The following is a 72,089-nucleotide window of genomic DNA, read 5'->3' as shown; positions in this document are numbered from 1 at the left end:
ATAAAAAAGTTCTAGAGAGCTTTCTTGCACCTTCCATCATGTGAGGACACAGAGAGAAGATGACCATCTATGAACCAGAAAGTGGGACTTCATCAGACACTGAATCTGCTGGTACCCTGTTCCTGGGCTTCCCAGCCTCCAGAATCGTGAGAAATAAATGTATGTTGTTTATAAACCACTCAATCTGTGGTATTTTGCTATAGAAGTCTGAAGGGACTAAAATATACTTCATTCATATAAGCAGGATTTTGCACACTTGATCCTTCTGACTGAAAAGCCCTACTCATCTCTGAAGACCCTCCTCAAATCATACACCTTCCATGAAGCCTTCCTACTCCTTTACCTAACAAAGCAAGTTGTTCTTTTCTTTAGGTCTTCATTGCATTTTGTGCTAGCTTTGATTAACAGTGTAATTATTTGCTTAAGTATCTAACTCTCCAAGTGCCGTGGGAGAATACTGTCTTTAAATCCAGGCAAGCAGAGCCCCTGCCTTGGCCCTGCACCACTGCAGGACCCTCCACTTTTACAATACCTTCTTGGAAACTTCCTAAGTCTTTCTCCAGTGCCTGGGATTAGGCAGAGCGGGCAGTGCTCTCAGAGCCTGACATCCTGAGCCCAGAGCTGAACTCACATGGGCTGGGTCCTATCTCCCATTTGGAGGGCCTTCTGATTTCTAAATGCCAGCATGACATTGATCAGATGCCCCAAGATTTGAACTTTCCAATCTTGGTTCTTTCATTAATTTGCTCTAATGATGACTTTAGATAAATTAAAATGGACTTCAATTTCTTAATCGTGAAATTAGAGGATTGAACCCTAGATAATATTTGAGATATCTTTCAGATAAAAGAATTCATGACCTTCCATTCATCTAGTCTTATTACTTTAATTGATTGAATATGTAATTATCATAAGGAATGAACACTCACTGTATCCTTAGTTGCATCAATAAATACCAAGAGCTGGAGAATGAAATATTTACCATAATATTTAAATTAATAATAAAACAAAAATACATGGTATATTGTATTTGGGGGCATATATTCTCAATGATCCATCTCCTAGGATTCTTCCGTTTGATTTTCTAAAGTATATTTTTTAGTGATTTTGAAAGGGAGTAGAATATGCCACTCCAAAATATGCTACTTTGTCATGTTGATTACTTTGAGCTGAAGGCCATCAAGACCCAGCCAACTCAGGAAAAAATTTTCTCTCTCCCTTAACCACCTAAAAGAAGTTAGAGAGGTGGCCTGTACTAGAAAAAGAACTATTACCAGAGATAAGTTTTTACCTGAAAGACTTATCTGCATGGCAGGGAAAACTTCTAATTAACAAACACCAGCTCTTCTGATTGTCCTGTGATTCCCCTTCTCCCCTTTGAAGCCCCAGGCCACAATCCCCTTCCTTACCTCAGGATGGCATAGAAGATTCAATTACCCAACTTATCCCTGAGGCTAGTATCTTTGGAACTTCCAGACAAATTAAGTTAAATTTGTTTTTTCTCCTTAATATGTCTTGTGTCAATTTAATTATTAGATCAGGCAAAAAACATAGAAGAAAAGAAGGAAAAATATTTCTACCCCTATAATTTATTATTAACCATTTGGAGAATTTAATTTCATTTTAAGATTAATTAATTAGGGTATGCAGTTTTAATAATCTATATTTTTTCTTTTATGAGAATTCTAAAATCTAGTATTTAAATAGACATAAGTAGATATTAAGTATAATAAAAAAGGAAAATAACACTTAATCCTGAAATTTATTATGACAGAAAAAGCACTACAATGCCAACAAATAGTTGACATGTGTTGAACACGTTGACAGAAACAGCAGCTAAAAGATAACATAAAACAATCCATATTTTCAGCACTAAGCATGCTATGTTTTATTTGATTAATTTCAATAATTTTGCAGTTAGTACTTGTAACATAATTTTGGTATCTGTATGCAGTAATTTAAAAGAAAAGTGGATATCAGAAAGAAAATGAAAAAAGTAGAAATAAGCTAAAAGAATACAAGGGCAAAGGAACTAAAAAGTAAACATGAGAAAAAGGAGTACAAAGATTCACCACACAATCCCTACGTGTATTGTTTTCAATGTACAAACAAGTTCATTCTTCATAACATTCAAGTTAAGTTGGCAAAGCAAAGCATGATAAATGTTTTTTTATAAGGTTCTCGACAGAATAATTTTTTTAAAGATTAAACAGTATCATTTAAATGCTTCTAACTTTATATTTGTTCCTAATTAGATTCTAATTGGTTAGTAGTTTCCCACTTAGCCCCAGAGAAAGAGGGGAGTACCTGACCTATATTTAGTGACTACTGTCTCTGAATTTTTTGATCATAGGAATGATAAAATGGTTTTAGAAAAGCAATATTAGTAACTATATCCAACACTGCACTAAAAATGTGACCCCTGCAGAGAAGATCACAACTTTGTTTCTCTATAATACTTGAATTTTTAAAGACTTTGGAATGCTTTAGCTAGCAAGGATCCACAAGGGAAAGTTCCACCCTCCATGTGAAATGCCTGAGCCAAAATGATTTTGGAGTATAGCATATCCATTCTATGGAGTTACCTGCTCAATAGGAGAGATGAAGAACCCAACCAACCTTTTAAAACAAAGGAGTAATGTCAGGACTGCTTCTCTAAACATGGTCTCCACTGAGAGAGTGACTTGGAGTTTCACCTTAGGCATCAAAGGGGTATATGTTCACTCTTTGAAAGAAACCCTCCAACTGTACATTCCCATCCATTTAAAATGTATCCATGATTTACCAAGCCCCATACAAAAGGAATTTGGCAAGTCACACAACTTTGGGGATAAGAACCTATTTATATCAGCTGATAGCTTTGCAGGGATTTAAGAAATACAAAGTAAAATAAACAGGATAGTGTTGATTTACATGTAGAAGTAATGCTTATGAAATGTTAAGCAATGTGTAGCCTTAAAAGGATGTATCACAACTTTCCCACTGGGATGCTATGTATTGTACTGCATTAAGATGTTTAAGGGAGACTACACAGATCCACATTTAAGATGGAATGTTGATTACAGTCAACACAGAAAAATTGTAAATGTAAAACATTAGATGTCTCAGGATTCCCTTTGTAAAAATTTTCTGTGCCTTTTCTTTTTCCACATTTTAAGTTGTAATTTTCTTAGGCCACCTCTTTCTTTCCCCTTTGACGCTATGTAATGATATTACAGTGCTAAGATTTGAAATTGCATGTGCTCCTAAATGCTGGTGAAAGAAATCTCAAAAATATAAGAAAGAGAAAATGTTTCTCTCTCCCTACTGGTGCAGAAAAAATATTATTCTGCCTCATACAGCTAGTTCTGATAAAATGGTCAATGGAGAACATCTACAAGTATAAGATCGATACATCTTATACTTTGATAGATGTATCGATCTTATACATCTATCAAATATGTGTGAAAAAGTGTAATCTATTCTAGGTTAGGTTATTGAAACTGTCCTTAGAAGTGTTATTTGTACAAAGGAGTCTTTTGGGACACCTGGACTTTAAAGCTTATTGTTCTGCCCTGAGAAATATAACCTGTTAGCCTTTCAAGTTTGCGATTCTGATTGTGAGTATTTCAATGATTATTTGCCCTGGTCATAATATTCAAATTGGCATCCTTATAAATAGTTGTGAGGTTTCTATTTTAACAGTGCTCCAGAAGAGCACTTTTGGAATTCCCTTTCTTCTCCATTTATACATAAATGTCCCAATAACACCATGAAAATGCTGAATTCTTCATTCAAAGGGTTCAAGACTCTTTGTCTCATCAGTTAAATCTAGTATATCCTGGGGCATTCTGAATCACAGTAACAAACATAAAAATCCTGAGACTATATAATTTTTAAAATGCAGGGGGAAGATAATCATTTCTAGCTAAAAATATATTTAGGGAGGACCTACTTAGCATCTTTCTTGTAGCCTGGAATTTGACCAAAAAACAGTATACCTTGAACATCTCTTTTCCTTTTAACTTGAATTTCCAGCACGTATTTGCAAAACCATGTTCAAATATAGCATGCCAGTCCCTCATGGGAATCTCCTGATTTACAGATGAGCAAATTAGAGAGCAATGGGGTTAAGTAAGAATGTCAGAATCACACATAAAGCAGGAAAAGAGTAAGACATTAAGCTGCTAAGTACTAATTTCAGGGTGTGTGACCCAGCAGCTGCTTCTGAAGGAATACAATTAATTCTGTATGAGATTTTATCTAGTTATTAATGCCTCAATTCTAGTGCTAGGGGAAAAAATTCTGAACTGTTTCTGAAATGTTACAGAAATAGACATAGTTAAATGGAAGAGAAATCCTTTGCTATATTACTCATAATGAGTCTTTTTCTAGATCACTCATAATAGCTATCATTTTACTTTGTTTTTCTCCAATTTTACTCAGAATTATTATTAGTTCTCTTCCCCTTACAGTATATCTCAATTTAACTAAGATTAACATTTCTATAAGCATATTGCCATGAACTGGATTTTGTTATCCATGTAGCATTGTTGATGCTTTCATAAAATGACATTTAGAAGGAGAAAATACAGGTATATAATGAGGTGGAATAGGAAAAGCACTTCAGCCCTCAACTAGAAGAAAACTTAAAAAAAAAATAAAGTGATTAACTGTTATTTTATTTATTCTTTCTGTTAACTACAATGAGGAAGGAAAAGATATGATTAGTTAAACCAAATCCATATTTCAAGTAATCAAGGAGAGGAATGAGAGAATCAATTGTCCAACCAACTGATAAGAAAAGCAATTGTGTTTTCAGATGTTAATTTGACCTTATTGAGCCAAATCATTCTTTCAATAGTATGACACAAATTAGGAAAGGCCCTTGTGGAGTGTGTCTAGGAGCTGAAACAACAGACACAGACAGAAATAATCATGATAAAATGTTCTGTGACTGGAAATAGTGCTATCATTGAAGAAAATACTACAGGAACATAGAGGAGGAAAACATTATTTTTGTTTAGTGGTAATGAGGCAAGGGTGAGAAAAGACTTCAAGGTGATAATGTTTTCTACCACCTTGTCCAAATTATCCCTTGCTGTGATGAATAGGTTAATAGAAAAATTACTTATAAACTATGCATTGTGGCACAAGTAGTAAGCTCTCCTCTCAGCAAGATTTAACAAAGTTGGATGGTTAAACTGTACATTCTTTTACAGTTACAGCCTGCTGACTCAAGCAGAAACTCCTCTATCAAAACCTCTGTTGTCTGGCTTTAACCTATATTTCTAATTTTATGTTTCAGCAAGTCACTTTTTACTTACTACACTCCAGAAAACCAGAATATTCTTGAATTTTCTCCCCCTGTATACAATTTTACCATTTCCTCTGTCTAAAATGTCCTTTTCTAATTTTAATTTTGTCTGTCATAATTATCAATCTCTCATTCCAGACTTAACTCAAATGCTATGTCATCCATCTTTCTATTCATCTGTAGTGGGTTAAAGACTCAAATTCTTTGTCATGGGCTTCCCTGGTGCAGCGGCTGGGCCCGTGAGCCATGGCCGCTGAGCCTGCGCATCCGGAGCCTGTGCTCCGCAACGGGAGGGGCCACAGCAGTGAGAGGCCCACGTACTGCAAAAAATAAAAATAAAAAATAAAATAAAATAAAATAAAAGAGGGATATTAAAAAAAAAGAGGGATATTAACAGTTTCCCAGATAGGGGAAAAAAGAGATTGTAGGTTTAAAGACAAATAATTATATTTCTCCAAATGTTCCCATGTATTTGCATTTGCCTGTTGACTGCTTTTATCACTCAGTAAAACTAATGGTCTTTTGCATCCAAATACAATAGAAAATAATCTTTACTGAGAAAAAAATTAAAAATATGAATTGTTATGTGGTAAAGTCTTATTGAAACATTTTGGCAATTTCTAATTGCCAAATTAGAATTGACTGAGGCCTCCTAAGACATGAAAACAACATTTGCTGATAGCAGAATATATTCTAGATAACAACAGGACTCAGTGTTTTGGCTTTAAGTATTTGTTAATTCAAAATGCGTAATGCCCATTTATAAATGGGAGCATATACATCTACAAAATCAAAACAAAACTTCTTTCCCAGAGATTTTTCTACTATTCCAACAATCCAGTATAGCAAAATAGTATTTCCAATATATCTTATGATTAAAACAAATATCCATATCACCTGGAACCTCAGAGGAAAGTATTTATTATAATAAAATAAGCAGATAATATTTTGATAAATGTGAACCCATGTGTGTTCATGGAGTCAATGACAAAATTTTGTCTTCATGACACCCACTGCTTATAGGACAAGCTTCAAATTCTTTCCATTAGCATTTAAGGCTCTCCTAATTCCAGCTTCTATCTCTTCATCCTGTCTTGTCTCTCATTACTTTCCAACATAAATAAATTTTTAAATCTAGGAAACTATTTTCCTCACTTGCTCATTCATTGGTTTATTCATTCAATAAATGTTCATTAAACCCTCGCTATGTATTGGGCACAGTTTTAGGCACTGGGGATACATAAGTGAAATGACAGACAAAAATTCCTGCTCTTGTGGAGTTTGTATTCTTGTGAGGTCAGGGGGAGACAGACATTAAAGCATAAATTTAATAAATATGTAAACTATATGTCAGAAGCCAAAGATTATGGAAGTTGCCCAGAATAAGGGCTAGCAGGAGTACATGGGAAGAGGGAGGGGTGCAGTTGATCCAGCTCAAGCCGTTGGCTTCCAGTAAAGTCCTTCATAACTTCTCCAACCTATAATGATTGTTGCATCCTGTGAACCACTGTAACACTACTTGACAATCTGCATCATTCAATTGACTTTTCTTAAATACTGTCTTATATTGACATAAGAAGTAAAGTAGAAGCAGGAGGCTTGGGAGAGCAGTCTAGGAGTCTAGTTCTAGCTCTTTTACTTGGTACATCATATAACCTGTCTGGGTGGTTATATGATGTACCTTTAAAATGAGAGGTTTAAACTAGATGTTATCTGAATATCTTTCGAAATTAAAACATCATTATTTTTATGTTTAGTGTTCTTCTCCCCTCATCCACAATTTCACCATAAAAATCCTTCCTAAGTGTCCTTCCTTCTAGAACCATCCATATATGTAATGCGTAATAAGCTGTAATACATGTTAGTTGATTTACTGGCAAAAACATCTTCAGTCTCATCATCAAAACAGCATTCATGAGCTTCCCTGGTGACACAGTGCTTAAGAATCTGCCTGCCAATTCAGGGGATGGGTTCCAGCCCTGGTCCGGGAAGATCCCACATGACGCAGAGCAACTAAGCCCGTGTGCCACAATTACTGAGCCCATGCTCCGCAACAAGAGAAGCCACTGCAATGAGAAGCCCACACACCTCAACGAAGAGTAGCCCCCGCTCGCCGCAAATAGAAAAAGCCCGCACGCAGCAACAAAGACCCAACGCAGCAAAAAAAAAAAAAAAAAAAAAAAATTAAAAACACCATTCAGCAATGGAAACTTTTTAGGCACATCCCAACTTTTCTACTGGCTGCAAATATTTCATGCAATGAACTCTCTCTCTCTCTCTAGTCTCTGAGTAAGGTCTGGATTTTAAAGGAATTTAAGCTCAAGTACTTATGGTTCTCAAACTCTATTACTAATATTCTATGGATACAAATGGTTTATTTAAAAAGCATGTGATTCTCTCTAGGAAAATCTGCCCCTGCAGGGCTTCCACATCATCTGGAGTTTGTATTACCACATAATCACTCCCAGTCGCTAGTCAGTCTATAACTCTGGAAAAGAAATTAATCCACCAGACTGCCCAGATGAGTGCTTTGCTGACTTTGATGTGCATAAGAATACCTGGGCAACTTGTAAAAATGCAGATTCTGACTCAGTAGGACTGGGGGGTGACACTTGCATTTCTAACAATCTCCTAGGTGGTGCCAGTCCTGCTTGTCTACATACCACACTTCCAATATTAAGGGGCTAAAAGAAATGATGGCATTATTAAACACTTTCAAGATGGAAATATGACTTGTTCATTTTTACCACCATTGAATTGCTGAAGCTACTTTTTTCTCCATTTAAAAAATATGGTCTTTTCTTATAGTCTATCATATTTGTGGATAGTTCTACTGAAGGATGCATATTTATATTATTCTTAATCTATTAAGGAGTGGACTGAGGTAAAAACATTATTTACATTATGTGGTACAATTAATCCTAACAGGAAAATGGTCACTCTGATTCAGTAAATAGAGTTTGGGCCTAACATTTTCTTAAAAAAACAAAATTTTATTGATATAAACCACATCATAACTGTCAGGGATAGGAAGGAAAAAAATATTGTTTCTGACTATCCTCCAAGACTTGTCCAAGTATTTTTAAAATTTTTCATAATTAACAAATTTATTTTTTTCCATTTAAGTTGCTACAAAAATACTTACTGCATACAATGTTTTGGCTTCCATGCTATGTGCAGATGTGAGTGAGTCAGGAGAGGAGAGTTCATTCAGTCAGGCAAGGTTGGAGTGGGGAATGGACCTATGTCTCACCTTAGAATGAATGCTTACAGATAAAAAAATAAATATATAACTGAATAGAGCCTGAGAGAAAGTGCCAAGGCTGAGCCAAAAAGTTTGTCAGATGAATCATCAAAGCCAAGAGATCTTAAAATTTGGAATACAAAATACAGAACTAAATAGGCTTCAAAAAAACAAGTAAGTTAAGAATAGGAAACCATGGTTCAGAAAGGGTAAGACCAGCCATGGTCTACATCAATTCTGGAGAAAATTAATACTCACACAAGGCTTTCACTGCTCCTATAGATAACTGTGTGAGTAGATCAGATTTATTTATCAAGAATGGGATTGATACTAGATAAAGAAACTATTTATCTTGCATAAACCTTTATTTTAATTAAAATAAATTCAGCCTTACCTGCCTGTGCAATTTATTATATAATCTAAGTTAGGAAAATTCATATTAACAGATTAGATAACCATCATCCATTAAAATGATATTAGAATTGTCTCTGTAGATTAAATAATAAAAAGCAATCTGTACTCATCTGTACAAATTTCTTAAATGACTAGTAAATAAAAATGAAATTTTCATCCACTGCTGTTGCCCAGTCTAGTTACTGAAAAAAATTCTGTTCCTCAAAAGATACCATAAGAACTCTTAAAGTTTTAATTATTGACACAGAGTTTACTGTTCATCTTTTTATTGTTCAATGCCAGTTTGAAGTATAAATATCAGAACATTTAACTCAGATGTGGAATCAGCAGAGTTACACAATTTATATTTCATGGCTCCTTCCCAGAGGGTGTCAAACTGGCCAAAAAGGAAAAACACAAGCCAGACTCTGAAAGGCTGGAAGGAGAAAGATTGTATATCCTAAGCACAGAGCCTGTTGAAAGAGAGCTCCTGGTCAAAGGTATAGTCATGGGGTGAGAGTAGAGGGCCCTAGGGGGTCCCCCTGCCACATGAAGCAGGCATGTTCTCTCTTGAGCCTGACCACTGCCAGGTTCGACGGCTTAAAGCCCCTGAACTGACACATTATGCACCATGTTGGGACGGGGTATGAGGAAGTCAGGCTGTTCTCCTTCTCGAGAGACTGCTACCCCAACCCAGACAGACAAGAAACCCCTAAGGATATTTCACCCTTTACACGAGAATATGCTTGGTGTCTGGATTAGGGGTGAATGAGGGGTTTATCCCCACAAACATGAAGCTTCAAGCTGGCAGCCTAACAAATGCATTATGGTGCTCCCAGCCAGAGCAGGAGGGAACACTCACCACGCCCTGTCCCAAGAGGATGCAGGCAAGCACACCAGGCCCTGACCCCCCATATGTCCACATCAAGGATCCTGCTGTGAGCAGAGGACACCACGGGTCTCAGAAAAGGGCACTGAGAGAGAGGCTCTGTGGCCAGGACAACAGGGTCCCTGGAGTGAGCAGTTAAGATCTCATTTAAGAGAGGCAGCAGAAAGTGAGACTCAGCATGAACCAAGGCTCCAAACCTCAGGGTATATTCAGTTGTCCCATCAGACTTCTTACAAAACATAAATTCAAAGATAGAATTATTAAGAATTTTAAGATAGGGAGCCTGATGTACTGCACTGCCCACGCCCATGAAGACTGTCCTGCTCTAGATACATAAGAATACAACTGTATAACACCATCAACATATAGTTGCTAAAAACTGGGAGGGGATCAGTTCTCCTTGGAGAAATGACGGATTCCAAGTCTGGGCCAGGGAAAGTGCAAGTAGAACATGGACAACCTAGTATCAGAAAGCAAAGAAGTAGCCAAAGACTAAAAGGAATGTAGCAAATGGACATAAGAGCCAGTGTAAATGTGCTCCCATTGCCCACATTTAGGATAACTTGAGCATCAAAATTTGTAACTGTAATTGATTATAATATGTTGAATAAATAAAAATCCATAAGGACAAATGATACTCAAAAAGAAAATAAGAGAGAACAGGAAAGAAGGCAGGCAGGGAGGGAGGGGGGATAGAAAGAAACTCACTTGCTTCCATTGGAGGTAACTATTATCCTAACTCCTTACTCTGAAAATTGGTGATTGGAGGGAAAAAATTAAGCATTTACCCTGCTTTTTAAAAATGAACTACAGTTCACTGCCAGTTGATGAATGAAACCTCTTTTTTACAGAAGAATGATGCATAATAAATGTAGAAGGAATGATAGTCTTAAAATGTAATTAAAAGAAATAGTTCAGTCAAGGATCATCAATGGATACTAAAACCATTTAGATGGAAGGTTGATGGGGAACAGGATAGCAAAATGGAAAACTTACTTTTATAATGGAAAGATCTTGTGATTACCAGCTCAACCACATAATCAGACTTAGCATCACAAATAGTGACATTTTATAGCTCTTGATGTGCTACAGTATACTTGTGAAGACCTCTTTGCCAAAAATGATCAATGGAATCTAATTAAGCCTTTAGACACAATCTACTGTTATAGGAAACACAGGGGGTAGAGAAACAAATGACATCATAGGAGGCAGAGAGACAAACCCAAAATGTAGACATTCTATTAGGCAATTGATCTGGTCTCTTCAGTAATTCAATGTCACAAAAAATAAAATTGAGAGGGGGATGGTATTACACTAAAGGGGCATAACCCAAAATTTAACATGAAATTTGATAGATTCCAGGTTCAAAAAAGTCAGTTATAATAGCCATTTGTGAATAGCTGGAAAGGTTTTAAATATCTAGCTTTGGATAATACATGAGAATTGTGAATTTTCTAGGTGCAATAATAGTATTTTGCCTGTGTGAGAGAATGTCCTTATCTTTACAAGACATAGGCTTAACTGTTTAGGTGGGTGACTTTCTCCGAAATTATTCTGCAAAGAGGCTAAAAGGTTAACTTTTGAATCTCAAAGGAGGGCATGTGGAGGTTGACTGTATTATTCTTTCAGCTTTTCTGTGTCAAAAAATTTTTACAGTGGAAGTCAAAGTCTTATTAATATACCTTACAAACTTTCTCTTTAACAGCTATAACCTTTTTCAAACAAATCTTACAAGGAGGCACAGGAAGTAAAGCAGACAACAGCTGAACTGTTCTGACTGGAGCAGGTTGATGAACTAGAAGTCCATCCTTATCAGCAACCCCCTTGTTCCTTGAAGGGATCCCTGAAGCATTCAGAGGAACTCAGTTAAAACCCTCTGGCTTAGTGAACCATTTCTCATAGTGAATAGAACGGCTAGGATGGTAGTAGAGCATGAAGTACCCGAGGAAAAGAAAAGTGTACTTGAAGAAAGGGCATAAAAAAGGAAGATGACAAAATAAGAACTTAATATGTATTTCACATTCTTATTAAGACCAGTCCTCTCCTAGGACATTATGGGGCACCTAGGTAAATTGTCACTGAAGGCATATACAAGACCCAACTTCAGAGAGAAAGAGGCCTCTCCTCACTGGGTGGCATTGTCATTAAATCAGTGGAGGATTTACCGTAGAACATAGAGCCCAAGTGTCCATCCATTCAAAACATCTCACAAACAGATCCAGAGGGAAGTTCTAGCTTCCCATGGTCTTTTTAAATTAAAAATGGACATATCTTATATATCTTTTGATATGTACTCTTAAAATTCAATTGAATGCACTTTAATTACTAAAAAGTTTTAGACTTGGTGTAGTCTCTTTTGTAAAACAGCCCAACAAGTCTTTATTTACTTCCTATTTGAAATACATTTCACTTTAAGAAAGTAGCCTACTAAGTGTATGCATGTTTTAATTATGCTCTGTTAAAGCATAATTAGATAGTATGAGTTTTAATTAGGTACTGAGCTTTTATTTTCATTCTTTTGTATGCTATTGGGTATGTGCGGGTGTTTATGATGTTAAAGACCTGACTCTTTCTTAATTAGTTTCCACCCATTCTGATTTTTCTCTGAAATAATAAACCCACATCATCTATTGTGTACAGATAAATACACACAATTTTCTAAGAGAGAAAGATTTTCTAAGGAATTGAATTTGCGAGCATAATAAAATATTTTTTCTAGGTGTTTTACCTATGGATAGTTGCTTGGGTTAAAGTTTCATAGATCTTCACCATTATTCTGAAAGCTTAGGAATTACTTTTTTAAAAATAATAACCAGTGGAGTTTCTTGAAAGCATACTGTCCCACTTGCTTCTAATGGCATTCCTACAATGTAGGTATTATTTCCCCCTCTTGAGAAAGTGCCTGGACTGGAATTAAACCATACATAAGACGTACCTGATTTGAAAATTCATGTGCTTTCTGAAATATCAACTAGCATCATTAGAAATTAAAATTTAGAAAGTAAAATGAGAATATACCACATCAACAAGTTTCCATACATTTGGGGGCATATAATGTGAAATAGTTTTTGTTGCTGGTAAGAAATCATAATGAGACTAATTAAGCCATGAAAACAGTTGTTTTTCAACCTGTCTTAAATATTGAAGGGACTAGGCACTGTGAAACTACAGGAACAATCATTCTCTCAAGCTATAAGAGAAACACTAAGCGGTGATCTTTTAACTTGCTTTTTCAGAAGTAAAAATAGTCATGAGTTGAAAAGAAACATATTTCACATGCTTAAGCAAAAGAGGAATACCTAGAATATGTCAACAAGTAAAGGTTGCATAACCGTCTCCAACCTTGCCAGTGACCCCCACAAATGCATCAAGACTTCCCACTTTGAATGGTTGTACGACTATGCCAGAAAAAATCATTTTTTAGGCTGGTGTTTGCTCAGCATGTTATACTACACTTCCATGAATAACACTATTGATTTTTTAATCACAGATATAATTTTTAAAGCCAAAAATTGGACCCAAGAGCAATATCAAAGTAGTTGCCTTCTATCAAAAGGACAAAGTAATCTGTATTTTGACATCTGTAAAATTTGGATATTGTTACCTCATGGATCTAGTATTAGAATTAAATAAGAATATACACACGAAAGCTATTTTGGTGCTTAATACACAGTAGGTTCTTGCAGTGGGTTGAATGGTGGCCCTCCAAGAGACATGTCCATGCTCTAATTCCTGTAATCTGTGAATGTTACTTTATTTGGAAAAAAGGTCTTTACAGATTTTTGCCAAGAATCTTGAGATGAAGAGATCATCCTGGATTATCTAGGTGGCCCCTAAATGCAATGGCAAGTGTCCTTATAAGGGAAATAGGACACTGATAAACAGTTGTGAAGATGGAGGCAGAGATTGGAGTGATGTGGCCAAAAGTCAAGGACACCAAGGAATTCCTTAGGCCACTAGAAACTAGAAGAAGCCAAGAAGGATTTTACCATATAGAGCCTCCAGAGGGAGTGTAGCCCTCCTTACATCTTCATTTCAGAAGTCTGGCCTCCAGAACTGTATGTGAATTTTTTCGGTTTCAAGCCACCCTGTTGTTGTAATTTGTCATGGTAATGATGGGAAACTATTATAGTTCTCACATGGTAGTTAATAATAATTAAAGTCATTGCTCTGTCTTCCCATTGGTTTAATGCAAGGGTTCTCAATCTTCAATGCACACTTAAATCACCTGGAAAGCTCCTAAAACATGCAAGCCCAGACCCCGCCCCCTAAGATTCTGGTTTAATAGGTAGCGGGCACGGAAGAGGTATGGATCTCAGTGGTTTTTAAAATCTCCCAGTTAAATATAATGTAAAGCAAATGTTAAGATACATTGTTAACATTGCTACTCAAGAGTCTGTCTTCCCAGACTTCCCTGGTGGTGCAGTGGTTAAGAATCCGCCTGCTAATGCAGGGGGCCCAGGTTCGAGCCCTGGTCCAGGAAGATCCCACATGCCACAGAGCAACTAAGCCCGTGCACCAAAACTACTGAGCCTGTGCTCTAGAGCCCACAAGCTACAACTACTGAAGCCCATGTGCCTAGTAAAGATGATCCAAAATATAGTAAATAGAATGGAGAAAATACAAGAAACATTTAACAAGGACCTAGAAGAACTAAAGAGCAAACAATGATGAACAGCACAATAAATGAAATCTAAAATTCTCTAGAAGGAATCACTAGCAGAATAACTGAGGCAAAAATGGATAAGTGACCTGGAAGATAACATAGTGGAAATAACTGCCACAGAGCAGAATAAAGAAAAAAGAATGAAAAGAATTGAGGACAGTCTCAGAGACCTCTGGGAGAACATTAAACACACCAACATTCTAATTATAGGGGTCCCAGAACAAGAAGAGAAAAGTAAGGGTCTGAGAAAATATTTGAAGAGATCATACTTGAAAACTTCCCTAACATGGGAAAGGAAATAGTCAATCAAGTCCAGGAATCACAGAGAGTCCCATAAAGGATAAATCCAAGGAGAAACACACCAAGACACATATGAATCAAACTATCAAAAATTAAATACAAAGAAAACATATTAAAAACAGCAAGGAAAAAGCAACAAATAACATACAAGGGAATCCCCATAAGATTAACAGCTGATCTTTCAGCAGAAATTCTGCAAGCCAGAAGGGAGTGGCAGGACATATTTCAAGTGCTGAAAGGGGAAAACCTACAACCAAGATTACTCTGACAAGCAAGGATCTCATTCAGATTTGATGGAGAAATTAAAAACTTTACAGACAAGCAAAAGTTAAGAGAATTCAGCATCATCAAACCAGCTTTACAACAAATGCTAAAGGAACTTCTCTCGGCAGGAAACACAAGAGAAGGAAAAGACCTACGAAAACAAACCCAAAACAATTAAGAAAATGGTAATAGGAACAAACATATCAATAACTACCTTAAATGTAAATGGGTTAAATGCTCCAACCAAAAGACATAGATTGGCTGAATGGGTACAAAAACAAGACCCGTATATATGCTGTCTACAAGAGACCCACTTCAAACCTAGGGGCACATACAAATTGAAAGTGAGGGGATGGAAAAACATATTCCATGCAAATGGAAATCAAAAGAAAGCTGGAGTAGCAGTTCTCATATCAGACAGAATAGACTTTAAAACAAAGACTATTACAAGAGACAAAGAGGGACACTACATAAAGATAAAGGGATCAATCCAAGAAGAAGATGTAACAATTGTAAATATTTATGCACCCAACATAGGACCACCTCAATACATAAGGCAATAACAGCAGTAGAAGGGGAAATGGACAATAACACAATAATAGTAGGGGATTTTAACACCACACTTTCACCAATGGACAGATCATCCAAAATGAAAATAAATAAGGAAACACAAGCTTTAAATGACACATTAGACCAGATGGACTTAATTGATATTTATAGGACATTCCATCCCAAAACAACAGAATACACTTTCTTCTCAAGTGCTCATGGAATATTCTCCAGGATACATCATATCTTGGGTCACAAATCAAGCCTCGATAAATTTAAGAAAATTGAAATTCTATCAAGTATCTTCTCCAACCACAATGCTATGAGACTAGATATCAATTATAGGAAAAAAAATGTAAAGATACAAACACATGGAGGCTAAACAATACACTACTAAATAACCAAGAGATCATTGAAGAAATCAAAGAGGAAATCAAAAAATAACTAGAAACAAATGACAATGAAAACACGACGATCCAAAACCTATGAGATGCAGCAAAAGCAGTTATAAGAAGGAAGTTTAGAGCAATACAATCCTACCTCAAGAAACAAGAAACATCTCAAATAAACATCCTAACCTTACACCTAAAGCAATTAGAGTAGAGAAAGAAGAACAAAAAACCCCCAAAGTTAGAAGGAAAGAAATTATAAAGATCAGATCAGAAATAAATGAAAAAGAAATGAAGGAAGCAACAGCAAAGATCAATAAAACTAAAAGCAGGTTCTTTGAGAAGATAAACAAAATTGATAAAAAATTAGTCAGACTCATCAAGAAAAAAAAAAGGGAGAGGACTCAAATCAATAGAATTGGAAATGAAAAAGGAGAAGTAACAACTGACACTGCAGAAATACAAAGTATCATGAGAGATTACTACAAGCAACTGTATGCCAATAAATTGAACAACCTGGAAGAAATGGACAAATTCTTAGAAAATCACAACCTTCTGAGACTGTGCCACAAAGAAAAAGAATATATAAACAGACGAATCACAAGCACTGAAATTGAGGCTGTGATTTAAAATCTTCCAACAAACAAAAGCTCAGGACCAGATAGCTGCACAGGTGAATTCTATCAAATATTTAGAGAAGAGCTAACGCCTTTCCTTCTCAAACTCTTCTAAAATATAGCAGAGGGAGGAACACTCCCAAACTCATTCTATGAGGCCACCATCACCCTGATACAAAACCAGACAAAGATGTCACACACAAAAAAAGCTATAGACCAATATCACTGATGAACATAGATGCAAAAATTCTCAGCAAAATACTAGCAAACAGAATCCAACGGCACATTAAAAGGATCATACAACATGATCAAGTGGGGTTTATCCCAGGAATGCAAGGATTCTTCAATATACACAAATCAATCAATGTGATAAACCATATTAACAAACTGAAGGAGAAAAGCCATATGACCATCTCAATAGATGCAGAAAAACCTTTCAACAAAATTCAACACCTATTTATGATAAAACCCTCCAGAAAGTAGGCATAGAGGGAACTTATGTCAACATAATAAAGGCCATTAATGACAAACCCACAGCCAACATCATTCTCAGTGGTGAAAAACTGAAACCATTTCCTCTAAGATCAGGAACAAGACAAGGTTGTCCGCTCTCACCACTATTATCCAACATAGTTTTGGAAGTTTTAGCCACAGCAATCAGAGAAGAAAAAGAAATAAAAGGAATCCAAATTGGAATAGAAGACGTAAATCTGTCACTGTTTGCAGATCACATGATACTATACATAGAGAATCCTAAAGATGCTACCAGAAAACTACTAGCACTAATTAATGAATTTGGTAAAGTAGCAGCATACAAAACTCTTGCACAGAAATCTCTTGTATTCCTATACAGTAATGATGAAAAATCTGAAAGTGAAATTAAAGAAACACTCCCATTTACCACTGCAACAAAAGGAGTAAAATACCTAGGAATGAACCTACCTGAGGAGACAAAAGACCTGTATGCAGAAAACTATAAGACACTGATGGGGCTTCCCTGGTGGCGCAGTGGCTGAGAGTCTGCCTGTCGATGCAGGGGACGTGGGTTCGTGACCCGGTCCGGATGGTCCCACATGCCGCAGAGCGGCTGGGCCCGTGGGCCATGGCCACTGGTCCTGCGCATCCAGAGCCTGTGCTCTGCAGCAGGGGAGGCCACGGCAGTGAGAGGCCCGCATACCACACACACAAAATAAAGACACTGATGAAAGAAATTAAGATGATACAAACAGATGGAGAGATATACCATGTTCTTGGATTGGAAGAATCAACACTGTGAAAATGACTATACTACCCAAAGCAATCTACAGATTCAGTGCAATCCCTATCAAATTACCAATGGCATTTTTCACAGAACTAGAACAAAAAATTTCACAATTTGTATGGAAACACAAAAGACCCTGAATAGCCAAAGCAATCTTGAGAACGAAAAATGGAGCTGGAGGAATCAGGCTCCTGGACTTCAGACTATACTACAAAGCTACAGCAATCAAGAGAGTATGGTACTGGCACAAAAACAGAAATATACATCAATGGAACAGGATAGAAAGCCCAGAGATAAACCCACGCACATATGGTCACCTTATTTTTGATAAAGGAGGCAAGAATATACAATGGAGAAAAGACAGACTCTTCAATAAGTGGTGCTGGGAAAACTGGAGAGCTACATGTAAAAGAAAGAAATTAGAACACTCCTTAACACCATACACAAAAATAAACTCAAAATGGCTTAAAGACCTAAATGTAAGGCCAGACACTATCAAACTCTTAGAGGAAAACATAGGCAGAACACTCTATGACATAAATCACAGCAAGATCCTTCTTGACCCACCTCCTAGAGAAATGGAAATAAAAACAAAAATAAATGAATTATACCTAATGAAACTTAAAAGCTTTTGCACAGCAAAGGAAACCATAAACAAGACAAAAAGACAACCCTCAGAATGGGAGAAAATATTTGCAAATGAAGCAACTGACAAAGGATTAATCTCCAAAATATACAAGCAGCTCATGCAGCTCAGTATCAAAAAAACAAACAACCCAAGCCAAAAATGGGCAGAAGACCTAAATAGACATTTCTCCAAAGAAGATATACAGATTGCCAACAAACACATGAAAGGATGCTCAATATCACTAATCATTAGAGAAATGCAAATCAAACCTACAATGAGGTATCACCTCACACCAGTCAGAATGGCCTCATCAAAAAATCTACAAACAATAAATGCTGGAGAGGGTGTGGAGAAAAGGGAACGGAGGCATAGAGGGTGTGGAGAAAAGGGAACTCTATGCAGTGTTGGTGGGAATGTAAATTGATACAGCCACTACAGAGAACAGTATGGAGGTTCCTTAAGAAACTAAAAATAGAACTATCATATGGCCCAGCAATCCCACTGCTGGGCGTATGTCCTGGGAAAACCATAATTCAAAAAACCATAATAAGTCATGTACCACAATGTTCACTGCAGCTCTATTTACAATAGCCAGGACATGGAAGCAACCTACGTGTCCATCAACAGAGGAATGGATAAAGAAGACGTGGCACATATATACAATGGAATACTACTCAGCCATAAAAAGAAATGAAATTGAGTTATTTGTAGTGAAGTGGATGGAGCTAGAGTCTGTCATACGGAGTGAAGTAAGTCAGAAAGAGAAAAACAAATATCGTGTGGTAACACATATATATGGAATCTAAAAAAAAAAAAATTGTTTCTGAAGAGCCTAAGGGCAGGACAGGAATAAAGATACAGACGTAGAGAATGGACTTGAGGACACGGGGAGGGGGAAGGGTAAGCTGGGACAAAGTGAGAGAGTGGCATGGACATGTACATACTACCAAATGTAAAATAGGTAGCTAGTGGGAAACAGCTGCATAGCACAGGGAGATCAGCTCAGTGCTTTTTGACCACCTAGAGGTGTGGGATAGGGAGGGTGGGAGGGAGGCGTAAGAGGGAGGGGCTATGGGGATATATGTATACATATAGCTGATTCACTTTGTTATACAGCAAAAACTAACACAACATTGTAAAGCAATTATACTGCAATAAAGATGTTAAAAAAAAAACTATTTGTTATAATGGGGAAATCTACATACTACCCTGGAATTCTTTCACACCATTTTATTCCTCTTTAGAGCTTTCAAACCATCCAGCAGACACATGCAGAAAAATCTGTTTGAAAATTATAAGTGAGAGATGTTTTATAAACTCCAGATGGAATTTGGTGTCTAGTCAGATCAAATATGAAAAGACATCCAGCACCAGGGTAGATATCTAGCAAGTAAATTCTGTCTGACTTTGTGAATAGAAATTTTCTGCATTTTACTAACTGAACTTTAGTGTGGAAGCTAAGCAATTATTCTGTTATGGGGGGACAGGGAAAGTGGAGGAATGGTGAAAGGTTACTATCATTTATTGAGAACTACAACATAACAGGCACACAGTGATAGATATTTTATATCCAATATCTCATTATAACCAACCGCCTTATGACCTGAGTATAACTGAAGTTCAGTAAGGTTAAGTGTCTTGCCCAAATCTTGGATGACCAACATCCAAAATCCAAAATCCAACTCAAAAGTATTTTCTTTTTCCATACAGTTGATATGCACTTTCTTGTCCAACCAGTCACTCACGAATTCCCATTTCACTCTTAATTCTTCACTACCAATTTATTCCATCCAACTTTTAACCAAAACCTTTCTCTCTTCTATTTAAACAGATGTTTCTAATTTCAATATTCACTGATTTTCTTCTCCATGTCCAAGTTATCTCACTTCCTGACTTGTGATGTTACATATAAACATTTCAAATTTTATGAAAAAATGTATGAAAGGAGTTAACATGTACCATTTTGAAGGCTTCCCAGTTTTAATTGGCCTTTGCATAAAGAGCTGCTGATGGATTTTAAATTTCGTCCTTTCTCTTTTCTGCAGGTGCTTGCTTATGCATCAGTGGTGGGCTGAAATATATGACAACGTTCCTTGCTCAAGGAAAATTCAGATCAATCTAGGCACTAAGTCAATTGTATACCACCTAATAGGGAATGTATTTATTCAAAAAGTATTTACCAGATGGCAATTGTGAGTCAGGAACATACAGTACTTATCACAAGTTGTCACTTACGTTCCTCATGCTCCTAATCTATCTTCCCAGCTTTTGCCTCCACCCCTCCATCAAAGGCAATTGCAAGTAACCATATTTGGACTACCACCATTTTCTAAACACACTACAGGTTTTCCCCATCTGAGGTTTTATTTACTCCTTTCTCCCTACCCAAAAGCCTGTCTCACATCTCACCTTATAGAAATCCTATTCATTTTACAAAGCTCATCACAGCTCAAAGGTCACCCCTTCAGGAGACCTTCTCAACCACCATAGCTGGAAGTGCTCTCTTCTTCCTTCCAACTGCTATAGCATTGTATTTGTTTTTCCAATCACTTTTATTTATCTTTTTATGGTATAATGATTCACACAGATAAAAAAAATCATATAAGCCATTTGTATATGGCTCCATTTCCACATGGATTTACTATAATAATTGCCAGTTATTGGGCTTCCCTGGTGGCGCAGTGGTTGAGAGTCCACCTGCCGATGCAGGGGACACGGGTTCGTGCCCCGGTCCGGGAAGATCCCACATGCCGCGGAGCAGCTGGGCCCGTGAGCCATGGCCACTGAGCCTGCGCGTCCACAGCCTGTGCTCCACAATGGGAGAGGCCACAACAGTGAGAGGCCCACGTAATGCAAAAAAAACAACAACAACAAAAAATAATTGCCAGTTATTCTCTTGCTTAATTTTCTGATTATTTTCCTTTATTATACCCAAATGTCCCATTAGATATGCCATATACTTACTATATAATTTTCAAATGTTCAAGGATTTCAAAACATATCAATTCCTTTTTTCTGGATAATCTCTCTCCAGAGCACTCCTACTCTGCTCTGGACTGGTTGCTCTCCAGGCCTGTGACAGAGCTGTTCTCTTGGGTCTTCCTTTTCCCTTCATCCTGATCACTTCTGGAAAATTCCATGATAGATTCATGATTTCCTCTATCCCATAATACTGCTTTTTAAAATTTAGCATCTACACTCCAGTAGCTTTCTAATAAAAATGAACGGAAGGTAAATTTTCTGAGTATTTGATATCAAAATTATTTTTATTTGATTAAAAGTTTGGCTTGTTATAGGATGCTAAGTAATAAATTATTTTCCATCAGATTCTTGAAGGCATTGCTCTCTGTCTTTCTATTCCCAGTTTGTAATAGTATACTTCCAGTAGTATACCTCCAGTAGCAATAGTATACTTCCATATTATTTGGTATGGTGTTTTCTTATTCTTTAAGTATCTACTGAACACTTGTTGTGCACCATGTGCAGAATCTCATCTACTTAGCAAGGCAGTAAAGTGTTACAGTTAGGCACATAGACTGGAGCAAGGCTACCTGGGTTCAAAACCCAGCTTTGCCCCTTTCTAGCCTGTGAGCTTGGGCAAATTGCTTTACATATCTTTGTTTCAGTTTCCTCATCTATAATATTCAGAAAATTAAATGAGTTGTTCCCTGATGTTCTGGCACATAGTACACACTTAATAAGTGTTTGCTATTATCATCCAGGCTCTACTTTTCTTGTGCTATTAAGTAAAAGTCAGACTTTGCTCAGGTATGCCTTAATAAGCCTCTGCTGTTTGTAGGGTATGTTTGTTTCCCTTAAAGTCCAGTTTGTTATTCTTTTAATTATGACACTAGACTTGTCTAGACAAACTAATACAAAATATTTTTGGTGAGTCCAGGATAATTACCTCTTTAACAGTCCTAGAGTTCTAGGATATGAGGAATTGCTAAATGGGATTTCACACTGTAAAAAGGTTTAATTGTTTCACCTAAGTGAGCACATACCTTCAGAGGAAATGCATTCAAGAAGTGATTTGCTAAAATCTTTTCAGTGTTTTGATTTTACTTGAGTCTTACATCAATAAACACTTGAGGAAAAAAAAGCAAATTGATTTCCTGAGATTCTATTTCTCTTCACAATATTTTTCCCTAGTAGAGTTTACATTTTGCAAGGATTTTCATATTCAAATACTACTCTCAAAAAGAAGGAATCGAAAGTTCCAAAAAGGAAAAAAAGTCAAAAGAGAATAGGTAACATGGAAAAGAATAAGAATACTTAAAAAGAAGGGTTAACATGTAACTCAGTTAGTGAATGAAGAGAAATTAATTTTTAAAAAAATTTAAAAGAAAAAGTGGCTGGGAAGCAGAACAAAAATGAAAACATATCTATGAAACTTATTAATCAGTTTATAGAGAATAACATTTAAAGACAATGTGCACAAATTCCTGAGTGGCTCTGAAGGTGCTAGCTCTTTATGTTTGCATTTCCTTAGCTATTAATCAGTCAGCTTTTGTTATATAGTGTGAAGCTCTTGCTCAAGGTAGAGTCATCCCCATAATGTACTCTAGGCCAACTCTTATACCCCAGACCACCTTTATCCTTCTGAGAAAACAAAAGAAGATATGGTTCCCCCCAGGCAAATGCTTGATGGATGTGAAATATTAAAGTCTGAGGCAAAACAAATCAAATCACATTATGAGAAGCACTGAAGGAAGAGTATTGGAAAAATTCCAGTAATGGTTCTTTGCAAGAATATAGAAATCACATTCAGAAAATGTGCTGACTCTGACCATAGTATGTCTCTTGTCTGCATGTCTCTCAAAGGATACTGGAATCAGAGGCCATTTCCATGGTTTTTAGCATATTTCACACAGCTTTACTGAGATATATTTCACAAATTATAGAATTCATCCATTTGAGTTTACAATTCAATGATTCTTAATAACTTTGTTGAATGGTGCAACCATGATCATAAGTCAGTTTTAGAACATTTCATTCCCCAATAAGATCCCTCATGCCCATTTAAACACATCCTATCCACAGGCCCAAGTAACCACCAATCTACCTTCTGTCTCTGTAAATTTGCCTCTCTGGACATGTTATATAAATGGAATCATACAATATGTCTGGATATTGTATGGATACTTTGAATAATGTTTTTGAGGTTCATTCATGAAGTAGCATATGTCAGTAGTTCATTCCTTTTTATCGCTGAATAGTATTCCATCATATGGATCTACCACATTTTGTCTACACACTCACTTGATGGACATTAAGACTGCTTCCAGTGTTGGGCTATAAGAATAATGTTGCTGTAAACATTCACTCACAAGTCTTTGTTTGGACATATGTTTTTGTTTCTCTCGGGTAAAACCTAGAGTAGGATTGCTGGATCACATGGTAGTTTTATGTTTAACTTTTCTAAAAGCTGCCAAACTATTTCCCAAGTGACTGCATCAGTAATGTATGAGGATTCACATTTTCCACATCTTCACTAACATTTGTTATTGCTTAACTTATTTATTATAGCCATTCTGCTGGGTGTGAAGTGATATCTTTGTGGTTTGGATTTACATTTATTTCTCTAATAATGATGCTGAGCAGCTCCTAGCATTTTAAAGTTGCAAGCTTTTATTTTACAAATTAGTAGACTGACAACTAGAGAAATGATTTATCTAAGATGATTCAGAAATTTAGTGGCAAAAATAGAATTCACATCTCTTGGTTCTTTAGTGCTTATTTTTCTCTATGAAGGAATAAATATAACCATTTTTAAAAGAAAGTTAGACCCCCTCCAGTAGATTACAACTGCCTTTAAGCAGGAATCAAGCTCTGGATCTGTCACTATACTCAGGTCAGTTTTCATGTAACCTTTATTTTTTCTTTCCTCTTGCTGTGTATAGAATCTAGCCTATGTTTGATGTCCATAAATAGCTAAGTGAATGAATGAATGAATGCCAATAAATGTTAAAAGTACAATAGCTATCTGAGGAAAAGCCAACAGTGATGGAAAGAATGCACAAAATACGTATTGTGAAAGTATACAATCAACAAGTGAAATAAATAATTTCTTCTTACTCCAAAGTTGAATGAGTGCTCACTGCCCCACCTACACTTTCTAAGTGAAATCTTTCATCATCTCTTAGTTATATTACAACAATAGCATCAAAATTGTCTTTCCAGCACCAGTTCCCCCCAACTCTTGATCACTGGTAATATAAATATCTGAAGTCATTCCCCTGCTTAAAAACTGCCATTGTCTAGCCAGTTTTCTTAAGACAGAGTCCAGGTTACTTAGGATGACACACAAGTTCTTGTCACATACTAAGTGGGCCTTTAGGACAAGGTAAATAGCCTGGAGATCATGGATGGGCCAGCACCAACAAGAAAATCTCCATTCTGAGGCAAGTTTTCAACCTAGCATCTCTTAACTTTCCAAGTCTGGGAAAAACAAAACCAAACCAACAAAAACATACAATTAATTGCTCCTGCTTGGGCTATTTGGGTGGAAAACATGAATGCTTTCTAACATACGGCAGTCCAGTACCTACGCCTCAGAATTGGTTATCCTGTTGTCTGTCTCCAAAACCATCTCTATTTCTCATCTCCTTTTAGAACAGAACCACCACTCTGACAGAAAATAAGCCCTGATCCAGCATGACTGGTATAAATCCAGTGCTTCCTGAGGTAGTTAAGCTGAGGCTTAATGCTTTTCTGAGCTCACAAATGGAGAAACACTGCTGATATTTTTGTTCTTCAGCACAGTAATCCAGACTCTAGGATGACTCACTCACTGTGTTCACATGCATTTTCACAGATATTAACATGGATTAATGCATCAACTCTCACTTGGCATGAGTTTACAGTTTGTGAAGAGCAACTGTGAATTAGATTGTGACAGAAGATCCGTCTATGCAGAAGAACACCATGCTTTTTCCAGCTCCTGGAAAATGTAATGCTGCAGACAGGCCAAGGTAAATACCACATAAAGTAACAATATATTTTTGCCTTCTGTTAACTTATCAGATTTATTATAGATGCTTTAAGAACTAACTCTAAATCCTTTTTTTACAACACATTTGATCAACAATTTTGAGCACTCTTCAGTGTGATTTCATTTTTGCCAGAGTCAATGCCTTTTTCATGTCTTAAAATGACCCACAGCTTTTGTGAAATAACAAATAACATAGATATTTGGTGAATGTTTTTAACAATACCTCTTGTTATTCAAACCTTATAGAAGTACAATTATATGTATATTTAAGTATCATGTAAACTTGTGGTATATTTTTGTAGACATTTCAGATGGTTGAACACCTAAAAATCTTCAAATAATTTTTAAACCATGGCACAAACAGTTTTTGCTGGCATTCTAGAAACCCACTCATTTTACTAGCATATGCCTCCCTGTCATATTTTAACAGTCCCTAATAATAACCAAAACAGTTAGCACATACATAGCATTGATAAGCTGAGGCAAACTATAATGTGGAGAGAAATTATGGTGCGGTGGCAAGAACGCTATAAAAGTATAAGGGGATATTGTTTCTAATGTTGACTTTAGCACTAACTGTACGACCTTTGACAAGTTACCTCACCCTTCTGGGCCTCCATTTCCCTATCTCTTGGATGAGCAGTGTCACCAATAGGGTTTCCTGAAAACAGAGTCCAGAAAAAAAGCCTACATGCAAGCAGTTTATTTGGGAAATGATCTCAGAGAGCAAGAGGAGTGAAACAGAGAAGGAGGAAAAGTCAACAGAAGGATCTGTATGGTGTCAAGTTGGCCACTGTCTTGGGTGACTGGTGCTCAGAACCATCTGGGAGCTTCATGAAATGAGCAGTCTCAGGGCAGTCCACCAAGGGGACAAAAAGGGAAAGGAAGCATTTATTCATCAACTCAGTACTTCAACAATCAAGGGTGGCCCTAAGGGTGCTAAAGGCCCCACATTTCAGGTTTGCACTTGCATGAGTGTAGAACAGGGTCCCACCTGTCCACTCAGAGCTGTCAAAGAAGCCCTGCTCAGGAAGTGAGAGGTGTGAAGAGAAGCCTGAAACAAAGTGCTCTCAGGTTACACTGAAGGGTAGCAGGTCAAATCCTGCACAGAAGTGGTCACCTGAGCAGTAACCAGCATAAGGAAAGCCAAGTGCATTTGAAACAGTGGTCAACGTGCTCTCAGAAACCTTCAGCTCTTATATTATTTAATATTAATATTTATAACTACCATCTATTTAGTTTCACTGTTTACAGTATTATCTAATTTTTGCTGCACAACAGACCTGTAAGTAGATATTGTTATCTCTGTTTCATAGATGAGGAAACTAAGTCTAGAAAGGTTAAGTAATTTTCATAGGACAAGTTTCCTCAACATTCAATACTTTTGACACTCTGGGTCAGATTTTTTTTTTTTTTGTAAACATCTTTATTGGAGTATAATTGCTTTACAATGGTGTGTTAGTTTCTGCTTCATAACAAAGCAAATCAGTTATACATATACATATGTCCCCATATCCCTTTCCTCTTGCATCTCTCTCCCTCCCACCCTCCCTATCCCACCCCTATAGGTGGTCACAAAGCACCGAGCTGATCTCCTTGAGCTGTGCGGCTGTTTCCCACTAGCTATCTATTTTACGTTTGGCAGTGTATATATATATCCATGCCACTTTCTCACTTTGTCCCAGCTTACGCTTCCCCTCCCCGTATCCTCAAGTCCATTCTCTAGTAGGTCTGTGTCTTTATTCTTGTCATACAGAGTGAAGTAAGTCAGAAAGAGAAAAACAATACTGTATGCTAACACATATATATGGAATCTAAAAAATAATTAAAAAATAAAATTAAAAAACTGTCATGAAGAACCTAGGGGCAAGGTGGGAATAAAGACACAGACCTACTGAGTCAGATTTTTTTTTAATGGGGAGGCTGTCCTGAGCACCATAGGATGTTTCACAGCATCTTTGGTCTTTACCCACTAGATGCCAGTAGCACCCCTAGGGTCATGAGAATCAAACCCTCTGCTGGATGTCCCCTGACAGGCAAAAATCACCCCCATTTAAGAACCACTAGCAGAAAGTCAAAATTGCAATAAGCAACATAATTGCAATGAGCAACATAATTGCAATCTGAATGCAGAAAGGACTGACTCCACACTTCATTTGAAGCACAGAAGTGTCCCTTTAACTGTCACAGATTAACCCAGCCATCTGTTTTAAGGGAATCAAAGCATTATAGAAATCAGATGGTTAAAAACAAATCTATTCTTAAGATTATGTTTGAGTAAATGCAAAGGTAGGGGCACAGAGTTAGTAGTAAGAATACTGATGTAAGACACAAACATCCCAGCACACTCCTGACAATACAGGAAATGAGTGGGGTGTTCAGACTAGATCAGAATTACTTCCTAGGAACCCATAGTAATTGGTTCTTATCACCTTGGTAATAAAAAAAAAAGGAGCTGATATCAGAACCTTTATTAGTCTTTATATATGCACATATGTACAAAATGAGTTATTAATAAAGTAAGTAAGTGGTATTAATATCTCCTTTCTCCTTCCCAAAGGAGAAAGCAAGGAAAGAGAAGTCGATATTATATTTCTAAGATCCTAAGGGATCCTTACCTCCTCACCTCCAGCAGAAAGCAAACAGTTTTGTGTTTCAATAGTCCCTTTTAGGGAGTGTGCTAAGTGGGTCTAGAGTAAAGGGAGAGAGAGGCTTCTGGTGGCACTGAAAAGAGGAAGCCAGACCAAGGAGACTAAGGAAAAAAATGGGAATATCTGATTTTCCCAAATGCAAGACAGGCTTGCCCGCTTAGAAGAGACACTAGGAATGCGGAGATCGCAACAAGACACACGGCAGCCTTGAGAACAAGGGCATGGGTCTCTGGAAGAGCGAGCAGTCTAAGCTTGACTGAGATCAGACTTCCTGCCAGCCAAGGTGGGCAGCAGTGAGGACCGTTTAGTTTGATTCAAAAAAAACTAATTAATGTGATAATTTTCATATCCTAGAATTGGTGAACAAATATTCATACTTAACTACATATATGTAAACTGTAAATAGTGTTAATGCCAGGTTGACATTCTAAACAAAGGAACTGGTCACCTTTATAAGGTCTGAGTTTAAAAGCGTCTTTAGTTATAGTTAAATATCTGGTCTAGTGGTCTGTACAGTCTATCTAATCATAACAAGCAAGTCTGAGACCTATGGGGCAGAGGCAGGAAGGCGACCCCTTTTCTGAATGCTACTCTAGCCATGCTAATGTGTTTATCATAATTGGTATGTATATTCTTTAATTCAATTTAATTATTTAATTCAGAAAGTATAATCACTCCCTCAACAAATACAAAAGAGTACCTGCTGTGTACCAGGCACGGTGCTAGAAGCTGGGATTCAATATTGAGAAAAGCAGATAATCACGGTTCTCATGGATCTTAAACTTCTAGGTGGACTGGTGGACACCAGTAAAATAATCACACAAATAAATATAAAATTATAGTTTCAGGAAGGAGGCGTACAGGCTAACATGAGAATTAAAATTGGAAGGTTTTCCTTGTTCAGAAGTCAGGGAATATTTGTCCAAGATGTGAGTGAGAACTGAAGAGATGAGTAGGAATTAAATAAGCGAAGAAGGGAGGAGAGGGGGGCCAAGTTCTAAGCAAAAGAAAGAGCCTGTGCAACCTCTGCTGAGAGGGAAGAAAATGGTGGGAGTGCAAAACGAAGGCCGGAAAAGTAAATAAAGATGAGAATACACATTTAAGACCATGTTACAGACTTCAGTCTCTACGAAAAATAGGACACCACTGAAGCAGTTTAAACTGAGGATTAGACGAGAGGGTGGAGGTGGGAAGTGACATGATCAAACTGACACCACAAAACTGTAGCATAAGCTATAAAGGTCAATGTCATGGTCCTAGGATTTAAGAGGAGAGCTGATAAGGGAGAGAAAGACTCACTTTAAAGGTCAAAAAAAATTAAGCAAGGAGAAGTAAACTGCTATAATGAGTCCATTATGTGCCCTAAGAAATCTTATATGGCAGTGAAAGATAGGAAATGCTCAGAAGAGAGAAGCTACATTGGAAAAATGACTAACCAGTTTTACCAGAACTGTTACAGTTCTTCTCACATGGTCCTCCTCTGGCTAGAATTATCTGTGATATTTTAGGATGTGAACATTTTTCTCATTTTTTTGTTGTGTTAGAATTTTCATAGAAGTAATTCATGTTCATTAGGAGAGTACAAGTGTGAAAATGTAGATAATAATCGTCTATAATCTCACCAGAATTTATAATGACATTATTGCTGTGTGACTCACCATTCTCTAAGGGAAACTAAGTCCAGCCCAGTGGCCAGGGTAGGTCACTGGTTCTGTGAAGTACAAAGTACTTGAGGGAACAGAAGACACTTAGATTACTGGATAAGTCAAGCCACAGCCACTAGAGAAGAGGCCAAAATCCAAATTCTGGAAAAAGCGCATATGGACACCAAGTCTAGAGGTGTCAGAGATAAGAACTGAAGTTAGTAGTACAATATGGAAGCCATTGGAGTCAGAACTGTCCTTGAACACCAGCTGGTATTTGAAGCTTATTATTACAGGCAGGCAGGTTTTTTTGGTGCATGGGAAAATCCACCTAGTGCTAACATCTAGCCAGGTTTCAAACTGGTCTTTTTAAAACCAGTATCAGAACTATTGATACTTAAGATATTTGTCAAATGACACCATAAAACTCCTAGAAGAGAACATAGGCAAAACACTCTCTGACATAAATTGTACCAATGTTTTCTTAGGTCAGTCTCCCAAGGCAATAGAAATAAAAACAAAAATAAACAAATGGGACCTAATCAAACTTACAAGATTTGCACTGAAAAGAAAGCCATAAAAAAAATAAATTGAAAAGACAACCTACGGAATGGGAGAAAATATTTGAAAATGTTGCGACCCACAAGGGCTAGATAATCTCCAAAATATACAAACTCAACAACAACAACAACAAAAACCCAATCAAAAAATGGGCAGAAGACCTTATAGACATTTCTCCAAAGCAGACATACTGGTGGCCAGTAGGCACATGAAAAGATGCTCAACATCACTAATCATTAGAGAAATGCAAATCAAAACTACAGTGAGAGGGCCTCCCTGGTGGCGCAGTGGTTGAGAGTCCACCTGCCGATGCAGGGGATGGGGGTTCGTGCCCCGGTCCGGGAGGATCCCACGTGCTGCGGAGCGGCTGGGCCCGTGAGCCATGGCCGCTGAGCCTGCGCGTCTGGAGCCTGTGCTCCACAACGGGAGAGGCCACAACAGGGAGAGGCCACAACAGTGAGAGGCCCACGTACCGCAAAAAAAAAAAAAACAAACAAAAAACTACAGTGAGGTACCACCTCACACCAGTCAGAATGGCCATCATGAAAAAGTCGACAAATAACAAATGCCGGAGAGGGTGTGGAGAAAAGGGAACGCTCCTACACTGTTGGTGGGAATATAAGTTGGTAAAGTCACTACGGAAAACAGTATGGAAGTTCCTCAGAAAACTAAAAATAGAATTACCACATGATCCAGCAATTCCACTCCTGGAAATATATCCAGGCAAAACTATAATTCAAAAAGATACACGCACCATTATGTTCATAGCAGCACTGTTCACAATAGCCAAAACATGGAAACAACCTAAATGTCCATCAACAGATGAATGGATAAAGAAGATGTGGTATATATATATATACCACATCCATGCAGCAACATGGATGCAACTAGAGATTATCATACTAAGTGAAGTAAGTCAGAAAGACAAACACCATATGATATCATTTATATGTGGAATCTAAAATATGGCACAAATGAACCTATCTACAAAGCATAAACTGACTCATAGACATAGAGAACAGACTTGTGGTTGCCAAGGGAGAGGGATGGACTGGGAGTTTGGAGTTGGTAGATGTAAACTGTTACATTTAGAATGGATAAACAAGGTCCTAATATATAGCACAGGGAACTATATATTCAATATCCTGTGATAAACTATAATGGAAAAAAATATTAAAAAAGAATGTTTCTATGTGTATAACTGAGTCACCTTGCTGCACAGAAGAGATGGGCACAGCATTGTAAATCAACTGTACTTCAATTTAAGAAAAAGAAAAAAAGATATTTGTCAAAAACACACATAAATACACACACACACACACACAAATTCCTGGTATCTTCCCCAAACCTAGTGAGTAAGTATCTCTGAAGTTAAGAATCAGAATTATACATTTTCAACAAGTTTAGATAATTCTTTTGTGTACTCCAGTGCCAATATCAGGGGTCTAGGCTATGACTACCATGAAGCCTGCTGCTAAAAAAAAGCCCATGACTATTAAGAGCTAGTGACTATTCGAGTAACATTGACCTACTTTCCCTAGTAAGAGAAGTTCGTTTTCTCAGTAATTAGAAAGAAGCAATTAAGGTCCATAAGCCCTGGTCCCTGCCTTCACTATAGCCTTCCCAAAGCCCAAAGTCTAATACTGTAGTTCATCAATTGCATGAAATATTTTGGATCAGTATTCTTTTACAAATGAATTCAATTATAAGCTACCAAAAGCTAAATGGAATAAGACCTAGCTTCATTTAAAATATCATTTTTCCTTATTACATTATAATATTCCCTAAACCAACATAAAACCAAAAGAAGACTCACTTTACTTTCTTTTCTTAAATTTTCACCAAAGTATTAGGAGGTAGATCAAAACTTTCTATATCAGTGTTTTATAGCTATCTCAGGTTTATAAAGTGCTTAGCTAATATTGGAAGAGCAGAAACCATCAAGTGTCACTTTTTGTTGTGGATTAACACATAGAAGGACAGACTCTGTGTGAGAATAATAGAACAAGACCAAGAAATCACAGAAGATAAAAAGCTGAATAAGCTTATATTGAATAATAATAAAAGCTGAATCAACAAAATATCAGTCGTTTCTTAAAGCAAGCACAACTGATATTCATAAGTTAAGTATAGGATTTAAGAATTATAAAATAATCTTCCCATGATATTCAGGATCAGTCAGATTCTCAAACACTGGATCTAATTCTGAAGTCCCCAAATCCAAGAAATATGTGACATATTTATAAAGCATTCAGAACTAAAACCTGAATATAGGCTTGAAAATATTTACTTTAAATCACCTTAGCTGGTGAAAAATAAATAAGTGAACTATTTCATGTATAGCCAGGTAGAAATGTTTTGTTAAAGCAAAAATCTTAAAGGGTGATGTTTATTTGGTTTGTCCTCTCTAAATATTAGAAACAACAAACATAATAAGTAACTAAACACAATAATCTTTAAGATAGCAATAAGTCTTTGGACAAGAATAAAACTGGAGAGGAATGGAGAAATGTCTACAGGGGGCTAAAGGAAAAGGTGAAATTCTTTGCCCAGATTAACTATCATTCAAGTATGAGGACAAAATAAAGACGTTTTTCAACATGCAAGAACTCAGAAAGTCTTCTACCTGCATTGGTTAGGATTATTTCAGGTGCAAATGAAATAAATCTAATTCAAATAAGTTTAAACAGAAGAGGGACTCTATTTGCAACTAAGACCCAGTGCAGCCTAAATAAATAAATAAATAAATAAATAAATAAATAAATATTTTTTTAAAAAGGGACTTCCCTGGTAGTCCAGTGGTAAAGAATCCGCCTTATAATGCAGGGGACACGGGTTCGATCCCTGGTCAGGGAACTAAGATCCCACATGCCGGGGGCCAACTAAGCCTGCGCGCCACAACTACTGAGCTCAGGCACCTCAGCTAGAGAGCCTGCGCACCACAAACTACAGAGCCCACGCGTCCTGGAGCCTGCACACCACAACTGAAGAGAAAACCCACGCGCCCCAACGAATGATCCCGCATGCCACAACTAAGACCCAATGCAGCCAAAAATAAATAACAAATAAGTCTTAAAAAGAGAAGAGGGACTCTATTGGCTCAAACAACTGGGAAGAAAGGGGGTCATGCAGGTCTGACTGTGCCCAGAGTCTCAACTATTATCATCAACTCTTCCTCTCTCTCTCTTTTTCTCCTCAATCTGTTTGTTTGTTTTTCAGTCTGTGGAATCATTCTCTCTCCTACTGAATATATCCCTCCTCCAAATTGTGGGAAAAGAAGAAAACATGGTTGGAACTAGTCTGATTTTATATCATCCCACTAGTAAAAACAAATCAAAACTGCATCGCTATATATAAATCCCCTGGAAAGACTGATCAGACTTGAGCCACCTCTTTTAAAAAAAACCCTGTGCTCCAGGTGATCTTGTACTATGATGGGCTACACATTGATCAGATACCCATGTCTGTGGTCACAGACATAGAGTATAGTGACTTACAGCGCCACAAGGGTCACATCAAATGGCTAGGGCTAGAGGAGTAAATTTCTAAAGAAAAGCATGTTATTGCCATAAGAAGGTAGGAGACATAGTAGGCAGCTAAAACAGCAGTAATGCACTATGCCACCTATTTATCCTTTCTGAAAGAAAATTCTGGAAATCATAATTCTGCAAAACAAACAAAGAAAAAGAAAAGAAGAATAAAAATTCACAGAAAGAAAAATGCACGAGCAAGCAGAGAAACAAGGAAAATGTATATTTCTATCCAAATAATTGTTGATAATATGCTTATGAAGTAAAATACAGTTAAGATATATATGTATATTATTATGTAATTATGTATTTTATATACATTACATATATAATTGTTAAGAAGGGAGTTATAAAAGCATAATAGGCATTTAAAAAACTGAAAAATTGCAGATGATTCAAGATCATTGTGTAGGGGGAAGGAAGTGCTCAAGAGCAAAGAAAAGGTATCCTAAAAATCTCATCTTATTTAAATGGATAAAAGAGAGAAAGTTTTATATGTATTGTTCAGTTATCTATGTTAATAGGAAAACGTATGTTTAAATAATATACGTTGAAATTTTAAAAGTAGCACGAAAATAGTGGCTCTCAAATTTTTAAAGCACTAGAAGAGGAAAAACATGGGGAAAATGATCAAACCAGGACAAGTCACAAAGTGAGTTAAATATGGGCAAATAAGAAAGCATAATAAAAGGAAGAGACAAAAGAAGATGGCAGAAAAGAGAAAACATATAAGTAATTACAGTAAGTAGAAATGCATCACATTCCCATATTCTAAGAAGACTGTCACATGAGGTTTTAAAAAAAAGCAAAATGCAAAATTCAGTTTTATTTTAAATCAAAAAATATATTATGTTTAATTTTTTTTTTTTTTTGTGGTACGTGGGCCTCTCACTGCTGTGGCCTCTCCCATTGCACAGCACAGGTTCCGGACGCGCAGGCTCAGCGGCCATGGTTCACGGGCCCAGCCGCTCCGCGGCATGTGGGATCCTCCTGGACCGGGGCACGAACCCACATCCCCTGCATCGGCAGGCGGACTCTCAACCACTGTGCCACCAGGGAAGCCCCTATTTTTAATATTTAAAATATTTTTAAAATATTTTAAAGGAATGACACAAAGAGATTGAAAAGAATGGAAATATCAAGATATTCCTGTCAAATGATACAATTTAAATCAAGAATGGCATTGTTAATATCTAAGCAGAGGTAGGGCAAAAATCAATGTGACAAAAAGGGAAATTTTATATTGAGAAAATATAAAATACCTCAAAAGAATTTAAACTTTTATTCACCAAACAACACAATAACAAATTATATAATGGAAAAAAGTTAGATCCAAGGAGATTCAACAAAAATTAAATCATGAAAACTTTTAACATACACCTCTCAGAAGCTGAAAGAAGTACACACACACACAAAAGAATTGTAATTCTATAATGACAATGCTAGACTTTTTCAACATTGAACTTTGTACCTAACATCTAAAATATATACATTATTTTTAAATGTCTATGGCATATTTATAAAAATTAATCATGTACTAGGCCACGAAGAAAATCTCAATACACTACACAATGTAGAAATAGTATAGGCCACATGGTCTGCCCATAAAGCAATAAATGTAGAAAGTAACAAAACAGGAATGTCATTAACCTCTTGCCAAGCTTGGAGACTCAGTAACAACCTGCAACACTGCTGTGGGGATTCTCCCTTCTAGCCTTTCATAAGGAGTCCAGGGCCCTGACCCCTTATTCTTGATCATAATGGAGGGTCTCTCTCCTGCTGGGGAAGGGGAAGGTATGGATGCTCTTCACCTAAAGCTAATGGAAAGAATAGGTAGGGTACTCTGACACAAATTTCACTCAAGGAAAACTGGGAAGGATTGCAGGTCTTTCTGAGGATGTCCATTATTCTAAGCGTGTCATTTTTAGTGAGAAAATGATAGCTAATTTATTTATAAATTCACTGGGTGGCTTAAAGTACAAGACAGAATAGGAGCAGACATGAGGTGGAAGGCACAGTCTGGGACACATTCCATGAAGCTGTTGAGAGTGCTAAACACAGGTAAACTGGCCTCAGTTTCTCCCCCATCCACTCTTCCTCCTCTGCATGCTCAGTTATCTTACAGTCTCCAATAACTCCAATCAATTTCCAGCCAGCATCAGTCTTTTTATTTCTGCTCCATGAATCTCTTCTCAAACGTGTCAGCCTCTTGCTGAAACTTCTCTACCTTACTGGACTGAGGGAAACTTGGCTCTCCCCTAAAAACATTGCTTCCCATGCAGCCTTCTCAAAAGGAGGCTGGTGTTTCTCCCATGGCACTTCTACCACTGATTCAGAAGTAGGGTAAATGTCCTTCATGTTTTCATTGCAGCTTTCAAGAATTTGCCCTACCTCCTTCCTAAAACTCCATAGCTTTGAAACCAGGTTATCAAATTCACCCTCTAAACCATCATTATTGCTGTCATCTGAAGTCCCTAGGTCATACCCCTCACTTCTGAACAATTTTAGCCTGGCTCACCATCACTCTCTAATACTACTCCTTTCATATTTGTGGTAATTTCAGTGTACATTTAAATAAATTCTCCTGGCACTCCAACCTGTTAGTTACTTGAATTTTTTCCTATAATAATAATCTTCTCGTACTACCTCAGTCACTCTTTCCCATTGCCAGATCTTAGACACAGCAATCTCTCCATAATCTCAGTTTCATACATCTTATTCTCTGCCACAATCTCCTATCTTGCAAGCTCATTTCCTATAGTCTTCCAGACCCAATAATCCTTTGATTCCACTGGGACTTCCAAGTCATTAATCCTACCACTCTTTCACGGTCCCTCATTCCTTTTGATGTCCTTACTCTTCTCCTCACCCAGTTTAGATTACATAGTTAATCCTGATGATTAATCCTTGTTATATTCCTTGCCCTTCTCTCACTGATTTGAATTTGCTTGGTGAAATTTATGCCACTGGTTATATCCAGTCCTCTACCAACTCTAAGTCTGAACACATGAAGCTGAGCATGACTGGAGAAAAATGCAATTCCACCCACGACTGCTCTCACTTTAAAATTCAACCATGAACCTCAAATGGGACCCTAATATTGCCAGACAAAACAACTCATAGATCTTTGTCTACTGATTCTCCTACTCTCCTAGACAACTATTTCAGATGTTCTTCTCTCTTTGGAAATCCTACGAACACCTCCTTTATAAACATCAGTCTCAGCATATAATCAGTTTCCTATATTATGAAGGCTTTGAAATAATCAAAAGAGAACATTCAGAGACTTTCAGCATCACATCTACACACATCTGCCTTCTCACCTGTTAGCAGAAGTAATAAACTTTCAAGCTCCTATCTAAAGCCAATCTTCCACAAGTTCACTAGATAACCATCTCTTTTTGCCTCCTCGTAGACAAGTTTCTAGCAATTTTTCCCTTTCTCTCCTACATCAGTTTTATGCTCTTTATTCTCCATCAGCATACAAAGAAACGATCATTTCTCCCATGTTTAAAAAAATCCTCTTTTCACTCTTCCCCTATAACTACTACCCCCATTTCTCTGTTCCCCTTTCCAGCAAAACTCCTTTAAAAGCCGTTGGTATTCACTGTGGCCTATTTCTCTCCCACTCTTTCTTAAACTCATGCCAATCAAGCTTTGCCCCACTGCTGCACTGAAACCATTCCACTCAACATCATCAGTGATCTCCACATTGCTAAGCTCAATTGTCAATTTTTTTTTGCAGTACATTTTTTTATTGGACTGTAGTTGCTTTACAATGGTGTGTTAGTTTCTGCTGTACAACAAAGTGAATCAGCTATATGTATACATATATCCCCTCCCTCTTGGACCTCCCTCCCACCCATCTAGGTCATCACAGAGCACTGAGCCGAGCTCCCTGTGCTATACAGCAGGTTCCCACTAGCTGTCAATTTTACACATGGTAGTGTATATATGTCAATCCTAGTCTCCCAGTTCGTCCCACCCCCCGTCCCCCACTGTGTCCACATGTCCGTTTTCTTTATTAAGAAAGGAGTGATACACTTTCTTCACTTGGCTTTCCATATACCACACTCCCTTGTTTTTTCTATTAGCTCACTCATTTCTCTTCTCTCCTTTGATATTTTCTCTTCTTTTTATTGATGTTTTAATATTGGAGTGTCCCATTGTTAAATCTTTAGTCCTCTCCTCTATCTACACTCATTCTCTTGGTTATCACATCCATTTCCACAGTTTTAAATACCTTCAATAAACTGCTGACTACCAGATTTAAATCTCTAAAACAGGTGTTGCTTCAAAACTCCAGACTAGCCTATCCTACTCTTAACATTTCCACTTAGATATCTAATAAACATCTCTGATTCAGTATTAGTTAGTTAGCCAGCTCAGGCTGCCATAATAAAAAACCACAGACTGGGCTTAAACAACAGGAATTTATTTCTCACAGTTCTGGAGAATGGAAGTCCAAGATAAGGGTGCCAGCAGGGTCAGCGTTTGGTGAGAGGTCTCTCCGTGGGTTGCAGATGGCCACCTTTTCTGCGTGTCCTCACATGGCCTTTCCTCGGTGTGTGCAGATCTTTATCTTGTTCTTTCCTCTCCACCATCTATTTCCAACAATCAGAGTGATCATTTTAATCACAAGTCAGATCTTACTCTCTCATTTCCTTCAAGGCTTTGTTTCAGTCTTAATTTTTCAATGACCCCTACCCAGACCACCCTATTTAATATTAAAACCTCCTCCTCCACATACATTGCCCCTCTCCTTCACCCCGTTCTGCTTTTATTTAACATCTTCTAACATATTATATAATTTACTTAATTGTAATGTCTATTGTTTATGTCTGCCTTGATTAGCATTTAGCATCTATAAGAGCAGTAAATTCTGACTATTTTGTTCACTGACATATTCTGAGTGCCTAGAACAGTGCCTTATACATAGCAAGTACCCAATAAATATTTTGGATGAGTTAGTAAGTTAATTCTTTTCTTATATTAATGAATAATAATAAGTATTTGAGCAACTGTTCATGACAGTGCTTAGTTAAATATTAATTGTCATCATTTATTAAATGCCTACCATGTACCAGGCACTCTGTTGGACAGCTTACAAACGTTATAATTGTGATAAAAACCTTGAAAGTTAGGCCTTACTATCAACAATTTGGAGATGAAGAAACAGAGAATCTAAGAAATTATAATGGGTTGGAGCCAGATCTATCTGTCTTCAAAACCCCATGCTTCTTTCTGCTACAGTATGCTGCTTCTGCTTTCAGTTTATTTGTTTCACACCCTTTTGGAAATGCAGGGTATGATGTAACCAAAAGTCATAACGTTGCATTTATTTTCATCTCTTGCCCGACTCCTTTTCTACCGAAAAACCAAAACCCAATCTGCTGATTATGTCTCCATATGTCAGAGAAAGAGGTCCACGTTTCCCATAGTACTCAAGTCAGAGGGAAATATTTAAAGAACTAAGTATTAGATCAGAAAGAAGAACTTTCAACATAGACTCTTAAACATCAGTGAAACTGAAAATTAGCACATAGTTATCAGGAGAAATATTTTTATTTCTCCATTTTGCTTCAGAATAGAAAGTTAAGGCAGGCATATTTTGTCAGAATTTCCAAAACTGAAAAGACTTTCATGGCTGAAGCTCGAGGAATGTTAAAAATTTAAAAACTTAAAGAATATTGAATCTATCTATTCAACAATCCTTTTAAAATGTTTTTTAACTCCTATCACTAAATAAATTTTACCTCTTATAAATCTGCAATTAAGAATGGGATGAGGTAATAATCAATTCATCATAAACTCATTTTTAGGGACTAACTAATGTTAAATAAAATCCTTTCTCACATATAAGAACATTGTCAAATATGACATTACTTCTATTTTGTCCAATGATGACTTGAAAAAATTTTAATAAGGTCATGTTTTAATTTTTTAAATTATATGTTCAATGTAATAAATTTAGAAGCTTTTACACCTGTTTGTCAAGCTAGGCTTCAGCATAAATAAAACTATGATTAAAATATATACATATATGTTTAAAGTGATAAGAAATGTGGACATGAACATAAACTGATTGTTTTGTGCAACATTTAAACTATTACATAATCTTATATGTCTGAGTTAAATATTCATGTGCTGATAGATTTATTAATGTCTCATTTATTTGCAATCTTCTTTTTAAAACCCAGCACTGGCAAGGTGCTAACATTTAACTAATGAGTAAAGGAGACAAGATATTCAGAGTTCCTCAAGAGCCCATAAACCTTACTATCACTTAATGTCATGCCATGCCTTTAATGTTTAATATAAAAATAGTTTTTAATTAAGGAAATTAAATTTAACATTTTCATTAAATTTTTTTAATTTTAGCCAATGCCCTAAATTATGAATACTCAAAATATAGATTCATAAATAGAATTGTAAACATGTAGAAATGTTTTAACATTTAAAGATTAAGGTACTATGCACTATGATTAGATACATAACTCTACTTTTTTGGATTTCTTCCTTTCTACTTAGTCTGTGAGATTTAAGGAAAAAAAGAGAATTGACTTTATTTTTATTTAACTTTTATATGTATGACTCCTGTATCTTCCCAACCAGGTTGTCAGCCTCATGAGAACAACCAAGTTTGATATTCATTGTATATCCAGGAGTTATCCTGATGTCTTGCATATTGTAGCACTCAAAAGAAAGGAGAATAAAAGGAAGAAAAGAAGAAAAGCAACATTAAAGCAGATAGCAGTTATAAAGTTACTGGAAAGAGCATTAGCCTTCATTTCAGTTCAACAGCATTTACTATGTGACAGGTACTGTGTTAGGATCTAAAGTCTTATAAAATCTGCTTACTTGAAAAAGTCTCTTAAACTAAACATTAGTTTCATTATCTGGAATGGGGATGAAAATGGATTGGTAAGAAGATTTAATGATGCAAAATATAGAATGCACTATAAACTTTTCAAAAACTATACAAATACACATAAGGATGATAATGATAAACTAGCTACAATTCTGCACTTCTGGTTTAGAAAAAGAATTTTCCAAAGACATAGGAATCACTAGAAAATGAGAGCATTCATTATTATTATTATTATTTTTTTTTTTTGCGTTACGCGGGCCTCTCACTGCTGTGGCCTCTCTCGTTGCAGAGCACAGGCTCCGGACGCGCAGGCTCAGAGGCCATGACTCATGGGCCCAGCCGCTCCACGGCATGTGGGATCTTCCCAGACCGGGGCACGAACCCATATTGACTACGTCGGCAGGTGGACTCTCAACCATCTGCGCCACCAGGGAAGCCCTCATTCATTATTCTTTATTGGAGGTATAATGTGTGAAATATTAAAAATTAATTTGTTCTAAATCCTGGAATTTCAGTACATTCTTCCTATCCCAGAAAACCTCTTTTAATCTTCTGATTTACTGAACACAAATCAATTTCTCAAATTAAAAGGAATTCCAAAAAAATAAAATAAGGAACAATTTTTCACTATAAGAAGAGGATTAAGTCCTTCAATATATTTTCTTTTTAATCTATAAACCCCATGATTTTATATAAAAATCATAAAATGAAAAATATATCATTAACAAATGTATAAATCTCCAGTTAAACTAAATTGTTCATCTTCAGGCTATTCTGAATAGAATCTTCTCTGTCTGACCCCTAATGTATAATTATTAAAAATCTTAAGATTTAGTTTAAATTCTACATGTTTCATATAAATTCTCACTCCCCAGCCAGGTTCAATCTTTCAGATTGCTACACCTCTACAGCACAAAGATTGTTCACTCTGTTCTGTATTATCTGTCAATATGTTTTTCCCTTCAATTAGATTAAAACTCCAGACCTTGTCTATCTCTATAAATACCACAGTACTTGCCAAGTGTTTTGTATATATCAAATACTCAAGGAATGTTTATTCAACTAAATAATGTGTTTTATCTATTTTAATCTAATAATGTTTCATGCTTTCTTTCCAAGTTACCAATATGCACTATTTTTATGCCTAAAGATTACTAAGTATTTTGCAAATTTAATTTCAAGTATAATCTCAATTACTTTCATAATTCTATCTCAATTTAAAACTTATCACCTTGATGTACTGTCTTTGTAAGAAAAAGCTGTTAAGCAAAGGAACTTTACATCCAAGTTCTAACAAATTCCCAAGCAGTTTTCAAAGACACATAGGAATGTGTTAGCCATAGCTAAGAATTCTACCATAAAATCAGTTTGAGTCAAAAACTGGAAAGAGTTGCAAAAATGAGAGTTTTTTCCCTTCTGTTGTTATGAAGTTATGATGTCACTCATGTGATAAGAAAGGAAAACTAAGCAAAATATTTTTAAATAAAGAGAAGTTCAAAAGTGCTATATATAAAACCATGAATGTACTTAATGTCACTGAAATGTATACCTAAAAATGATTAAAATGGTAAATTTGTATTATGCATATTTTACTGCAATAAAAAAACTGCTATATCCTTTTCAAATTTGTTTTATAGTAAAAGGACTTCCATGGGACCTGGCACAGAACATTACACATGTTAAAGTAAATTGGCCAAACATGTATAATGGTTGAATTGTGCCTTAATAAAGAAAGTGTCCTGGAAAGTAAATATTCAAAACAAATAGCAGACTTCAAAGCATAAGGGTAAATATTCCTCAACCTATGCTTCATATGTGGAATCCTTTAAGGCAGGATACCTTATTAGTAACTTTTTTATTTATAACCTATAAGTGATGATAAAACTCCTTTCTAAAATATTAATAATAATAACTATTAGTAATTACATGCTTGCTATGTACCAGGAGCTGTGCTAGACATTTCATGTATATTATCTCTAATGTTAGTCCCATGAAAATCGATCACATAACCCTTACTTCACTCCACTAGTCCCCATAATCACAAACTTTAGAGCTACTGAAACTTCTTTTTTCACGTGTGGAAAACAGACGGCTTCCATAGTATTGTCTTTATAAAAGACCTCAGAAAATCCAAGCCATCATTCTTATGATATAGAATAGGAATTAATTTAAGAGGGAGTTCCCTACAAGTCAGACAGGCCCAAACCATTCCATGGGTAGGTTCCCTTAAAAGGATGGCTCCTGTATAGAAAGAATGATGAGTAATACGATCTGAATTTTACAAATGAGAAGATTTATAGAAATGAGGTCATTTATTCAGTTCCAAACTCATCATATACCCTCTGTAAATGTTTGTTGAGAGCATGAATAAATGAATGAGTTAGGAAACAGATCATATACTTCCTACTTGAGATACATGAGAGATAATGATGATCACTCCCCTAAATCTTTATTCTTTTTCTTTTCCATCATCCTTTAATAGCAATTAAAAGTTGCTAAAGTACCTAAAAATATTTCACATTCTTTGTTATCTACATTCAATAGCTTTCCCTCTTGGTATTTCTCCTTTTATTTCCAATTAGTAACCCACAGGGTGTTTCATTTGCAGAACAACAGAATATCAGAAATTATTTTAGTGATTACAGTATACCAAATGAAGAAACATTTGAAAGCCAAATGAGGCTACATGACATATTCAAGGTCATGCAGAGAGAGTCAGAATGAAATCTCAAATCTCCTATTATATCAGTTGTTTAATGGATTTTGCCTCTTAGATTTTTGGGGGGTGGGTGGGTGTATTTTTCTTTATTGATTTACAATATTATATTAGTTTTAAGTGTACAACATAGGGATTCAATATTTTTATAGGTTATACTCCATTTAAAGTTATTACAAAATAATGGCTATACCTGCCTCTTAGATTTTATTAGCTAAATTTGTATACTCTCTTAATCTGGAACCATAATATATACATGAATATTCCACACAGTAGTTGGCACACTGCTGGACATTTATTGGGTCTAAATACATACTTGATGGTTATTAACATTCATATAGTCACGGAATTGGAATTACTAATAGTATTTGGTTGTCCATGCAGCACATCATAGGGCATTCATTATACATCACAAAAGTAGCACATTAAAATATTCCCTTATATTGGTTAGTGGTTTTGATTTCCACTTAGTAGAAACTCTCCAGGCCTAGCATAGACTTTTACAGCTCCATCTTAATGTTGACCATTTAGTCTCTGGTGCATTTTGGCTCCTAAGTGCAGCTCTTGCTAACAAAATAGAAGATAAAACTTGCTTTGGAGCAATTTTATCATGGCTTAAAACGCTTTGAAATGTCTCTGTTCAAAAAGAAAAGCTTTTGTTAATGTTGATAGTGTAATTCCTTTAAAGAATCCCCAAAAAGAAAATCTATGAGAGAAACACTTTCAGAAGTTGATAGGTAGACACAGCCACAATTTAAAATGAACTATAATTAGTTCCTTTTTCCTTAAAAGAAACTGTATTGATAGAAGGTGAAGGCCTAAAATATTTGAAACCTAAGTCTTCTCATATAAGATCCCTGGCTAGAAAAGTTAAGATTATAGGAACCTTAAATAAATACTGCTAAGTGAAAGAAGCCAGGGTGCAAATATGTAAAACATGACTCCAACTATATGATATTATCGAAAAGGCAAACCTACAAATACAGTAAAAAGATGAGTGGCTGTCAGAAATTGTGGGCATGGGGGAGTGAAGATGGGTGAATAAGTGGAGCAGAGAGGATTTTTAGGGCAGTGAAACTATTCTGTATGGTATTATAACAGTGAATACATGATTCTATGCATTTGACAAAACTCACAGAACTGTACAACACAAAGTATGAACTCTAACGCAAATTGTAAATTTTAGTTAATACTAATGTATCGATTTTGGTTCAACAATTATAACATATGTACCACAGCAACACAAAATGTTACAGGGAAACTGGGGAGGAGGAGTGGGTATTAGTATACAAAAACTCTGTGCTTTCTATTTAATTTTTCTGTAAATCTAAAACTACTTTAGGAAATAAGTCTATTAATTTTTTAAAGTTAGTATTATAAAAATGTTAATGGTTATAAAACTGTACTCTCTCATTTCTTAACAAGAGTTTTAATCTAGCATGAGAGTGTTATATCTCTTCAGATAAACACACGTTCAGCTCCATAAAACTTTATAACATTGTATATTTATGAATCGTTGGTGCAATTACACTTTCTGTGTATACAGCACCTTCGAAAATATTCCTAGATGCAAGTCCAACTTTGTGGCATTCTAATCAAAATATGTTCACTTAAAGAAATTTCTTTCCTGTCAAAAAAAAGTTTTAATTATTAAATAAAAGTTTAAAAAATACATGTGATTTAAGTCTGTTTTAGAGAAATAAATCAGTATGTACTCAGAATTATACATTGAGCTAATTTCTATACCACTCTGCAACGTTCAAATTAAAATTTTCTATCCATAAGTTTGTCACTCCCAAAATAGGAGGGGATTTAGATGTGTAGAGAAATTTTGTGAAAGTATATAAAATGTTTGAGCAAAATGCTACTAAAGTGATTAGAAAATGAAGTAGCAGCTGGAAGACTCTGATCCACCCAGCAGGCTATGAAAGAACCCTTTGTTCTGCCCCATTACAATAAGCTGCCTCTAAACGTTGGTTATTCACACGAAGCCCATATGTCCTATAGCAAGTTGTCCTACTCATAAAGGTACTTGATGGCTGATAATGACAATAACAGTAATGCTGAAGATAATCATTCCAAGTGTAGCATTTAGAATAGTGGTCGATTTGTGTGGTATTGTTTTGTGAAACAAGCTTTAAAAGACACAAAAAATAATTTTATAAAACATTGATTTTTGCCTATAGGTGAAAGTACATAAAAACTTCATAAAGTTTTGTTGAAAATCAGTGTTCTCAAGAATAAATAAGGGGCTTCCCTGGTGACGCAGTGGTTAAGAATCCGCCTGCCAATGCAGGGGATGAAGGTTCGAGTCCTGGTCCGGGAAGATCCCACATTCTGCTGAGCAACTAAGCCGTGCGCCACAACTACTGAGCCGCGTGCCACAACTACTGAAGCCCACGTGCCTAGAGCCCGTGCTCCACAACAAGAGAAGCCACCGCAATGAGAAGCCCGCGCACCGCAACAGAGTAGCCCCCACTCGCCGCTACTAGAGAAAGCCCACGCGCAGCAACGAAGAGCCAATGCAGCCAAAAATAAATTAATTAATTAAAAAAAATAAACAAGTGTGTAAATCAATTTAAGTAGGTGTTGTTTGTTTTAAAAGGCATTTATACAAGCCTTGTGAGGAAAAAGTTGGGTTCTGCTTTGAAGCTGGCCTAAATTCTGAGGGAGACAGAGTAAGCAAGAAAGAGCCAAAGACAAAAATGTCAAAAAGCCCCATTGGATTTAGCTATATTCTCTTCTGCAAACTAAAAAGGCTACAAACTTAGTAGATTAATCAATAAAAATACAAAGCCAAGCATAAAAAATCATGAAATAAATGCTATATTAATATTCAGCATATAATCAATAAACGTTTTTGAATACAAGACATTGATAAAGTGCTTTAGAGACTAAAACGAAGTTCCTAATATGATGCCTATGCACAAGCTTAGATAGGTGAAGAGATAAATAGTATGAGAGGTGTAATAAATGTTTTATGAGTGAATTTTTAAAGAAAGCACTAATGTTATTTATGGTTCATAGTAATTATAACATATTCAAATAGTTGGAGAAAGCATTATAGAGATTGTAATGTGAGGCTGGATAAGATTTAAATAGGTAAGAGAGGAGAGCACTTTAAGAGCGGGAAGAGCATTAGTAAAATGGGAAAATATTAATTGGATTGGAGAAAGTGAAGCATTAAGAGACTAGTTTAGTTGTAGGGAAGCTGTGGGGTGATCACCCAGAAAGTTACATTAGGTCAAGTCACATTATAAAAAGAATGGAAAAGGATGAATAGGTCAGAGAACTCCTTAGGAAAAGAAAGCAACAGGATTTGAGAGCACGAAATAAATGTCAGGTAGAAGAGTGAATGATGACTAATAGAATTTTAGATATGAGTTGAAGTTATTGACCTGTAGCAATGTGGAAATTAGAGCAGTATACGATAACAGTCAGGCACCTTGGCCCTGAAGCAGGCTGCCTGGGTTTAAACTCTAATTTTGCCAGTTAATACTTTTTGAACTTAGACCAGTTATTTAAACTCACAATGTAAGACAGAGATAGAAATCTGTGAGGTTATTTAAGGATTAAATGATTTAATATATGCAAAGATTCAGAATAGCTCCTGACTCATAGCATACATCTAATGGATATTAGGTTTCTTTATTATTGTTATACAATTGAAATTAGAATTTGAGAAAGATATAATTTGGCATCTAAACCATAAATTTGGTATGGTAAATGATCCCATCAAATTGAGGACATTTCTAAGGAACACAATACAGAAGTAAAAAGCAAAAGTCCATGGGCTAAACTTTGGAGTTTGCTTATATCTAAAAATCAGAGAGTTTAAAAAAATAGTATGGTCAGGAAAATAAGAGGTAGTGTATTATCATAAAGCAAAGGTATCATAGGTGCTAGGCAGCTAGCAATGCAAAGAAATAAGAGAAAAGGCACACTGAAAAATGGCCAAAGTCCTCAGTGACTCTTAAGAGTGCTTTTTCTAGTGAAGGAGGCAGGGAAGGACAAAGAGAAATAAAGACTCTGAGAAGAGAAGGGATATGTATATATATACATGAAAGATTACAAAATAAATGAGTAGGAATTAGAGCTACTGAATGTAGAGCAATGACATAAGGGAAAGAAAATGCAATGGCAATTTGCCAGGCAGCAGAATCAATCACAAAGATTTTTTAAGAAGAAGGAGATATATGGATTATATAATTAAGTATGTCAATAAAATTATGTTTATTGAAATATGAATATTATGTTAAATTGGTATTAAGACTATTTTTAAAAGTTAAATCAGAATTACTATAGTTGCTTTAAAAATGGTTATTTTAGTCAAAATGTCAGATACACTAAACCCATTTGACTTTCCATGTTTCAGCTTCTTTAGCATTAAGTTTTTTCTCCTCTTAATCTCAAATTTTTAACATGTTGAAATACATACATTATTGAATTTATTAAGTATTCTGTAAAAAAAGTATAGTTACAGAACAGATAACAACTAAAAATACTTTATGTGCTTATTAATAATAAAAAGTTATTGTTTCATAGAAATATGTAGGGGCAAGGAACTGTTAACAGTTGTTTCCTCCATCAAGAAAAATCGGATCGCTGAGTGTCAAAAAGTAAGAGAAGGACTTATATTCACTGTTTCTTTTTTTTCTTTATCCTTTGCATTTTGTACCATGTCTAGATATTAACATTTCAAAAACAAATAAAATTTAAAAGACTATTTAAAGGAAAACATAAAAGTAAAAAGGCAAAAATAAATAAAAACTTGTTCTAATAGCTGTTTTTTTTTTTTTTACTAATGCAAAGGGAATATGTAATTAGAAAATTTAAATGTATTAAACTGATTTTATAAAAAATTTAAATGGGATAAGAGGACATTGAATTTTGAGAAGTATTTTTATGCTTGTTTTCAAAATTATTTAGAAATTATATATGCTTTTACTTTCTTCTACCTTATTTTTCTCTTCATAAAAAAAAGAGGAAGACCTTTAACATTCTGACAAGCTAAGCAGCTGAATTTCTGAAGAAAGATACACAGTAAGCGATCTAGAATCAAGCTTTGTTTTGACATCTTTGGCTCAAGGAGAAAATGCAACAAAGAAGAGTAAAGAAGAGGGAAGAGAACTTTAAATGCCAGTACTCGCAGAACTATGTGCCTCAAGAAGAAAAGTTTAATCAAAGTGATACATTTAAGACATAACTATTCTTGTTCACTTTGAAGACATGACTATTCTTGTTCACTTCGTTGATTCTTGCATTCAGCTAACACCTATGGAATACTTATTGTGTCAAGCGCGGTTCTTAGGCACTGAAAACACAGTGATAAATAAGAAAAACTTTTGCCCTCCCAGAGTTTAAAATTTAGTGACAAAGACAGACAATAAACAAGATAAATAGTAAAATACAGTCTGTTGATGGCAAAGTATTAAGGAGGAAAAAATAAAAGCACGGAAGGGGCATATGAATGTCAACAGAAAGAAAAAGCCACACTAAGAAAGTGACATTTGAATAAAGTTCTAAGGAAGAGAGTGCAGGGCAAGCTATACAGATATTTTAGGAACAAGCATTCCAGGAAAAGAAAGCAAGTGAAGAAGCCCTGAGGCAGGGACATTCCTAATGTATCCAACAAACAAGGTCAGTGTGGTTTCAGTAGAATGTAGAAGGGGAAAATAGTAGAGAGGAGTTTAGGGAATTGAGGGCGTCAAATCATCACATACCCTTGTACATAAGAATTACGGCATTTTCTCTGAGTCAGTCGGAAAGCCTTTGGAAAGTTTTGAGCAGAGTTGTGATGTGCTATGACATATCTTAAAGAATCATTCTGGCTAATGTGTTCAGAATAGATTGAAGGGGAGCAAGTACTAAAAGCAAGGAGACCAACTGGGACTCTACTGCAATCATCCTGGCAAGAAAAGCTAAAGCCAACAGGATTTGGTGGTGGGCCAGCTGTGCGTAGTGAGAAAAAAGTGTCAAAAATGACTCCAAGATCTCTAACCTGAGTAACTGAAAGAATGAAGTTACCACTCACTGAAATGAGAAAGCCTGTGGGAGGAGGGGTTTGCAGGGAAGTATCAGGAGCTCAGTTCAGGACATGTTAGGTTTGAGTTGCCTATTACACATCACAGTAGAGATGCTGAGTAAACAGTTATGAGTGAAGTTAAGGGAAGAAGTCCTCAAGGCTTCTTCTTTTTTTTTTAAATTTTTATTTATTTATTATTTTTGGCTGCATTGGGTCTTCGTTGCTGCGCGCGGGCTTTCTGTACTTGCAGAGAGCGGGGGCTACTCTTCGTTGAGGTGTGCAGGCTTCTCACTGCGGTGGCTTCTCCTGTTGTGGAGCACAGGCTCTAGGTGCACAGGCTTCAGTAGTTGTGGCTCGCGGGCTCCAGAGCACAGGCTCAGTAGTTGTGGCACACAGGCTCTATTGCTCTGCGGCATGTGGGATCTTCCCAGACCAGGGTTTGAACCCGTGTCCCCTGAACTGGTAGGCGGATCCTTAACCACTGTGCCACCAGGGAAGCCCAAGGCTTCTTTTTTTTTCTTTTTTTAATTACATGTGCTCAAAATTATAAAATTTATTAAATTACAGAAACATAATTGTAGAGACTTTTAGATTATGAGTTTATTCTTTTGCCCGTACCCCGGATAGGTAAAATAGTTTAATGACTATTTCTTCTCAGTTTGCTGTTATAGCATGTGCCCATGCTTAAAAACAAAAACAACAGCAACAAAAACATGAAATGGGAATATTTGAAGGATAGCTTCAGTGATATATTTTACAACTATATGGAAAAAATATAATTTAGAACCCTTCTGATATCTTTATATCCTAGTCCCCGTAGCGCAAAAGATAATTTTTAGTAGTATAAATTCTGTCACAAACTACTGTATGTCTATGTAAATATGTATAATGTCTGTGTTATTAGAAAAATTTCCCAAACTGATGGCTGACTCTACAAATATCCTTTCATGTGGCCATTTAGATGGAACTAAAGATCAACTTTAGTACATATTTTGTTTTCTATTTTGATTAACTAAATAATGTTAAATGGATGATATTAACTCGGAGGCTTGCATACTTAAGGCACTGACTATCAACATAACTTTTTCAAGTTGATTTAATGGAAGGCTCTGCTTCTCTTCTCATGCTCACTGTTAATGCATCCAAAAGCTTGTTACTTTAAACTGAAGTAACACAGAGATTTATTCTAAGGTTGAATAAAAGCAAGTATTTTTTGAAGTGGCTTTCATTCTTTGAATATTTTTCTTCGTATCTGAAAGCATTCAACTTTTACATTTTAAGAACAAACATAAAAAGAACAATGTGGAGAGAGGGTGGATTTCAATTTTAAGTGTCTTCTACCATAGCCCTCAATGCCGACTCTTCAAACCTGGCTATGAAGACAAAAGCAAAAGAGCCAAAATGTTACCTCCCTCCTATCCTCCAACTTTCTAATTCCAGAGACAAGAATTCACAGAACTAGGGAAAATAGGGAAGCTGGGGTCTGTTTCTGTGTGCATATGTGTGTTTGGGTAGGTGGTATTGGGGGAAGGTGTACTTGAGTAACGACACTAGCACGAGCAAATCTTCCATTTGAGGAGGTGTAATCTTCCTCAAAATTTTAATGAGAAAAGCTCTACAAATCAAAGTAGTAGTGGGGTAGTGGCATGGAAAACCACTGCAGCAGTATGTGCTAGGAATTTAAACTTATCACGTAGTTCAGAGTGTGAAAGAACCAATAGTGGTTGTAAATTTATATACTATTTATTAGAGAAAGAATGAAAGCATATATAAAACCTCCTAAAATTAGGAATAAGACTGGAAGCACAAAAACTTGCCCTAGAGAAACTTAAATTCAGTATTCACACACAGCAACAAGGAATAGGGAAAAGGACAAACCTTGGTTTGTGAAGACAAACCTTGATTGTGATGAGATCTGCCTTGTATAAAGATAAAAGAAAAATCCAACATGGGACTTATAATAACAATAAAAAGAAGGAAAAGGAAGATGAGAACCCATGTAGAAAAAAAGTTGAAGGAATATCTTCATCAGACTCAAAGGAATAGGCATACTCTTAAAGATAACCTAATTCAGGATACAGGAAAAAAATTAAAGAACAGGTCAAACATTCTAAATAGTTATTAATTATTGAGTATTTACTATGTATCAGTATATTGTTATTCATTACTGAGGAGTTCTGTCAGAGCTGTTATAAATATATCACATGTATTAGCTCATTTAATCATCACAATGATCCCATGAGATATTATTATCCCCTTTTTAGATATAAAGACTTTCCCAAGATCATAAAGCTATTAAGAATCCAAAAAGGGCTTCCCTGGTGGCGCAGTGGTTGAGAATCTGCCTGCCGATGCAGGGGACACGGGTTGGAGCCCCGGTCTGGGAAGATCCCACATGCCACGGAGCAACTAGGCCCGTGAGCCACAACGACTGAGCCTGCGCGTCTGGAGCCTGTGCTCCGCAACAAGAGAGGCCACGATAGTGAGAGGCCCGCGCACCGCGATGAAGAGTGGCCCCCGCTTGCCACAACTGGAGAAAGCCCTCGCACAGAAACGAAGACCCAACACAGCCATAAATAAATAAATAAATAAATAAATAAATAAATAGAAATTCGTTTAAAAAGTACATTAATATTTAAAAAAAAAGAATTCAGTGGCTTCCCTGTGGCACAGTGGTTGAGAGTCCGCCTGCCGATGCAGGGGACGCAAGTTCGTGCCCCGGTCTGGGAAGATCCCTCATGCCGCGGAGCGGCTGGGCCCGTGAGCCATGGCCGCTGGGCCTGCGCCTCCGGAGCCTGTGCTCCGCAACGGGAGAGGCCACAACAGTGAGAGGCCCGCGTACCGCAAAAAAAAAAAAAAAAAAAAAAAAGAATTCCAAAAGACATAGCTATTATGAGCAGGTGTAGAAATTTATTCATTTGTATACTCAAGTAATATTTTATGGGTACTTACAAGGGGCAGGTACTATTCTAGGCACTTGGGATATATTAGTGGGGGGAGGGGAAAGAAACCTGCATTCAAGGAGCTTGTATTCCAGCAAGATATAAATTATATAGTGTGTGAGAAGGTGATGAGTTCTGGGGGGGAAAATAAGAAATTAGAGCAGGATATTGAAGTTAGAAAGTATCTGGTGGGGGATCAAAATTAATGTATAGAGCTGAGCTTGAAATGGTTTTTAATGTGTCTGAGAACCTTGGCTGTAATACAATAGTTTAATCCAGTCATATTTATTTTGTGAATTGATATGTCAGTCTTCCTTCTGTCATTGTATGCTTTCTGATTTTTATCTTTTCTTGATGCTTCCTTCTTTCCTTACTTTTTGCTAAGTAGCCCACTTTATTGTTATTTCTCTGCCAAGTGTTTTGAAAAGTATTACTCTACTAATGGTTACCTTTAAATTATGTATATCATTTATTTCCTCTATGTACAGAAACTAAGCTCCACAAGGCCAGTCTTATACATGTCTTCTTACGTATTCTATTACTGAGCCTAATACAGTAGCAGGAGTATCAAAATATTTTTGTTTTATGAATAAACAAGTTAATAGTAGGTATTAACTACATGATCATAATTCTGTTCTGGGGTCAAACATAGACTCTGGAGGGGGAAACTAAAACTAGAAAGTGAATACAAAGAAAGGTGAAAAAATTGCTACAGAGGAGAGTGCCTCTATCCCAATCCTGACTAAGTGATCTTGAAAAACTTACCCATCCTCTTTGCACTTCTGTTTTTTTTTCACTTTAAAAACAGGGAGAGTGGATTTGAACAGTGGTTCGTTACCTTTTTGTGAGTCATAGATCCTCTTGAGAAACCAATAAACACTAGCAATGTTCTCCACAAAAGCTTTATATACATATATCATGAAAAATAAGTTGACATATTTTATGAGATTATGAAAAGCCCTTAATGTGAACATTGTTTTTTTAATGTGAATATTGTTCTACCAAACGTAAGGTAGATTGCTAGTGGGAAGCGGCCGCATAGCACAGGGAGATCAGCTCGGTGCTTTGTGACCGCCTGGAGGGGTGGGATAGGGAGGGTGGGAGGGAGACGCAAGAGGGAGGGGATATGGGAACATATGTATATGTATACTGATTCATTTTGTTATAAAGCAGAAACTAACACACCATTGTTAAGCAATTATACTCCAATAAAGATGTGAAAAAAATATTGTTAATGCAATATGAAACACTAAAGAAATATTTTATAACATTTAAAGGTAGATATACACATTAGATACATAAACACAAAATTCTCTCCATATTTTATAATAAAGAAAGCCCAAAACTCTTAAGCTGGAAGGAAGCATTTATCCAAAGAAAGAAACAGAAGATTTATAGATGTGAAATGTTTTAAAGTATTAAAATCCAATACCTTCTTCTAAGTTCTCATAACATATTTATTGCAGATAGGGATGAAGTTGCTTAAGCTTAGCTTTTCTTGACAAACCAATTCTGATTGGTCGACTGCATGTCTTAAGAGGTAGTACTCTTGAAATTCCATATGAAAAGTTACCACCTAAAAGTATAAGATGATAAAAGTACATAAGGGAGTAAAAATCACTCATAGTTTCTATGCTTAAAAATTTTTACTGACTTCTAATCATGATACTAGCAACATTTACTGAGTCACTGAGCTAAGTGCTTTGAATGCATTACTTTACTTACTCCAATCTCCATTTTTTAAAAGTGGAAAACTCAGCACAAAAAATTTAAGTAACTTGCCAAACGTACAATAAAATAGCAGCTAAATAAAATCAGCGTTCCAGTCAGGAAATCTGACTTAACAACAACAAAAAACTATATAGGTTTTAAAGTTAACTTGATGTAGTCGTTGTAAAGACCATGTTGTTTTTCTATTAGAAGTTACTGGACCATACTGTTAATAATTACATTTGGCTTCTAATAGAGATTATTATCAATAATATAGCACAAATGTATTTCATCTGTTATGTATCAATGGAGGGCTCTAATTTTGAAGTTTTTATTTAACATCACACTAACATTTTCTAAAAAGTTCAAACATTTCATGGAGGTATGTATGTTACTAAACCAGTTAACCAAACAAGTAGAATCAATTACTCTTGATAATGAGTACCTCTCATTAACAAAATACCTCTTACTTTGAGTACTTTTTAAAAAATAAACAGTAGGGTACATATGTAAAGCTAAAAATGTATCAAGCTTTAATGAATTAGTGTGACCTTAACATAACAGCACATTATGCTAAAAGCAGTGTAATCAACCTAACGTTAAATATGATAAAAGGTAAACAGCATGATTTCTACTAAGCTGAATCAAATAGAATCTGTGTGTATCTATGTAAACAATAATGAAATAAAATACAAAACTTAGCTATATGTAAATAGGGAGAAAACACAAAAATAGCTATAAATCAGTTTATGATATTTTATTCAACATTAAAATTATAAAGTTAATTATAAAAATAAGAGGAAAAATGTATTGCTAGATTTTTACATTTTTTTAAATGAAGAAGGATGGTCTAAAATAAAATTGTTGGATCATGAGTGATACACTAGATTTGGTTATAAATTAGGTAATTTCAGCAAGTGTTGATGCTAAGTGTACTTCTTTATTATGAAATTATTGTTTCAGAGAAAAGCTATGATTAGTCTATTTGATTACTTTTTCAAAGTATAGCTTTCCTCTTTCACATTCTAATACAATAGATACTTCTGGTAATTTTGCAATGGATGGGAAATGGGAAATCACTGAACCAATTTGTATCAACAGCAGGTCTTTTGCAAAGCACATGACCTTAAACAGTAATTAAATTGCGGCTATAAGAATATGCTTCTTTGTCTCCTTGGATTTCCTACCTTTTTAAAAAAATAAATAATGATCCCTTTTATTATTGCTATATACTAGATTAACTTACTGCTTTGTATTGTGTAACAATTGTAAACATCCAAGAATACCAGAAATTGCTCATTTTAGAAATCAATGTTAAAGAAAAAAGTCATGAAGGTTGTTAGTGGTCTTTTAGAAATAATGCCAAGTCAGTTGTTTTCTAAATCCTTGTAACTCAAAGTTCCAGCTCAACTCAAAGTCTAGCAGCATCTCCATTTGCTAGGAGCTTGATAGGAATGCAGAATCTTAGAGCCTACCACACAACAAAATCAGAATCATTTAATAAGACACCCAGGTGATTCATATGTCAGATGAAATAAAAACTCACTTGAGAGCTGTGAGTTTCAGTTTTATTTGGGGACTTACTGTGGGCCATAACCCAAGATACAGCCTCTCAGATAGCTCTGAAGAGGTAAGGGAGGAGGTCAGCATATATGTGATTTTGGAGAAGGGGTACCTGCAATCAGACATGCATCTTGGTAGAAGGTTACTGCTAGTCAGGAGGAACAGATATCTTAGTTAATTATTTTAGTGCTTTTCTAAGTATGGGAAGATGCAAGAAATTGGATTCATACAATTTTCCCCTGAAAATATCTATCTGAAGGCCTGTTCTGCCAGTTTTTCCAGAGCACAGAATGCCTCATTCCTGATCTCTGCCCTGAACTCCTTTCAGGGTGTGCTACAGGTCAGCAAGTGCGGTGGCTAATGACTCAATCCTTGTAGAGTCGGGTGACTAGTGAAATTCTTTGTCTGTGACATATATCCACATTAAAATTAGAGAAGTATTGGTGCTAAATGATATATAAAGCACCTGGCACACTGGCTAGCTGGCATTTAACACGCTCAAAGTACTTGCCTTCTCCATACCACAAAGAGAGAAGAGAGAGACAAGGGGAGATAGGATACCCTGGAGATATTAGTAGTAGAAACTTTAATTGGAGGCATCATGATGGCAAGTGGGTAGGTATCAATAACATTTCTGTACAATCAGAAGTTTTCCAATACCTTTAAAATCACCCTACATAAGCAGGCACCCACTCTCCCTAGGGAGTTAGTCCATTATTATCCCTGCTTCACAGTATCTCCCAACTTTTCCCTTACACTATGGATTTTAACAAGCCTCAGGAAGATCATTCCATTTTTATGCACTTTGAAAGTGGATTCAAGACAACGATCCTAACATAGTATTAAATAACTCTGGCTGACCTCACACGTTATTTTTCATATTTCATGACAAGGAGAAACTTTTCCTTGTGAAGCCACAATAGAGTATCATGGGTTCAGATATTTCCAACAAGTGTAACATTTCTTTCCCAATTTAGGCATATACTTTAATCTGCCTCAAATATCCTTTTTATTATCACAATTAACATCATGATGACAATATGGGTTTGTGCTCCCTAATCTTCCTTTATTCTATCAGAGAATATGTTCCTAAACCCAATTTCTTCCTTTCTTCCTGTCCTAGAAGAAATAACCCCTATCCTTTTCAGGCCAATTCCACCATCCCGCTTTAGTCTTAGAGAGTATTGTTCCTTTAATTATTTCCTTTATTTGTGGGAGAAGAAATTTCCCATGGGCTTTTGATCTTCCAAGGACTTGGATTAATTTTTAAGAGTATTTCATTGTAAGCTAAGAAAAGAGGAAATTATGCAATTCTGAAGTGACTAAATAAAAGTATCAGGGACAGCAATTCTACTGATGAGAAGCCAGGAGAAATGCTTTGAGAAATGATGCATGACTGAAGATATTTTGTTAAATATACTTCACCTACATGATTATTATTTCTAGATCTAGTCTTATTATGTAATACCAGCAATTTCTGACCAAATGAAAATGTAGTTATTCAGAAAATAATTCCCTAATTTTAATCCAACTCTTACCTCACCTCCACTGGTACTACAAGTTAGAACAGGTGTTAGACTTAGTGTGTCTTATTCTGATATTAAACACCTCTTAGGCAAAGGATACGGTTAGCTGTTTTACTTTTCTTCAGTTTGATTTTCTATAGTAAGCACAAGTTTAAATGCCATAGTCCTAAATCATGTTAATATATGTAAATGATGCTAATTTCTTTCAAAATCACTACATAAAATGTACATATAAAGAGCCTCATAATCTTTCAAGAATAGAAAACAATGATAATAAATGTATAATTGGGAGTAACATCAACATAAATCCAACTTAGATAAATGCCTTTTTCATTTTTGCTAATTAATGTTACATCATTAGATGTGTATATTAGATATATATATGTATATATATATAAAACACCTCTTTTATCATATAGTTATTGCAATGCATCACTGCAAATATTTAAACAGTTTTAGAGTGCATTTTCTAATTACATTCTAAATGATATTTTAATCTTTAGCCAATTTTTAACTATAGGAATTTGCATCAGTAAATTATTAATGTTTACAAAAGTATTAAATTTTTGTATTTATTTGTTAACACCCTAAGTATTTTTTCCTTATGCTAAAAGTACAAAAATGCAATAATCATCTTAGAAAGTATTATAGAAAATAACTAAAAATCTTACCTCCCTTCAGTAAATAATTAAATTTTTCTTCATTAAATTCATCAGAGAAAAAAGCTGGTCTTTCAGGTGAAGTTCTTTCACAATCTAAAAATAAAGATCAATGTGTTATAGCAAAAAGTAACTTTTATATAAAATGTTAATACCATTAAAAAATTACTTTTTCAGGAATATTTCCTCCCATTGGCTCCTAATATTTAGATAAGTAAAACAGGACATTTCAAAGCTCCTTTCAAAAATTTCATCACTTGTTCCCATCAACTTCAGTATATTATTTAATGTTTGAACAACCTTTATAGAAAAATAATAATGCATCAATAAACATTGTCTTATACCTTATCTTCTTTTTTGCCAAAATTATATATTTGGCCTACAGAAAAAAAAAAAGCAGCATTTTCTTTTAACTCAGAAAGTATATTTTAAAACTAATTTCATACCTTTCTTAGAAGTAGAATAGAGTAATTCTTCCTCTGATGTTCTTAGACAGCAATGTTCATTAGGAACTTCCTGTTCTCCATTTTTGGGTACTTTTTTCCATTTAAATAAACTTTGGTGTTTTTTATGCGTATTAGGACCTGCTATCGTATCGCAGAGCAAAGAAGATGAACATATTTTGTTTTCTGTACCCATTTTCAAGCCTTTTTTAATCTCCGTTTTTACCTCCTCAACATCATTATTTTCTACAAAGTCATTTTCTTGCCCATTGTTGGTTTCCACAGTGCTTAGAATTTCATTTTCCATACTAATTTCATGAAACATATGAAGTTCTTCAAGTACTAAATCAAATTTACTCTTCATCTCAAAATCCTTTACTATTGTCAGAGCCTCTCTTGATAAACACTTGGCAGATAAGTCCTGAAAACATTCATTGTTCCCAACACTCAAATGAGTTTCAAATTGAAGATTAAAACATTCTGAAGAGTCATTCTTTGGATGAAAATGCTTTGAATTAGCTAACTCACTTTCTTGAAAAATATTCTCAGATTCATTTCTGTCAGCTACATTATTTCGATTAACATATTTAGTTTCTTCCACACCTACTTTCTTACTCATTAATGAAACTGGTTGCACAAAAAATATGCCTTCCGTTGAATAAAAACTCTTTTTCTCTTCCTTTCCTATCTTAATATCTTCATGAACTTGGCAACTGTTTGTTAAACTTTGTGCTGTGACTTTTACTTCCTCCTTCAAAATTAAGTCATATTTTTTTCCTTCAATTTCACTTATCAAGTCCCCAAAATTTAGCACCGGAGTTATAGTCGTCAGATTGGTTTGTTCATTGTGTTTTTTGTCGTGGCTTGCCTGTATAGCCTGTTGCCTAATATTGAAGAAATCTTCAAACATGCATTTAAAATTAAATCTGTTGATCTTATTATGCTTTTGTTTTCCTTCAGAATATAAATATTTGTTCTGCATATTTATTTCATAAGTTTTTTTATTAATATATTTCTGGATCTGTATAAATTGAGGACAAGACTTAACATGTGTTTTAACAGTTTTAGGACTACAGTGCACCCAGTTTCCCACACTCATGAGACGTTCAGGACAACTCTTATTCTTGTAACTAATTTCTTTTGTCAAAAAAATTTCATCGATGTCATCAAAGTCCATTAAAAGGGGAATTTTTTCATTTGTTTCAAAAATTGGAAAGTGTATGTTTTTAATCATCATACTGGAGGAACTGATAAGTTTTTTCACTGTAACATTTTTTGGATAATTCAAATATATTACCCATTTGCATCTTTCTTCTAATTTAGAATCATTTTCAATTATTGTTAAAGAGTCAAAGTTATTGAGCAAAGATGTTATGTTGGTTTTCAATATAATATTTAGAAGGTCTAAAACACTGGTTTGTAAATATATGCTTAAAATATCATTATTTCTATTGACATTCATATTCTTAGTTATTAGATTTTGAACATCAATTTGATTTTTACACTTCAAAATTCCATACCAGGTTAAGATATTATCTTTTTGATTTCCTGAAATACTTTTAAGGAAATAAAAAATTCCTGTAATGAAATTTTCAAAAATACTGCTTAAATGAAAGTCTTTTTGTGTAGTATAACATCTCAACTGTAGCATATTATCATTTTCTCCTTTACCTTTGAACCAAAAAATTTTTATTAAAGCTTTTTGACTACCCAGTGTTTCTATCATGAGAGGCTTTGACTTTTCATGTGTTTTCATGACTTCTGTATTGTGATAATTTTCTTTGCTTAAAAGATCTGCTTCTAATAATTGTTGCAAATTCAATATTTCTCCAGTTATTTTCATATTTTCACATTTAGTTTTGTAACTATCCATAATCCAAAAATTTTTCCTATTTTTTCTCAAAATATGTCTAATGTTACAGTCCCAGCTTTTCGATTTTTCCAATCTGGTAGATATGTAGCTGTCCAGGCATGTTTTTGCCTCTCCCCAATTTGCATTTTCTAGTTTTATAGTGAAATTCTTTGCAGAGTCTATTGCATCAGACTTGATACTACAGTGATTATAGTAGTGTAAACTGATCAAGTCTTTTTTTCTCGCACAAACACTTTGGTTGCTGAGTGACTGGTGGTTACTTCCGTAACATTCAGAAAAAATATTTTCTGCATCCACAATTTTTTTATCATCCTGTAACTTTTGCTTCTTAACATCAGGTCTATTTTGGGACCAGTGAATGTTTGTGAAATCCCTCATATATGCCTCATTTTTGTCATTTTTCTTCATTATTTCCTTTAAATAGACAGAAGACATTTTGCTATTTAAATCAGTTGGAAACTCAGGGATACTTATCGTGCTATCTCTAAAATAGCTGGGTTTGGCAATTTCCATGCTGGGCTGGGTTTGAGATTTTGATATTTTTAGTGTAGATGCTGAAATGCTATTTTCTTTTTTATTTGATGGCATAACGCTGTCAGCTTTACGTCTGTTCTTAATATCAGGAAACGTTGATTTGGTTTCCTTGTAAAAGGTAACATCTAAAAATGAATTTTCTGTCTGTTTTGTGCAATTATTGTCTTCCTGGCTATTGTCTCTCCCCTGGGGTAAATATTGTTTTCCATTCTCGTTTTTAATTGCCTGTCCATCATGTATAGAGGCGTTGGGCAGCTGACCAGCCTCTGTTCCAGATCTATCACTGCAATGCACACTGATGGACTCTCTGTCATACAGCCCTGGTTCACAAGACGTTCTAAAAGCCTTCAAACCAGAATCAAAACTTTGTGAGGGGAGAGACCGCAAACAACTCTTCATCTCAAATTTGCTATTTTGGCATACCAGATTACACATCTGCTTCTCACCGACCGATTTCTCCACACGCGAGTCTGTGGAGTTACCAAAAATCTCCTTAGCTGAAACCAGGAGCGCCTTGAAGGGCCTGGCCGGCGACTCCCAGGCTTTTTCCACCTCAGACAGGCGAGGCACCAAAGGCAGCCTCCACCCCGCCTCAGAAACACCACCGGGCTCCTCAAGACGGGGCCGCTTACTACGGGGTGGTGGGGAATCAGGGTCGTCAGGAGGCGGTAAAGGGGAAGCAGGCTCCCCGAGCTCCACAACCTGTGGCGCGCGCTGCGTGAACGACATGACAGCGAACTGACGGAATCTGTCAGAAGCTCCGGCCAGACTCGGGTCTCTCAGCAGGCGCAAAGTGGCTCCGCCCCACCGCGCCCCCCCGAGCCCCAACCCCCCGAGCCCTCCTCGGTCACGCCCCTGACACGCCCCTTGAGGCCTGGCCTCGGCCCTAGCCTCAGGGCTAGCCCACCTCGACCACGCCCCACCCCCGCCCCCGTCGCCCAGGTTTAGGCCACGCCCCCATCCACCGCACTCCCGCGAGTCCCAGGTAGTCTCTCCCTCAAAGCACCGAGCGCCTGCTTTGAGGGAGAGACTACCTGGGACTCGCGGGAGCGCCTGGGACTGTTACTTTGTCTATTTTTAGCGCCCTTTGCTATTGCTAGGGTTGTAGCTGATTGAAACTTTTTCTTCCCTCTGGTAGAATTAATGAGAAGAGTCAGAATCTCTTCTTTTTAATTTGTGAACGGAAACAGCTTTATTTTTTTAATTCTAAAACTCTGTGTTTTCCTCAGAAGCGACTTCTCCACAGTTTCTCCCGAGCGTCTTGTCCAGTAAAACCATGTAGTTCTGTAAACACCAAACCAAATCTCTCTGTGTGAGGAAAAACTTTCCAAAATGCTCTTAATGACCCCAGTGGCATTGAAAATCAGGTTTCCACTTCACTCATGAAGTGTGGTTTGGGAAGGGACGGCACTGGTACTTAACGATCTGAATATTTGAGGAAAACACGTGTGTAGAAACTATTATCCAGATAAACTATTAATCTTCATTTTAAGACCGTAGAAAAAAAAGTTTTCGTACGCGCTGTGGAGTTTTCTTTCCCAATATTGTGAATGCCACTACTTAAAGGTAAAAATTATATGTTTCAGCTATTCTGTTTATTGTAAGCATGAATAATCATACAGTTCTGAGTCACACATAATAAATTTTGTAAATGTTGTTTTTCTTTTTCCTCTGCTTTGAGAACAATTTATATATTATCTTCAGTCAATTCTGATTTTTGTGAATGTTGTACTTATAAAGAAGAAAATGATTTTCAAAATATTTATTAAGAAACTTGCAATTACTGCTCAGTAATCAAAAACATCAGTCCCCTTGATGATTGTTTCAAAGTTGATAAGTTGTATGTTCCCTAGTTTAAAAAAAAATTATAAGGACTGCAATAATGTGCAACAGGAATCCTAATTTCATAACCCATGGGCGTATAAATGGCAAAATATGACTGGCATAATACTTTAGGTAATAAACTGTTCATCAGCCTCCTGTCTTGTAAATACTTAGATATGCTGTGATTCCAGTTCTAGGCATTACTTTGGCTGTGAATTCTTCCAGAGAAATGCTTACTTAAATTTGCTGAAAGCCTCACAGTATAAGCACTTCATCAATGCTGTAAATAAGAATGTGGCAGTGGCTCAGATTATACCTCAGGGAGTTCTCAAAGTGCTGCTTCTATATATCTTTAGTTCCATTGTTTTTTTATCCCAGATTTTCCTCAGTTCTACATTCCATTCAAATGCACTCTGTTCTATGCTTTAATCAGCCTCTAGACTGACTTGCATAGCCAAGGTGGATGTAACTGGTACATTAACATAACATTAGAAATAAGCTTTCTATCTGTATAGGAAATGCCATAGCTTTGTGATTCTAGATTGATCTGTAACTTGGTGTTTGTTTCTCATCTTGCTAGTTTTCCCCAGAACACACTATTTTTTAAATCTCTATCACACCATTAGTTGTTTAAGGACTAGGATTCAAATAAACCCAGAAGTTTTCAGTTTAATTCAACAATTGTTTGAGAACTATGTCTAAGATGCTCTTAAGTGTACAGAAATGTATGTTTGTTTTTTTTTTTCTGAAGAAACACAGCAATGAAGACAGGAAAAGAAGTCTTTTCTTGCACTTACTTATTTCAACATTACATTAATGACCACTGTCATTTTAATCAATGCCTATTGAAACTACTACGTGTGCTTTTCCTTTATTTTTAAAATGCTACCTTGCAAATAGTTATGAGAAATGCAAAAAATTGTATCTTCAACTCATCTTAATCAAAATATAAATGAGACGTTCAAATCTTCCCTACTCTTCAAGGCCCATTTCAAATGTCACATTTTTCTATAGCGCTTTACCTGCCCTTAGAAAACTACCTCCTTAAAAAACAGTAAACGGAGCTTTAAGGCCAGCACCTGTCATTCCTTTCAGCTTTGTGTCCTATTACAGTTCAGCTCTGAAGGAATGAAAGAATGAGATAAACCTCATATTTAAAATATGACAAAAGCTCCTGTTAGAGTTAAGTCAGAAATTCACTCAGTACCACAGGATGCCTGAAGTCCAATATCCTTAGTACAGTATGGCAGATCTTCACAACTAGATCCTACCTTAACTGTTTTGGCTTCATCTTTTTTTACAATTTGCCCTGTGCTGCCTACACGAGACTGTTTGTTATTTTCTTGTCTTTTCATGCATGTTCTCAATGCCCTTCTCTTTCTCCACCTGACAAATTCCTATTCAGCCTAAAAGGGTTCTACCCAAAAGCTACCTCCACTGTGAAAGCTCTACCTCATCCCTGCCCTATCCAAACCACAGGCAAAATTATTTGTATCCTCATCTGTGTTCCTGTAGAACTTAATTTTCAACTATACTATAACACTTACAACATTGTATTGAGCTGTTTACATCCCCTCTACCAGACTCTGTGTTAATCAGGGCAAAGATCTATTCATTTTTACATTCCCAGTGCCTCAGTTAATGTCAGTTAATGAGAAAAAATGTAATTATATTACTGTTACTATACCTTTACCAATCCAAATGGATTTTGTGGTGTCTTAAGTGTGTTTTAAGCTTCTTGTTTTGGTTTTGATTTTATATGTTAAAATGGAGACTTGGGGCTTCCCTGGTGGCGCAGTGGTTGAGAGTCCGCCTGCCGATGCAGGGGACGCGAGTTCGTGTCCCGAGTCGGGAAGATCCCACATGCCGCGGATCGGCTGGGCCCGTGAGCCATGGCCGCTGAGCCTGCGCGTCCGCAGCCTGTGCTCCGCAACGGGAGAGGCCACAACAGTGAGAGGCCCGCGTACCGCAAAAAAAAAAAAAAAAAAAAAAAAGGAGACTCGCTTGAGATCGTACCAACATAGAGCCAAAAATTGACTTTAAATATTACCAGTATTAATGTCATTTAAATTTCATGGTAAGAGCAGATATTCAACAGGACAGTTTTTCTCTTTTATGTCTTTTAATAAAGCATGTAAATGATGACTAAATACACTCAACCTAAAACTTTATTTCAGACTGACAAGACAATCAAATATATTTAAAACACTTAATAAGAACAACTAACGAAAATATTTAAACCAGGGCTTCCCTGATGGCACAGTGGTTAAGAATCTGCCTGCCAATGCAGGGGACACGGGTTTGAGCCCTGTCCGGGAAGATCTCACATGCCGCGGAGCAACAAAGCCTGTGCACAACTTTTGAGCCTGTGCTCTAGAGCCCATGCTCCGCAACAAGAGAAGCCACTGGGAAGAGAAGCCCGCGCACGGCAACGAAGAGTAGCCCTAGCTTGCAGGAACTAGAGAAAGCCCACGCGCAGCAACAAAGACCCAGCACAAACAAAAATAAATAAAAATAAAAAATTTATTTAAAAATATTTAAACAAAATACAGGGATTAAAGAGGAAAATATCACTTACTAAAAATATTTAAAATAAATATGGCTATAAATAACACCAAAAGCATTTTTTATCAAGTCACTAAGAAGTTCTAGTTGGAAAAATATTTCAGAAAACCATGGTGTTCTGTATATCCACATATGCAATTAACCTTTCAGCAGAGCAACAACTGTAACTTAATAAAATGGTCTTAAATGAGACAAGTATAAATAAGCAAATACTTTAAGCTTTAAATCACCTCCTTATTGTCAATTTTCATTAATGACATCATTATCTACCCACTCTCCTAAACTAGAGACTCTTAGTGTTATCCTTAATTTTTTCTCTCTTTTACAGTCTTTCCCCATCACCCAAGCCCTATGTAGACATTCATCAAATATTGTTAATTCTATATCAAATATAACCCAGGAATTAATCTTCTATTCTTTATCCATAATATTTCAGCTTTATTTCAGGCCCTCACCATCTCCTGCTGAGAATAGTAAAAAGAATGATCTTTTTACTAGTCTCCCCTCCACTTCTACCCACCACTACTATGAGACTTTTCTTCTTAAAACATTAATCACTTTTTTACATGTTTCCTGACTTAAGAACTTCTTTTGACTCTTTGATACATACAGAATAAAATACAAGCTCTTTAATTTGACATGCAAAGTTCTTCATAGTTCATCTCCAAACTGTTTTTTCAGCTTCTGTATACTTCCACAACACAACTAGCTTTCCTGCAGCACTAAGCTTCTCACCATTCGTCAAATATATAAAGCCCTTTCACAATTCCAGGTCTTGGACCTATGCTGGTTCATTGGCCTAAAGTGTAATGTCAGGCCTTACTTAAATCTTCTGAAGTCCTTCCAGTTTAGAGCCATGTTGTATGTTTAGACATCCACAGTTTCATCTGCTCCCCTCTCTTTAGTTCTAAATATTATTTCATTAATGTACTATTATATTTACTGCACATTTAGCTATTCAAAAATAATCATTTACCTGAGCCCTCAGTGTTGGAAAAACAGGGCGGGGGGCGGGGGTGGTGGTGCTGGAAATGTTCAACTATTTCCAACACTCATCTGATGGTCTAATAAATTTCAGCATCAATTAAAAGATTCTTTGCTGCTGAAATAAAAGCAAAAGTCTGTATTATTTTGGAATTCATGTAACTGTAAATAACACCTCTTTTAAAAATTAATTGTGAATTCTTTTCAATTAAACTTTCACAAGAATCTTTTCAAAATTTTGAGATAGCAAAATGTCTATCATTTTTATCATACAAACTTGTAATTACTTAGATTGCTTTCTCCTTTTGTATAGTTTTTCTGCTGAGATTAGTCACTTTGTTTTTGGTTGCATAATAAATATTTAGCTGGACACGGCAAATTCATAGAACTACAACTTATTTCAAATTTTGAAGGAATTACCTACATTTACATTAAATACAAAATACATTTAACATAAAAACTATGCTAAACATAATTTTTTATCCTGAAAGCAAAATAGAATAATATTTAGGTGAGTAGGTTCTGGAGTCAAATTGTCTATGTTTGAAGCTATGGTCCACTTCTTCCTAGCTGTGTAATGTGAGCAAATTACTTAACCCTTCTGAGACACAGATTCCTATAAATGGGAATTATAAAGTAGAACCTACCTCATAGGCTGTTGTGTGATCTAAATGAAATACACCACGTAAGGCATTTAGAAGAGAGTTGGCTGTGTAAATAGATATTCATTAAACATTTCTTAAGTTATGATAGTTATTATTAACATCACACTAGCAAGGTTAGACTGGCTCCTACAGTATAATGAATTAAACACTGGCATCTCTTCCCAACCCCAAATGTCAGTCATTTCCTGTGGGTAGCTTGGAGTAGGCCATGATGGAAGTATTTCTATTTAAATTGCTAAAATCAGCAAACACTACCAGCTAGGGAGTTTTTTTGTTTTTCTTTCTAGAAAGCCAGTTGTTAAACAGTTACAAGCATAGTATTGAATCAAACTCTATTTCACAGTACTTTAGAAACATTACTGAATAAATCAATTCTCACTACAGAATTGTAGCCTTAGCAAGCCAGGCTGTTTTTTCTTTCTTGTCTGGCTAAGGTCAAAGAGAGGAAATTTGACAGAGTCTATATTGGTGCCAAGACACAGCGTGAAAACTTTATTACAACAAAACAAAACAAACAAAAAAACAAACTATGTTAATTTGTTTTCATCTCATTTGATCCTTTTTCATGAGTGAAGAGCCCCCAAATTTGCCAAATACAAAAAAGTAACTGTACTTTTCAATATTTTAAGTTTGCTTATGGCTCTATGATTTCAGAATGGCAATAGGTTCAGTTCAGAGGAAAATAATGGATCAAAAGAATCCTTTTTCTATCATTATTTACGGCAGAGTGTAGTCGCTGCTTACTGTCAATCAATAACCATTGACAGCTAAATAATAACAGTTTTCAAAGTACCTTAAGTAAATGCTCTCGTCTGATGATTTAATTATCCTTTGACTTGCTGAATGAATATCTATTATCTGCAAGAAAGCATGCCTGGTACTGAAGTAAATGCTATGACATATAAAATATAATCTTTGTCTCTAAAAAATGCATTCTGGCCAGAAATATGCATATAAAAAGATAAATATGCATATAAAACTAACACTACATGGCCCATTATGTAGCCTAGTTAATCAGGTCATTCACAGCTTTGTGCTAGTCTATTTTCTAGCCTGATCGCCAGCAACTTCTTTCCCTTCTCCCATGCCTCTCACACTCTACCTCACCAAATTGCTTACAATTCCCCAGATACTCATGTTTTCTTTTTGTTGTTCAGTTTTTAAGACATTTATTGATTATCTATTATGTACCAGGCACTGTGTTGGCTATTAGATATTCAAAATTGACAGTCTTTTTTCAAGAAATTTACAGTATAGTAGGAGAAACAGACATTTAGAGTTTATTACAATATAATAGGATAAGTACTACAGTAGAGGAATATCCAAGCACTGAAGAAAGAAGACCAAACCTAGTCCAGAAGCTTAGGGAAGGTGCTCAGGAAGAAATGGTGCCCAAAAGCTTATTCTTGAAGGATACATTCATTCATTCCATTCCTATGAGCTGTAATTTTTTATAAAACTCCCTTTCTTCTCCATACTACTCAATTTTTATCCATGTCCCCACCATTTCAGACTTCTATTGTAATACTTATAAAATTACGTAATGGTTGGTTGTGTATATACAATCTACTCCACTAAATTATTAGCTCCTTGACACTTAGAACAGTTACCTTGTTGAACTTTGTGTTTCCAGTGTATAGCATGGGACCTACCATACAATAGATAATCATATTTTTCTAATTGTTGTGTTGAATATATACCAAGTGAGTGGTATATAACATAAGCAGTATTAAGAAATAGATACTATAAGGAATTCAGTGAAGGAGGAAATGAGTTCTAGATAGGAAGGCCAGAGGCTTTACAGAGGGAAGAATTGAACTGGGCCTAGAAAAACAGAATTTAGACAGCTGATTCTGTTTCAACTAGAAAACCAAAAATGACCTAAGGTCCAAAAAAATAGAGCTCTGCTTTCTCAGAGATTAAGGAAGTATAGAAATAGCTGTGGCATTGGACTGAGATATAGAAGTAAAGATGAACTAATTAGGAAAGTCATTAACCCAAGGGGTCTGGCTACAGGAAGAGATACCCAGTCAGGATATAAAACAACTAGGATCTAGAAGAAACTGAGTGATATTTTTAAAAACCAAATCTAAATACAGACTATAATACAGTAACGTACCTATTATGAATGTAATATATGCCCCAGAATTTCTCCAATTGTAATGAATCAGTTGAGCACGTTCTTCATAACTGAGTCCAGCATGTTCTATACATTAGTGGATCTTATAAGAGGAGAATTAATTATATAAAAATGTGACCAAGGCCATGACTCCCTTGAGCAGTTTTTTGAGAGTCTTGAAAAAGAGAGCCAAGAATCACAGAAAGTGGGGAGGAAATGTAACTTTAGGACATGGGGAGAGGCAGTTAGTTGCCCATGGCAGTATGTTGTCACACAATTCTATTAAAGAGCAATCTTTTCCCTAATTTTTAAAAGTTTCTCATAGATAACTATACCCTATGAGAAACAAAGTAGGGCAAGAATACATGTTTAGTTTTGTAATGTTATCTGACACATATGCATTATATACATAATACAGTAAGTCCCCTACATACAAACAAGTTCTGTTTCCACAGCGCTTTCGTAAGTCCAATTTGTTCGTAAGTTCAACAAAGTTAGCCTAGGTACCCAACCAACACAGTCAGCTATAGAGTACTGTACTGTAATAGGTTTATAATACTTTTCACACAAATAATACATAAAAAACAAACACAAAAAATAAAACATTTTTCATCTTTACAGTACAGTACCTTGAAAAGTACAGTAGTACACTACTGTACAACAGCTGGTGCTTCTTAGCAGTACCAGCTATATCACTGCTGCTTTTATGCTTGCTTCCGGACATCCTGGGCTTGATATAAAGATACTGTCTTACCGTACTCTATGCAGTACTATACAGGAAAGTACACAAAAGCACAACAACTTGTAGAGGATGCATGCACGTGACGATGTACGCCAGACACGTGAGCTAACTTACGTGATTAGACATGCGAACGCACATTCGCATCTTTGAAAGTTCGCAACTTGAAGGTTCATATGTAGGGGACTGACTGTATTTGTTTTACATGGTACTTAATTATGAATAGAAAGGAAAGTTACAAAATGTCACTTGTTTTACAACTTTGCCTGAGGCCAGTCATGCTAATCACCCACTTACTACAGTTATATATCAGCTTCCAAAAGCTAAGCCCATGATTTCTGGAGACCACTCAGAGGGACTCTAGAGGTGACTCTCTTAAAAGTCATGTAGTTCAGATCTTGGACAATAACCTGGAAAAACATAGATACAGGATATGGGCTACTGGTTACAGTAACAATGCCATCTTTTCAGAAAATTGAGAAACAGGGCAGGGGCTGGGCTTGGTACATAATAGTTAGCTAAGCAAAGACAGAACCACAGTGATCATGATTGGGATGATCCTTTTTTTGTATGTGAAAAACTAGAAGGTGAGAAGGAGAAGCAGAAGCAGAAGCAGGGTGACCATATATTTCCAAGCTCTAATTAGGAAAAATAAGTATGTGTGTTCTCCAATATAAAAATAATATAATGAATCAAAGTATTGTAAATAGAACTTTAGTTTAATATGATCTATGACCATCCATGTTTTGTAACAATTTAATTGTTCAATAACAATGTACAAAAGGGCACAGAGGTTTTCTTTGGTTTTTGCTTATAAAATCTCTGCTGGGTGAAAACAAACACACAAAAAAACCTTATTTCAATTCAAACAATATTTAGTACAGAATATGTGCTCAACACTGTATTGAATGCCATCCTCTTCTTGTAGTCATGAATACTTAAATATATATGTGTCTCCGTTGAATCGCCTTCTACTTGCATAGCAACGTAATAGCTGCACCATCTTCTCCACTTTTTATTCTCCAAACTCCTCTCTGGTAATAATAATTTTTTCAAAAAAGACAATATTTTAACTTCTGCATGCCATTGAAGAAAAGACCTCTTCCATTGGATTGATCTATAAACTAATTGTCTCAAACAATAATTACGTATCCATGAAGTATTGATACAAGGTCAAACTTTGTCAGGAACTTCGAAATAGAAAGAGACTCTGTCAGTTTAAACTCCAAAAGGAATAGCTCAAGGGTCTGCAGGATACTTTGGTACTGGGGGCTGACAAATAGAAGACTAGAAACAGAACTGTGACATCATTCACCATTAACCCTTTCTTAAGCCCTTGTCCTTTAGTACAGACCTACAACAAGAGCATTAGGGTTTGCATATAGTCAAAACTGCATTAACTGTGCTGCTCAGAAGTGTGCCTTTACTTTACTTTGCCAGAGATTCAGTAGAATTACAAAATGATTTTTGGCTTTATTAATTAAAAAAAAGTATTCAAACTCTGGCAAGAAAATAACATCAAATTTCAGGCTTTTTGGTTTTTTGTTGTTTTCGTTATTTTCTATTGCTTTTTAAGAATGAGCACTATAAATGTAAATCAACTTCAATTGAAATCATAGTAAGAACTTTAAGGTGGAGAGTAATGTCCAGAAATCTATTGAGAGGCGATATAGAGAGTAGTTAAGAACATAGGATTCTAGACTCTCTACCCCAGAAGTCCTCCTCGTGCTTCAGTCCTCTACTTCTTTACCTGGGAAGTTTGTTCATTTTGTGATAATTCATTGTGTTGTACATTTATGAATGATATTTTTCTGTATGTATGTCTTATTTCCATTTTTTTAAAAAAAGAAAGGGCTTCCCTGGTGGCGCAGTGGTTGAGAGTCCGCATGCCGATGCAGGGGACACGGGTTGGTGCCTTGGTCTGGGAAGATCCCACATGCCGCGGATCGGCTGGGCCCGTGAGCCATGGCCGCTGAGCCTGCGCGTCCAGAGCCTGTGCTCCGTCCGCAACGGGAGAGGCCACAGCAGTGAGAGGCCCGCGTACCACACACACACAAAAAAAGTGTTGATTCTGGAAGTAAACTGCCTAGATTTGAATCCTGGTGCCATAACTTACTATCTGTTTGACCTTGGGGTAAACTCCTTAACCCTCTGTGCCTCAATTTCTTCAACTGTAAGATGAGAATATTAGTAACAGTACTTGCCCCTTGTGGTGGTTGTAGGATTTTATGATTTTATATGTGTAGGATTTTATATTCTATATGTAAAACACATAGAACAGTGCCTTACACATGACAAATTCTATATAAGCATTATAGTTATTAACAGTAACCCATTCACTTCTTTAACCATTCTAGAATAAGAATCCTTAGATAATCCTTTAAAAAATAATTTAAGGGTATTTCCCAACTTCTAGATTTTTCATTGATTTGTCAAATTGCTCATTGTTTCCCCTT

The 72,089-nt window shown here is 36.0% G+C and overlaps 1 protein-coding gene across 1 annotated transcript; it reads right to left on the bottom strand.

Annotated features, from left to right (window-relative positions):
• Window positions 1-38,346: 38,346 nt before the first annotated feature.
• RAD51AP2 (RAD51 associated protein 2) lies at window positions 38,347-61,466 on the bottom strand (the record flags this gene model as incomplete). The annotated part of the gene is made up of 4 exons (XM_081253910.1): window positions 38,347-38,479; window positions 53,862-54,005; window positions 57,900-57,983; window positions 58,334-61,466. The coding sequence occupies 3 exons, from the start codon at window positions 61,464-61,466 to the stop codon at window positions 53,887-53,889; spliced, it is 3,336 nt and encodes a 1,111-aa protein (XP_081110036.1). The 3' UTR covers window positions 38,347-38,479; window positions 53,862-53,886.
• Window positions 61,467-72,089: the final 10,623 nt, after the last annotated feature.

Source organism: Mesoplodon bidens (genome assembly GCF_964165515.1).
Source record: "Mesoplodon bidens genome assembly, chromosome: 14".
NCBI classification, from domain to species: Eukaryota; Metazoa; Chordata; class Mammalia; order Artiodactyla; family Ziphiidae; genus Mesoplodon; species Mesoplodon bidens.
Note: the sequence above shows the minus strand (reverse complement) of the source record. Positions and strands in the feature narration are given on the sequence as shown.